A 72,089-nucleotide genomic window follows, 5' to 3' on the forward strand; every position below is an offset into this window, starting at 1 on the left:
GGTCAAGTCACAATAGAGCTTTGGGACCCCAACAATGGTGACTCCAATGGCTTTGGCCCCTGTCGCTCCTCTGGCTCGACACTCAATCCCTTGACATAAAGCCTGAATGCCTTCTGTCGTCAGTTGAGTCCACCCTTCTGTATGAGTTAGCGGGTCATAGGGTGTCCTTGACAGAGCATCGGCATCCCTATTAACAACTCCAGGTCGGTACTTCAAGCTAAAACGGAAACTAGAAATTGCTACCAACCATCGATGTCCTGTGGAATCCAGCTTGGCCGTGGTAAGGACATATGTGAGTGGGTTGTTATCTGTTTTGACTTTGAATTCTGCACCATACAGGTATTCTTTAAGCTTATCCACGACAGCCCATTTTAACGCCAAAAATTCCAACTTGTGGGTAGGGTAATTTCTCTCAGATAGAGTAAGGCTTCGACTCACATAAGCAACTGGTCTCAGACGTCCATCATGTTCTTGGTACAACACACCACCTAGTCCTTCTCTGCTGGCATCAACATGGAGCTCATAGGGCTTGCGGTTGTCAGTGTAGGCTAAAACTGGTGCATTGGTCAAGCTCTGTTTCAACTGAAGGAAAGCTTTTACTCACTGATCAGACCACTCTCCCTCTATGGACTCCCAAGACTTTCTCGCTCCACTGATTTGCCGGACTACTTCTGGGACCTCTTGCTCTCCATCATCTCCAGCCCACAAAAGCTCAGTGAGAGGTCTGGCTATTTTGGCAAATCCCTCCACAAGTAGGAGCAGAACCCAAGAAAAGATCTCAGCTCTTGCACATTTCTGGGCCTGGGCCAAGTGGTAACAGCTTCCAACTTCTTGGGGCCAGTGGGCCACTCCCTCCGCTGAAACAGAGTGCCTAAGGTAGGTGACTGTTGACTGGTAGAACTGGCACTTCTCAAGAGACAGCTTCTATCCCTCTTCATAGAGTCGCTTCAGAACCTTCTCTAGACGCTCCTTATGTTCTTCCAAAGTCCGTCCAAAGACAATTATGTCGTCTGGGTACACTAACACTTCAACACTTCATATCACCAACAGTCCGTTCCATCAAGCGTTGGAATGTAGCAGGGGCTCCAGACAGACCCCGTGGCATCCTTTCAAACTCAAAGAACCCCACTGGGCAGATGAAAGCGGTTTTCTCCTGGTCATCTGGATGCATCGGGATCTGATGGTACCCACTTCTCAGGTCTAACACGCTGAACCATTTGGCACCTGAAAGGCATTGCAGGGCAGCTTCTATTCGTGGAGTGGTGTACTGGTCTGGAATGGTTCTTTTGTTGAGAGTGCGATAATCGATACAGAGCCGTAATGACCCATTTTTTTCCTCACCACCACAATGTGAGAAGCATAGGGACTTCGGGACTCCTGAATAATTCCCGTCCTCTTCAACTCTGCAATATATTCTCTAAGGTCATCTAAATCAGCTAATGGTATTCGTCGTGACCTTTCCCGAAATGGCCTATCCTCTTGTAGACGAATATGATGCTGTGCACTCTCTGCGCATCCCATGTCAAACTCATTTTTAGAGAAAATTTTCCTCCACTTTAAGAGTTGTGTTTTTGCCCGTTCTTTCCATTCAGATGTCATAGGAGAGCCTTTTGGATAGAAATACTCCTCTGGTAACTCTTCCTTGGCTTCCCCCACTACACTGTGTTGTGTGATGGGTGTGGCTGGATTTACCTGCCCTATCATAATTCGGGTCCGAAGCTTCACTGGAGAATCAGTAACATTACGAACACTGACAGGAACTTTTCCATGGGTTCTCTGTAAGGCCTTCATAGAGATTACTTCCGGAATCAGTTCCAAACCTGAATTTGTCTTCTGTGGGTCACCTTCAAGGATAACATAAGGACCAGGTTGGTGCCAATTCAGTTTGACTGAAGCCCGCAAACATGTTACTTCACCTGGCTGCAAGACATCCATATTGTCCAACTTCCACAATTTTCCCTCTCCTTCTGTTGGGGCCTTTTGTTCATGGACCAATCGTTGGTCTGGTATGGATATTAAGGGGAACCCCACGTCAAATTTAAAAAAAAATTGACGTGGGGTTCCCCCTAAAAATCCATACCAGACCCTTTATCCGAGCACGCAACCTGGCAGGCCGCAGGAAAAGAGGGGGGGACGAGAGAGCGGCCCCCCTCCCTCCTGAACCGTACCAGGCCACATGCCCTCAACATTGGGAGGATGCTTTGGGGGTCTGTGACCCCTCAAAGCACCTTGTCCCCATGTTGATGAGGACAAGGGCCTCACCCTCACAACCGTGGCCGGTGGTTGTGGAGGTCTGCGGGCGGGGGACTTATCAGAATCTGGAAGCCCCCTTTAACAAGGGGACCCCCAGATCCCGCCCCCCCCCCTGTTTGAAATGGTAAGGGGGTACAAAAGTACCCCTACCATTTCACAAAGAAAGTGTAAAAAATGGTTAAATAAAACAAACACACTTTTGAAAAATTCCTTTATTAAAAATAAAAAAATAAAAAAAAGATTCCAGCGGCGGTAATCCACTCTTGCTATCCAGCGACGGACGGTCATCTCTCCAGCGATGGCTCATCTCATCCAGCGCAGCGAATCCATCCTTCTTCTGTCTCCGTGGAGGAGACACTGCAAGGATTCCGGCGGCCTGACGTTTCTTATATACGGTGGGCGGGGCCACCCGTCACCTGACCCCGCCCCCCCTCTGACGCAAGGGGAAACCCGGGGTTCCCCGTGACGTATGGGTGACCCCGCCCCCCTCTGATGTAACGGAAACCTGCGTTACATCAGAGGGGGCGGGGTCACCCACACGTCACTGGGGAACCCCTGGCTTCCCTCTCCAGCGTCAGAGGGGCGGGGTCAGGTGACGGGTGACACCGCCCTCCTAATATAAGAAACGTCAGCGCTGGGCTCTCTGCAGTGTCTCCGGAGTGGAGACAGAAGAAGGATGTATGGACAGCGCTGGACTGAGAGATCCCCCATCGCTGGATATGATCATCCATCGCTGGACCCCGGAGACCCATCGCTGGATAGCAAGAGTGGATTAGCACCACTGGAATCTTTTTTTTATTTTTTTTATTTTTAATAAAGGAATTTTTCAAAAGTGTGTTTGTCTTATTTAACCATTTTGACACTTTCTTTGTGAAATGGTAGGGGTACTTTTGTACCCCCTTACCATTTCAAACAGGGGGGGCCGGGATCTGGGGGTCCCCTTGTTAAAGGGGGCTTCCAGATTCTGATAAGCCCCCCGCCCGCAGACCCTCACAACCAACGACCAGGGTTGTGAGGATGAGGCCCTTGTCCTCATCAACATGGGGACAAGGTGCTTTGAGGGGTCACAGACCCCCAAAGCATCCTCCCAATGTTGAGGGTATGTGGCCTGGTACGGTTCAGGAGGGAGGGGGGGCCGCTCTCTTGTCCCCCCCTCTTTTCCTGCGGCCTGCCAGGTTGCGTGCTCGGATAAAGGGTCTGATATGGATTTTTAGGGGGACCCCCACGTCAATTTTTTTTAACTTGATGCGGGGTTCCCCTTAATATCCATATCAGACCTGAAGGGTCTGGTTATGGATATTTAGGGGGACCCCCACGTCAATTTTTTTTTTTAATTTGACACGGGGTTCCCCTTAATATCCATGTCAGACCTGAAGGGCCTGGTAATTGAATTTAGGGGAACCCACATGCTTTTATTTTTTTTTTTATTTTTTTTTTTTATCAATGAATGAATGAATTGTCGGCTAATGCAGAGAACACTCCTTGAGTGTTCTCTGTATTACGGAGACCCGACAATAGCCGCAAGTGATTTTAAAATACTTTTTTTCCTGCGCAAATGACACTTTGTGCAGGGACAGTTCTAAGCACCAGAAACATGCGCCCCTTCACAGGCATACTATAGATACCCCCCCAGCTACAAAATTTAAAGGAATATTACACTTTTATTGTTTCACTTTAATCATTATTAAAATCACTGCTCCTGAAAAAACGGCCGTTTTTAAAACTTTTTTTTGCATTGATCCATGTCCCCTGGGGCAGGACCCGGGTCCCCAAACACTTTTTAGGACAGTAACCTGCATATTACCCTTTAAAATGAGCACTTTAGATTGTGAACGTTCGAGTCCCATAGACTTTAATAGGGTTCTAAAGTTCACACGAAGTTTAGGTCTGTTCGCAGGTTCTGGTGCGAACCGAACAGGGGGGTATTCGGCTCATCCCTACTCCCGGGATAGAGATCCTCGAGTTAGACATGTATAGCAGGAGGTCGTCTGCAAAAGCTGCAGTCTTATACTCCTTGCCCAACACCTATATTCCCTGGATGTCTTGGTTTTTCCTAATGGCTACCAGGAGGGGTTCTAATGCCATTATAAACAAAAGCGGGGAAAGTGGGCATCCCTGTCTCGTCCCATTGAAAAGCTCAAGGGGGTGAGACAGGGACCCATTAATTCTTATTCTGGCTTTGGGGTGATCGTAGAGAGCTTCTATCCATCCTCTCATTCTTTCTCCCATTCCATAATGTCTTAATGCTTCAAAAAGGAACCCCCAACTGACCCTGTCGAATGCTTTTTCAACATCTATCGACACGAGTACAGTGGGGGCTCCCTGTCTGATTGCTTCCTGCATTAACATAATGGTTTTCAAAACATTGTCTCTCCCCTCTCTCCCTTGAATAAAACCCACCTGATCCTTCTGTATCCAATCTGGCACATAGGGCCTCAATCGTTCCGCAATAATTTTAGAAAACAATTTTATATCTGAATTCAAAAGGGAGATTGGTCTATAGCTTTCAACTGCCATAGGATCCTTTGCCTCCTTCAAGATTAATGCTATATGTGCCAGCATTGTTTCTTCTCTAAATTTGCCCCCCCTCCCCACCTCATTAAAGTACTCGCACAATTTTGGAGCAAGTTGTTTTTGGAATTTCTTTTAATATAGAATCGGAAACCCATCGGGGCCAGGGCATCCTCCCACCGCTGTACTTTTGATTGCTCTTTCCACTTCCTCGACCGAAATTGGGGTTTCCATTGAGTCCACTTCCTCTTGCGTAAGCCTATGCAGGTCTAACCCCCTCAGATAGTCCCTTATTTCCTCTCGAGTCGCGGTCTCCCCACTGTGTCCTATATTATAGAGGGCACTATAATATGCATAAAACGTATCCACTATCTTTTCCGGCAGGTTTTGTACTTCCCCTTTTTTATCTCTCACCTTTGGGATGAAAGTTCTATTCTTTTTTTCCTTCACCCTCCTGGCCAACCATTTACCTGATTTATTTCCCCATAGATATCTTTCCTTATCTAGGATATAGATAGATAGCTCTAAACACTCCTCCAGCTCTCTCTTCTTCCTTATAGTCCCTGGCCCTCTAAGCGTCTTGTATCTGAAAAATAGCTAAGGCTTTTAAAAACATTCCCTGTTTATCATTAGGGGGTCTACTTCCTCCCTCTGTGACATTTTCTTTTTTAGCATCCATATTCCAATTGAAATCTCCTGCTAATATGTTTCCCTTCCTTAAAATCTTCTATCTTTTTTAACACATTCATTAGGAATTTATCAGCATTCTTATTCGGAGCATAAACATTTACAACTGTATATTTCATATTTAATAATATCCCTTTTACACACAGGTACCTCCCCTCTGGGTCCACTAGACGCTCTTCTAATTCAAATCTCATTGCTTTACCAAAGCCAATCGCCACCCCTCTAGAATAAGAGGAAGGGGAATCCCCATAAATCCACAAAGGGAAATCTAATACCTGAAGTATGTGTTATGTGTGTCTCCTGGAGGCATACTGTATTTGCTTCCATATGTTGTAGTTCATCATTAATCCTATATCTTTTCTTTTTTGTATTTAAACCCCTGACATTATAGGTAACTACGTTAATTGCTACCATATTTTACTTCTAAGAGTTGATTAATTTCCTCTCTTTCTCATGCGTCCAGTGCACCCAGCGAGACCTATTCCTGCTATCTCTATGTAAGGATCGAGTGAGAGCCCCAAAAAGAATTCCCCTACCCCCTTATCCCTCCCCCTCCCCTGTCCTATGACGGAACGTCATCCCTTTTCCCGTTATTTCTATGGTTCTGGATGACCACCATCCATGGTTGTCCCGCATCCATAGTGTCCCTAGGACTCACAACCACAGCCATAGGAGGCCCCGCCCCGCCCACCCCCCTGGCCCCCCCTGTCCCCCCCAATCCCCCCACTCCTACTCCACGCTAAGCTCGCACTTTACTAATTATCCCTCTTTCTTTCCAAACGGGCCAAGGCTCCTGATTCACCCTATTTTTTGGGGTTTTTCGTATCTCCCCTATGTGATTTATTTTATATTCCGCCACGAGGATAGGCGTTAAAAAAAGGCAGAACTGGCTGGCCAGTATTCCAAAAGTGTTCTCCACCACTCTTCTGGCTCTGGCCAGCCGGAAATTAAAAATCCTCTGGTCCGGGGTGAGGGTCCTCATTGGGAAAGGCCGCATCAGATGGTTTGCCAAGGCAAACGCCTCATCCGCGACGAAGACGAACAGGAATCCTTCCTGATTCTCCTCTGGGGGTGGCAAGCCCAGACTGGCACTCTGGAGACGCCAGTAGAATTCCGTCCGTGCGAACACTCCACCATCTGACATCCGGTCATTTTGCCCCACTTCCACGTACAAGAAGTCATAGGTCGCTTACACCACCGCCAACATCACAATATTATTAAACCCCTTGTAGTTAAAATAGTAGGACCCCGAGTTGGGGGGTGGGATGATGCGGACATGTTTCTCATCAATTGCACCTCCACAATTGGGAAAGTCCCAATGACTGGAAAAGTGGGAGGCCACAGTCTGCCATTCCTGTGGCGTTAAAGGAAACTGTGGAGTGAAACAAGACAAAAATTTGTAATTTTGCTAATCAACATTGCAAGCAGATTAGACACCAACATTTTTGGCCAAGATTAGTATAACATTTTGGGAAATTAGTATTTAAAGCCTAAAGTATAAGGTCCCCTTATCAGAGTCATCAACCACCCATCCCCCCCATCTGATGGGCCCTTGCAAAAAATGAGGGGGGGGGTGTTTTGGACAGGTAACCCTTTCCACTTGATTGAGAGCTGAATGCCTAAATAATGTGTGATACTTTGGGAAGCCCCTCCTTACTTACACTATTGGCAGCCCACCGGACAGGTAAGAAGTGTCATAATACCAAAAATTGGAAAAAACTGAAGCACATTTGACATTCTGCTATTACATATCAAGATAATAATAGGGGGAAAAAATAAAAATTATAGCATTTGAAAGTATTAAGGCAGGCCCTTCCACTACATGCTTTGGTGAACTCATCCATAAATGTGACCATAAAAAAGGTAGGTAGAGTGTGTATTGGGTTAGGTAAAGTCAGCAGATGGAGGATTGCTATCAGCTGACCTAGCAGTTCGGGGGAGGGGGGTTCCTAATGAATTTGGCATAACCAAAAAAAAAAGTCACTCTGCATGAATTGAAGCACACACATAACATTTGTAGACATTTTAGGGGGTGTTTAGGGGAAAGCAATACTATGGAGCTGACAAAAGACATTGGTAAGTGACTAGACTATAGTTTTATGGGCCAAGAAGAGCATGGTGGGGAAGTTAGTAAGGCAAATATGCATGAGGACAAAGGGGCACGGCATATGAATTAGAGCATATTGCAATCATGGTAATTAGGGAATGAGGAAAGAAATGCAAGACATTAGCAATCATTAAATACATAGAATGTGATGTTAAAGGATACAACTTACCTTCATATAGTCCTTCTGCAGGACCTTAATGATGGCAGAACAGGTCTCTGGAATAATGATCCCCAGAGCCTGGGGGGAGATGCCTGTGGAGAACTTGAGGCCCTGAAGGCTTCTCCCTGTCGCCAAGTAGCGTAACGTGGAGATGAGCCTCTGCTCCGGAGTGATGGCTTGCCGCATTCAGGTATCCTGCCTGGTGATATAAGGGGACAGCAAAGTCAGCAGACGGTGAAAAACGGGGTCCGTCATCCGGAGATAATTCCTGAAATCATCAGGATTATTCTCCTAGATCTCACAGAGCAAAGGCATGTGCGAGAACTGGTCACGCTGGCGCAACTAATTCTTGGTCCACAAACGCCTCCCCTCCCTGTTCATGGACCAGGCTTGTGTCAAAGTAAGAACCCCAACACGAAGCCCCTGCATGGCACAAATTCTACGATGAGTACGTAGAGGAAACATGGATTGAAAACGGTCGGCTGGTCCAAACGGACAACAGAAAGCACCGATAAATAGCAATGCCTGAAAGAACGACCTGAATAGCAGAAACAAGCAGACAATAAGCAATGCAAATCAAAGCGTACTATACCAAGATATGGTCCACAATGAGAAACTAATGCTTACTGACTACACGCACTGATTATCAAATACGCAAAGACAAGCAGAAACTGAAGAGTAATACCGAACTGAAGCACAAATCTGAAAAGCGTGAATCGTCTCTCACCAAACTTCTACTAACACGCGATAAACACGAGATCAGCAGAAGGAGCCCAAAGGGTGCCGGACGTGGTGCTGAACTTCCTTTTTCTAGTCTCGTCATACGCGGCTTACGTCACCGCGTTCTTGGCAACCGGAAATTCCGACAACTTAGTCTGACCGTGTGTATGCACCATCACTTCCGGACCTCTTCCGGAATTAATCCGTCTGAATAACTCCAACGGATTTGGTTATCGGAATCTCCGACCGTGTGTATGGGGCTAATGGAGCCTACAAACAGTCCGAATTTCTGACAACAAGCTCACATCGAACCTTTGTTGTTGGAATTTTCGATCATGGGTATGTGGCATTAGGAGGAGCAGGCTGTCAACTATTGTCAAAGTGATTCTGTGACTATACAGCCATAGAAAAATTATATAATACTTTATTTCTCTGCAGGAATACATGACAAAGATCACAAAAAATAAATAAATAAATAAATAAATAATTACATAGATCAACTTATCAAATCAATTTACAAAACAAAAATGTATTAATTTAACCAATGATACACATTGCATTCCTGCAAATTTTCCTTTTTCTTTTCCTCTTTTTTTCCCCTTCTAAACAACTAACAATATTACAAAAACGATTCCCCTCAACAACCCTCTGCTCCAAGGCCCTAGATCCCGTGAGGGACTTATAGAACCGAGGAGAGAGAGAGAGAGAGAGAGAGGGAAAAAAAAAAAAAAAAACCCCAGGGAATCCCAAATGGAACAAATAAAAATATGTTGCCCCTGCCGACAGAGGGACCTGTGCCACATCACTTACTAGCTATTCCTCTAGTTCCTCTCCAATTAGCCCTTTCCCTTCCTCTGTTTGTAAAAATGACTCCCATGGAGCCCAGACTTGCAGTAGACACTCCCTTTCCTCCAAAGACATAGGGATCAATTTTTCCATGATCCCAATTCTTCTTACTTTATTTAACCAATTAGAGATTCGGGGTGTCCCTGGTTCTTTCCAACATATGGTGATGCAGCTTTTAGCTGCATTCACCAAATGGCATAGCATTGAGTTCTTGTATCTCTCTAAAGGAATTTGTGAGCATTGTAGTAAGAAAAAAGCTGGGTCTTCCGGGATCTGGTAGTCAGTAAATAATTGAGAGATTCTCTGAACTTCTTGCCAAAACTGTCTAATTACTGGACAAAACCAGAAAATATGGGCTATGGTGCCTCTCTCCCTACACCCCCTCCAACACCTATCCGACATTTCTGAAGAGAATTTATTCATTCGAGACGGGGTGTAATACCAACGCATTAGTACTTTGTAATTTAATTCCTGTATCTTAGTACATCTAGATGATTTAAAAGTTAAATGTATTATTTTCTGCCATTGGGATGGTGTAAAAGTTTGTTCAAGGTCCCTTTCCCACTTATCTAAACTCGCTATACCAAAATCCTCAGGAGGTGCTGTTAGTAACGCATATATCTTAGAGATAATATGGGAGAGAGGTTCACTGTACTTCTCAAACTTAGTGAGAGGTCGACCATACCCTTCGGCGGGTCCCAATGTTTCAAGAAAGTGTTTAACTTGTAACGCCTGCCAGAAGGGCAATTCGTATTGTCCTCCTAGTCGTGTTAATATTTCTATTGATGGCCACTTACCAAACCTCAGAAAGTGTGAGGCCTGGAAACATCCTTTCTTTTTTAATTTCCCAAATATTCCTGATTCCAAACCAGGAGGGAAATTTGGATTCCCTAGAATAGGAAACAGGGGGGTTTCTGGTGATGAAAATTTGGGGATCCGAGTAAATTTAGCACCCATACGAAGGGTAGGTCCTATTAAGGGATGTACTTTTAATATAGAAGGTAACGCTGCATAGCACCATATAGCTCTATCTAAGGGGATAGAGCTGATATGTTGTTCCAAGGTAATCCATCTTTTACTATCTCTATGGCGGCACCAGTCAATAACTCTACCTAACTGGGTAGCTTGATAATATTTATATAAATCAGGAGCCGCTATACCACCCACCTCTTTAGATAGCGTTAACAAATTCCTATTAATTCTTGGCCGTTTACTTGCCCATATAAACTTTGCAAACGCTATTCGAGTTTTACTAAAGAAGGCGGGTGGAATCGAGATAGGTAACGCCTGGAACAAATAGAGAAATTTTGGCACTATATTCATTTTCAAAATGTTACATCTCCCGAACCAGGAATGTGAGGCTTTACTCCATTCATCTAACAATATGCTAACTTCCCTTAGTAAGGGTGGAAAATTTAGGGCATATACATCTATTAAATTGGGTGGAATCTGTAGCCCTAAATAATTCAAAGCCGTCGTTGTCCATTTAAATTTAAAATTATTCTCCAAGTTTCTTTGGGTGGAACGCTCCAGGGATACCCCCATTGCCTCCGACTTGCTATAGTTTATTTTAAAATTCGACAGAGCACCATAACACTCCACCTCCCTTAATAAATTAGGGAGCGATATTTGTGGACTGGAAAGTGAAAATAAAAGATCATCCGCGTAGGCTGAGAGTTTATATTCCTGATCCCCCAAGGGGATATCTGTAATATCTGGGTTCTGTCGAATTCTATTTAATAAAGGCTCCAATGTCAGCGCAAACAGAATAGGAGACAAAGGGCAGCCCTGGCGCGTCCCGTTGGATATTAAAAAAATTTCTGAATTTATTCCATTAGCCTTCACCAAGGCTTGTGGCGTTGAATATATTCCTGCTATCCAGTCCAGCATTCGATCCCCCAGGCCGATCTGTTTTAGTACTCCTAGCATAAAGGGCCAGCTAACCCTATCAAAAGCCTTCTCTGCATCTGTATTCACAAAGATACTCGGCAACTTCCTCTGATTTACATATTGAACTAAATTCAAAACTTTAATAGTGCTATCTCTAGCTTCCCGTGTGGGAACAAATCCCACTTGGTCCCAATGAACCAGCTGCGTCATAAATGGTTCTAGGCGAGCCGCGAGTATCTTTGGGAATATTTTGTAATCCGTATTCAGTAATGATATTGGACGGTAACTACTGCAAACTGATGGATCTTTTCCTTCCTTTGGGATCAGTACAATATGTGCTCTCAATGCTTCTGCGGGGGGTAAAGCAAATTGTCCTAATGCATTAAATGTCTTGACCATATAAGGAGCTAGTAATGGGAAAAAACTAGTATTGCAAAGAGAATCCATCTGGGCCAGGTGCCTTCCCATGCCGCATGCCATAGAAAAATTAACTAGATCAGCGAACAGAACCTGGTGGAGAACTAATAATCAAATTTGTCTTCTACTCTGCATGCTCTACACATGGTGCTTAGTTGGACATAGTTCATGTGAATGACTGATTTTTACTGAGATTCAGCTTCTGAGAGATTGAAATCAAGAGAAGGAGTTAATCCTACTGAAGCAGGGCTAATGAAAGTGGTATCATTGTTCAAAAAGAGATGTAATAAAATCTGAGTTCTGGATCTTGGGAGTGTGCAATTAAAGAGGAACAGATTCTACTGAATGAATGAATGAATGAAATACTTGTATAGCGCACAATGCGAACTGAATCGCCTCTAGGCGCTGTGGCGAGCTTTGATCATCTGCTAAAAGAGCAAGGTCTTGAGTTTTTTCCTAAAAGCCAGGTGATTTTCTTCCAGGCGGATGTTGATTGGTAGAGCATTCCATAGCCGAGGCCCTTGGACAGCAAATCTCCGATCCCCCTTGGATTTATACCGGGCTTTGGGCACGAGGAGGAGGTTTTTGTTGGCTGATCGAAGACTGCAGTTTGGTGTGTAATGATTTATTTTCTCCATTAGGTATTGCGGAGCTTCTCTATGCACGCATTTGTACGGTTAGCCAATGTAAGCTCCTCAGCGAAGGAGAGATGGATTCCCAGGGTTTTTTTCCTGTTATCAGCCTTGCCGCCGTGTTTTGGATCAGTTGTAATCGCGCAAGTTGATATTGTGGTAATCCTATGTAAAGCGAGTTTGCATAGTCCAGTCGTGAATTAATGATTGTTACAACTACCACTGCTTTGTCATTCTTTGGGATAAAAGGGATGAGTCTGCGAAGCATGCACAGCAGATGGTGAGATCCACTGACTACAGATCCTATTTGCGCATCCATTGACATTTGTGCGTCTAAAATAACCCAGAGACTCTTGGCTTTGGTCTTTGGGGAGATAGTCTGCCCAAAGACGGTTGGTGGAGACCAGGAGGTTTTGGTTGCGGGCTTATGATTTGGGTGTAAGATAATAAGCTCTGTCTTTGATTCGTTCAGCTGGAGGGAGTTAGTGGTCATCCAGTCCTCTATTGATTTGAGGCAGTTTTCAAGTTGTTGTTGGTGATCTTTTTTTCCATTGATCCGGAAATAAAGTTGCGTGTCGTCAGCGTAAGAGTGGAAGCAGAGATCTGAGCATCTGATGATTTGGAGAAGTGGGCGAATGTAAATGTTGAAGAGAATGGGTGATAAAGGAGAGCCTTGAGGGACTCCGCAGGTGACTGCCTGAGTTTCGGAGAGGAATTTTCCTAGTTTCACTGTCTGTGACCGATTTCCTAGGAAGGACGCGAACCATTGGAGATCTATGTCTTGGACTCCGGCTACTTCTGTGAGTCGGACGAGTAGAGTATTGTGATCTACTGTATCAAACGCTGCACTTAGGTCTAGCAGTACGAGGAGACACGGCTCTCCGTCATCTGCTGCTTCGAGGGCGTCGTCCCAGATCTTGAGGAGCGCTGTTTCTGTTCCATGACCTGGGCGGAAGCCTGATTGCAGCGGGTCCAGGAGTTTGTGAGTATCCAGGTGAAGTTGTAGCTGATGTACTACAGCTTTCTCCATGATCGTAGAAATGGTGTTGAGGCTTGTAATTGGCCTACGGTTGTTTGGATCCTGAGGGTCCAGGTTTGGTTTCTTGAGTAGAGGTTTGACGATGCCTTGTTTGAGGATGCTGGGAACAATCCCTTTGTGGAATGATCGGTTTATGAGGTGGGTTATGGTTGGAGCCACGATGTCGGAGCATTCTTTCAGTAGTTTTGTGGGGATGATGTCAATAGGTGAGGTACTGTCACGCAGTTTATTAATGATGTTTTTTGCGGTGTCTACGGTAATTGGGGATAGTGAAAATTTCGGCGGTTGCGGTATGTTGGTGCAGACATGCTCTTTATGTATTTGCTGGCTGAGGTTGGATGTCTACTGGAGAATTATTGCTACCGGTGTCCCACAAAGATCTATTTAACGTTCCTGAAACAGAAAGTTAAAATGATCTGGTGAGTGACATTTCAGTATTAGAGGTGTGAATTAACCTAAATAGTGTAACAAATCTCTCAACTTTTTTATATGGGAACGAGGGAGACCTATTGGCAAAAGTATGTAGGCATTGGACAGGCACCGCTTAACCACTTGCCTACTGGGCACTTAAACACCCCTCCTGCCCAGACCAATTTTCAGCTTTCGGTGCTCTCACACTTTGAATGACAATTACTCAGTCATGTAACACTTTACCCCAATGAATTTTGTGTCCTTTTTTTTCCCACAAATAGCGCTTTCTTTTGGTGGTATTTGATCACCTCTGGGTTTTTTATTTTCTTCATAAATTTTGGCCACAATTTATACTGCTACATATCTTTGGTAAAAATAACCCAAATTAGTGGATATTATTTGGTCTTTGTGAAAGTTAGAGAGTCCACAAGCTGTGGTGCGAATCATAAAAAATGTATCACATCTGATGTACTGTTGGCCTATCTCATTTCTTGTGACCCGAACAAGCCAGGAAAGTACAAATACCCCCCAAATGACCCCTTTTTGGAAAGTAGACATTCCAAGGTATTTAGTAAGATGGATATTGAGGTTTTTGGTGTTGTCATTTGTCCCACAATTCTTTGCAAAATTAAGATTTTTGTGCATGTGTATGCAACAAATAATGCCACAATATACATCTGCTACTCCTCCTGAGTATTACGATACCACATGTGTGGGACTTTTCCACAGCCAACCACTCAGAGAGGCCCAACATGCAGGTAGCACCATCAGGTGTTCTAGGAGCATAAATTACACATCTAACTTGTTGACTACCTATTATACTTTTGAAGGCCCTGGAGCACCAGGACATTGACATGTGACACTGACGGGGCACTGATGGCAGATGGCACTGATACGTGGCACAGATGGCAGGTGACACTGATGTGACACTGATGACAGATGGCACTGATGACACTTGACACCGATGACAGATGGAACTAATATGTGGCACTGATGACACGTGACACTGATGTGGCACTGATGACAGATGGCACTAATACGTGGCACTGATGACAGATGGCACTAATACATGGCACTGAGAGATGGCACTAATACGTGGCACTGATGACACCTGACACTGATGACAGATGGCACAAATACGTGGCACTGATGATACGTGACACTGACAGTTGGCACCAATACGTGGCACTGAGAGATGGCACTAATATGTGGCACTGATGACACCTGACACTGATGACAGATGGCACCAATACGTGGCACTGATGACACGTGGCACTGACAGGTGGCACTGGGGACACATGGCACTAGGGACAGGTGGCACTGGGGACACATGGCACTAGGGATGGGTGGAACTGGGGACAGGTGGCACATGGCACTGGGGACAGGTGGCACGGCTAGGTGGCACTGGGGACAGGTGGTACTGGGGACAGATGACACTGTTAGATGGCACTGGGGACAGGTGGCATTGATAGGTGGCACTGGGAACATATAGCACGGACAGGTGGCACTGGGGACACATGGCACGGACAGGTGGCACTGGGGACAGATGGCACTGGGGACAGATGGCACTGATAGGTGGCACAGGGAACAGATGGCACTGATAGGTGGCACTGGGGACAGGTGGGCATGTGTGTGTGTTTTACTGTGTGTGTGTGTGTTTTACTGTGTATGTGTGTGTGTGTTTTACTGTGTGTGTACTCACTGTCACTGACACTGCAGCTGCAGCGGTTCATCTCTCCCTCCTCACACGCTGTCTCTGTGTAAGGAGGGGAGCCGGCGACCAGAGATGGTCTCATATGTTTACATATGAGATCACCGCTCATTGGACAGGCCAATCGAGTGCTAAATGGCCGCTGTGATTGGCCATTTAGCACGATCTGTGATTGGCTGTGTCCGAGGGACACGGCCAACACAGAACTTCCTGATGCGTGCCCGCGGCGGCGCGCATTAGGGAAGTAAACAGGAGGACGTCCAGGGACGGCCTCCCGGCAGTTAGCGTCTACTCTGTAGCCGTCTTTTGGCTATAGGGCGGGCGCAAAGCGGTTAAAGGAGAGTTAAACAAAACAATTAGTTAAACCAACATGTACTGTTTTTTATACCACTACTATTCCTTTATACTGGCTTTTGAAATTTTACAAATGCAGCAATTTAGAAATTGGATGAAAGGTTTAGCATTGGGAAACACTTTTTGAAATATAAAAAGGGCATTTCATATACAACTATATAGAGCAGACCAAGATGAGGGATACATGAGGAGGAAAGAGGGACAGAGGGGCTTTGTTCCAACTCAGGGACAGTCCCTTGAAGTCAGGGACAGTTGGGAGCTATGAAGCAAGGTAATTATAAAAAGGACTGTTTTTATCTGGATGTAGAACATTTTTGCAACACCTGCTGCTTATCTTGCACTTAGACCCCTTTCACACTGGGGCACTTTTCAGACATTTTAGCGCTAAAAATAGCACCTGAAAAGCACCTCACAAGCCACCCCAGTGTGAAACCCTGAGTGCTTTCACACTGGGGTGATGCGCTTGCAGGATAGGAAAAAAGTAATGCAAGCAGCATCTTTGGGGCAATGTGGGAGTAGTGTATACACCGCTCCCAAAACGCCCTGTCCATTGAAATGAATGGGCAGCGCTGCCAAAGTGCCTGCAAAGCTCTTTGGCAGCACTGCAACATGGGCGCTAATAACCCTTTCTTTGGCTGCTAGGGGGATTAAAGGGGCCCCTCTAGTGGCCAAAAAGTGCCACTATAACAGCAGTAAAGTGCTGCTAAACTAGCGGCACTTTACTGCTAACGCCTGCTCTGCCCCAGTTTGAAAGAGGTCTTAGAGAAACTTTCTTGTCTCTTTTTTCCTGTAATAAAAAATACTTTTGGATATGTCTTTAGATTTCTATACAATATAAAATTTTGTGGTGAAGTGTGTACATTCTATTTTTTAACCGCATTTCGCTCTTTAGAATATCAACTTTATATCACTAGTGATGGTTACTCCCCACCACTATCAGAAACTGCTGCAGCTAGGCACTTTTAACCCCTTTTGGGATGGTAGAAGGAGATCTGCTGTTATGAAAGGACCCTATCAACGAGGGTGATCATTATTGTTGGGTCACTAATGATCACCCTCGTTGACAGGGTCCTTTCATAGGCACTACGGCATGAAGTATCATGAACATTGCAAATTGCCTGTGACAGATGACCCAGAGCCCCGCTTCATTAATGATGAGCAAAATGAATTAAATTGAATTCACTTAGATCAGTGGTCTCCAAACTGTGGCCCACAGGCCATATGCGGCCCTTTGCATGCCTTTTATCAAGCCCTTGGGGGACTATTCCTCATATAGATACAAGGCAATATATTCTTCCCACTGACACCAACGATTTTTCCTTCCACAGACATCAATGATGGGACATTTTTCCTTCCACTGACACCATTGATGCTGCACTATTCTTCCCACTGACACAAATGATGGGGCACTATTCCTCCCATTGACACCACTGATGGGGCACTATAGCTTCCATTGAAACAAATGATGGGGCACTATTGCCCCTACTAATTCCAATGATGGGGCACTATTCCTTCCATTAAAACAAATGATGGGGTACTATTGCTCCCACTAATACCAATGATGGGGCACTATTCCTCCCCCTGTGAACCATGTAGTTTTGTTAGTCCCACTGACATTGGGGCAATTTCTACTTCCACTGTCCACTTAAAATCTGAAGGACGGTAAACTAGCCCTTTGTTTGAAAAGTTTGGAGACCTTTGACTTAGATCATCATTAATCCAAATTGCAGTGGGAGGGAAAAAAAGACAGAAAGAAAATACAACAGGGGACAGACAAACAAATACAATATTTTTGGTTTGAGGGATGCCTTAAACCTGTACATGGTGTTAATGAACCAGGAGAGCTTTCAGGGACAACCTTAGTGATAGTGTGCTTTGACAGTATATTGCTGGCTTTGGAATTAAATTATTTTTGTCTTTTAAAATTTACTTTGCTTGCAGACAGTCGCAGCACCTCAGTCTACTACTGTGTGAATTAATGCACATTGGTTTAAAAACAGGCTTTTTTAGATAGTGGCAGGGCAAGTGTGTTCATTACGTGGTACTAAGCCTGCTATGACCGAAAGGAGTAGCAGTTTTTTTTGATGTCAGAAAAAAGGCAGCATTGCTGATGTGCTCTACTCATCCTCCTCTACTAATTTCTTAAAACTGACTACAAATGGAGCTGGCAGAACAGATCAAGCACTTAATATATGTCTTGTTGTAGGAGTAGAGAGGAGCTGCTGGTTTAGTTCAAACGCATATTGAGACTAAATTTTATCTTTCAAAGCTGAACCTCCAGATTCAGTGGGAAGTGATAGGTTTAGCAGCGGTATTACTAATAACGCTAAATGTTACAGGTTCCTGCTCAGAGCTACTAGTTGTTATGGAGCTGGTGCCTGCTGGCATCCTAACAACCTGTGATGCTGTAAAAAAGCAAAGGCTTAATTAGGAGAGCATAAAAGTGCCGGAAGAAGCTGAAGGTCATTTAAGAGCAGGGGCTCTTTGCAGTGGACAGCAGGGAGTGGCTGCTAAAAAAAAGTTGCAAAAAAGTACCACTATAACCAATAGGGATGGCAAATCTACCTGAGTTTGATTCATGGGGTGTCATTTGTAGTTACAGAGTAGTTACTTTGTGCTTTAATAACAAATTCAGATATCCATAAAATAGTATAGGATATGAAAAATATTACACATTTGCCAACTCTATATAGCGACATCTAGAAGCCAGGCATATGACTACGACATACTGAAACTATATATTCCTATAAAAATTAAACAGGAGCCCAGAATGCATGCACGGGCTCTGCCCATAATTCTTTTATACACAGCCTCTTTGGTAGTATTTCACTGAATTGGCGACTGAGTTCAAGACTTTCAGAAAGCCTTGACTATATTTTTTATACACTGCAGCTATATTTATGTTGTCATTATGTAATATAGTATCAGCAGTGGCGGCCCGTCCATAGGGGGCACCCGGGTGCCGCCCCCCCCCCTTCTGTGTAGTCACACAAAAAAAAAAAAGTTTAAAACTGCTCCTTTAAAAAAAAAACGCAGGAGAGGAGCGGAGAACACCGGAGAGGAGCACACAGTCATCAAGGTAAGTGCTGATGCTCCCATGGAGAAGGGGGGTGGAGGGGGACGGTTTAGGTGGAACTGGCTAGCTGTTGCTGGGCAAGGAAAAATGCCAAAAGCTTATCACTAAGCACCAGTAATTGGAAGGGTAGAGTGGCTGCAGGCAGGGGAAAACTTATCTTGCATGCAACAGGAGTACCAAGCATGGTGGGGCCTGGCCAGGGTGGAAAAAAGTCTGAACTGCTATAGCAGAGTTGTGCAGTGGATCTGATATGTCTTCTAATATACTGTGTATACAACCAGGGCTCCCAGCACTGCATCCTACTGTCATCCTCCACAGGTCAGTGTTCTCCCTCTCCCTCTCACCCTCTCTCTCTCTCTCTCTATCTGTATCTATATCTATATAGCTATCTATATGTATATCTGTCTGTCTATCTATCTGTATATCTATCTATCTATCTGTCTGTATATCTATCTGTCTATCTATCTATCTATCTATCTATCTGTCTGTATATCTATCTGTCTGTCTGTCTGTCTGTTTATCTATCTATCTATCTCTATGTATATCTATCTATCTGTATGTATATCTATCTATCTATCTATCTATCTGTATGTATATCTATCTATCTATCTGTGTATCTATCTATCTATCTATCTATCTATCTATCTATCTATCTATCTATCTATCTATCTATCTATCTATCTATCTATCTGTCTGTCTGTCTGTCTGTCTGTCTGTCTGTCTGTCTGTCTGTCTGTCTGTCTGTCTGTCTGTCTGTCTGTCTGTCTATCTGTCTATCTGTATGTATATCTATCTGTATATCTATCTATCTATCTATCTATCTATCTATCTATCTATCTATCTATCTATCTATCTATCTATCTATCTATCTATCTATCTATCTATATGTATATATATCTATCTGTCTGTCTATCTGTCTGTATGTATATCTATCTATCTGTCTGTCTGTATATCTATCTATATGTATATCTATCTGTCTGTCTATCTATATGTATATCTATCTATCTGTATGTCTATCTATCTATCTGTCTATCTATCTCTCTATCTCTCTATCTCTCTATCTATCTCTCTATCTATCTATCTATCTCTCTATCTATCTATCTATCTATCTATCTATCTATCTATCTATCTATCTATCTATCTATCTATCTATCTATCTATCTCTATATCTACCTATCTATCTGTACAGTGGTGTGAAAAAGTGTTTGCCCCCTTCCTCATTTCCTGTTCCTTTGCATGTTTGTCACACTTAAGTGTTTCGGAACATCAAACCAATTTAAACAATAGCAAAAGATAGATAAGATTGCGCTATGGACAAATTCCACCCGTTCGCCACACAGGCAAGGGGAAAAAAAGAATATATATATAATGTAATATGGTGAAATATAGATAAATTAAAAATAAATAAAAATAAATTATAGATTAAACTAAAGGGGTTAAAGCTGCCTGTGCTTGAGACCTGTCCCTAAGAGTAGGAATAGGTTAGAAATCTAAAATATAAATTAAGCTTTGGCGCTAAAACCTTTTTGTGCACTGTGAATACTAAAATCATATATAAGTGTAAGATGATCTATTATCTCTGCTGGTGCTCTGAAGAATATTAAAACAAATTGCGGTGGAAACCTCTTAAAACCACTATATACGTGATAAAAATGCGTGAAAAAAGAAAAGAGGATGTGTGTCTGTTGATTTACACCTCAAAAAATGCACATATGTATTGGAAAAAGTGGTGAATCGATCATATAAAAACAATTCTACTGTGCTCGATAAACATACATAAACCAATATCTGAAAAATCATATGCAAATATGTTCAAAGTACCCAAAAAAATAATAATAATAGTAACAAAAAATCTTATAATGTCCAACGGAAATTTTCAAAGTCGCATCAACCAGTTGCTGCAAAAACGCATGGAACTTTCATCAAATGAGGAAGGTAGAGTAAAGTGACTAGTGCAGAAGGGTTAAATACATTCCTCTCCGGTGCGCCACTCTGTGTTAGGCAAAAGGTATGTATATGTGCTCACCAGACAAAAAACCCTCAATGGGTTAATCGGGCAGCCACAGTATGAGCCATTGTGCAGCTTTCTTTGGGCTCTGCTTCTGCTATGCTGGGGAGATGCTTTACACTTTTCCTTCCACAAGTGGTCCGTTTAGCAATTATACATGAAGGGAAACAGAAGTACAAACATAGTGCAATACTGTTGTTTGAACGTTTTTTTATGTTTATTAAGAAGTCAGGTTACTCACAATATCCAAAGAGACAAAATCGCTTTCAAATTAGCCGCGCCGGCGTTACTGCTTGTATGCCAGTGTAAGGTGCACGTTCTAGGCCACGCCCTACGCGTTTCGTCAGAGCGACGTCATCTGGAGCGGCCATATTGGTGCACCCTCACGTTTATGTAGGGTGCAGTGCTCTTCTGCGCTTGCGCGAGTGTATCAGCGCCATCTTTACTATGGGAATGCCCTATACGAGCCGCTATGTATCTATTACATACTGTGTGCTCGTCTTGCGACAGCACAAACATGGAAAGACTATTTTATTACTGTGGACACAGGATATGTTATGTTCTGTGGTGTGTTCACTTATGTCAATCCAAATGAAAACGTTTCTTTATGCATATTATTGCGGACTCAGGGCATGACAAATTATTAAGCTATAGAGCACCGCAACCTGCATATCACATTCCGGTATGTTATAAAAGGCTATTGACAGCTATACATGACATGTATATAAAAAATATATATAAAAATTATCGTAAAAAGATCTTTTTATATAAAATAGAAAAAAATATAGTAAAAATAAAAGACATTCATTTATGTGTACATAGAACTATATTGGTAAAAACAATAATAATTTTTCTACCACCCATGACCCTTGCTAACCTATCAAAATGCAGGGTTTTTATCTGTATTTTTAAAATGTGGATCATGGTTGTAGTTGCTGAGAAACAAATTGCATCAAATTGTATACTCACTTCCCTGGTATATGAATATACTCCAGGGGGAAAGAAAAATATTGGGATAAAATAAAATAAAATGGAGGAAAAAAAAAAAAAGGGAAGGGGAAAATAGGTAAATGGAACAAACTGGAAATATGAGTGTATGTGTACATATGTATACTTTTATGTCTGCACTTCCCTGTAATACAAATCAGGAGGGTAATTACAAATAAAATAAAAGGAGTATGTTGTGAGGGAGTCTGTTCTTAAAATCATTTTCAAAAACATTTTTAAAAACATTTTCTAAACATTATTTAAAACTTTTTCTACAAACGACAATCAGGGTGAGAACGTGTGGTAAAAAGAAGGAACTGACCGTAAGGATAAATGGGAAACGAAGGCCAATATGTGTGTATATATACTGTTTTCATTTGGAAATATGAATGTATAACTTCAGATAGTGTATATGGGCTCTCTTATGGGGGCCAGAGCTCTTTGAGTGGGTCTTTGTATTATAATGCCACAGTTTTTTGGGGGAACACCCTTAGATACTGGTCGAATATTATACTATACTCTTTGAAGGTGTGGATGGTCCTGCCTTGAGTAGGTGATGTGATACCCTTCAGATCCAGAAACGAAACCAAATGGATATACAATTTGGATACCCTTCAGATCCAGAAACGAAACCAAATGGATATACAATTTGGATACCCTTCAGATCCAGAAACGAAACCAAATGGATATACAATTTGGATACCCTTCAGATCCAGAAACGAAACCAAATGGATATACAATTTGGATACCCTTCAGATCCAGAAACGAAACCAAATGGATATACAATTTGGATACCCTTCAGCCACAGGGAATGAATGTAGAGTTGGATTTAAATTGTTTTCTGACTAATTTTTAAAACCCGTCAAGTCCCCACTCTAAAATACACATCACCTACTCAAGGCAGGACCATCCACACCTTCAAAGAGTATAGTATAATATTCGACCAGTATCTAAGGGTGTTCCCCCAAAAAACTGTGGCATTATAATACAAAGACCCACTCAAAGAGCTCTGGCCCCCATAAGAGAGCCCATATACACTATCTGAAGTTATACATTCATATTTCCAAATGAAAACAGTATATATACACACATATTGGCCTTCGTTTCCCATTTATCCTTACGGTCAGTTCCTTCTTTTTACCACACGTTCTCACCCTGATTGTCGTTTGTAGAAAAAGTTTTAAATAATGTTTAGAAAATGTTTTTAAAAATGTTTTTGAAAATGATTTTAAGAACAGACTCCCTCACAACATACTCCTTTTATTTTATTTGTAATTACCCTCCTGATTTGTATTACAGGGAAGTGCAGACATAAAAGTATACATATGTACACATACACTCATATTTCCAGTTTGTTCCATTTACCTATTTTCCCCTTCCCTTTTTTTTTTTTTTTTTTTTTTTTTTTTTTTTCCTCCATTTTATTTTATTTTATCCCAATATTTTTCTTTCCCCCTGGAGTATATTCATATACCAGGGAAGTGAGTATACAATTTGATGCAATTTGTTTCTCAGCAACTACAACCATGATCCACATTTTAAAAATACAGATAAAAACCCTGCATTTTGATAGGTTAGCAAGGGTCATGGGTGGTTAGAAAAATTATTATTGTTTTTACCAATATAGTTCTATGTACACATAAATGAATGTCTTTTATTTTTACTATATTTTTTTCTATTTTATATAAAAAGATCTTTTTACGATAATTTTTATATATATTTTTTATATACATGTCATGTATAGCTGTCAATAGCCTTTTATAACATACCGGAATGTGATATGCAGGTTGCGGTGCTCTATAGCTTAATAATTTGTCATGCCCTGAGTCCGCAATAATATGCATAAAGAAACGTTTTCATTTGGATTGACATAAGTGAACACACCACAGAACATAACATATCCTGTGTCCACAGTAATAAAATAGTCTTTCCATGTTTGTGCTGTCGCAAGACGAGCACACAGTATGTAATAGATACATAGCGGCTCGTATAGGGCATTCCCATAGTAAAGATGGCGCTGATACACTCGCGCAAGCGCAGAAGAGCACTGCACCCTACCTAAACGTGAGGGTGCACCAATATGGCCGCTCCAGATGACGTCGCTCTGACGAAACGCGTAGGGCGTGGCCTAGAACGTGCACCTTACACTGGCATACAAGCAGTAACGCCGGCGCGGCTAATTTGAAAGCGATTTTGTCTCTTTGGATATTGTGAGTAACCTGACTTCTTAATAAACATAAAAAAACGTTCAAACAACAGTATTGCACTATGTTTGTACTTCTGTTTCCCTTCATGTATAATTGCTAAACGGACCACTTGTGGAAGGAAAAGTGTAAAGCATCTCCCCAGCATAGCAGAAGCAGAGCCCAAAGAAAGCTGCACAGTGGCTCATACTGTGGCTGCCCGATTAACCCATTGAGGGTTTTTTGTCTGGTGAGCACATATACATACCTTTTGCCTAACACAGAGTGGCGCACCGGAGAGGAATGTATTTAACCCTTCTGCACTAGTCACTTTACTCTACCTTCCTCATTTGATGAAAGTTCCATGCGTTTTTGCAGCAACTGGTTGATGCGACTTTGAAAATTTCCGTTGGACATTATAAGATTTTTTGTTACTATTATTATTATTTTTTTGGGTACTTTGAACATATTTGCATATGATTTTTCAGATATTGGTTTATGTATGTTTATCGAGCACAGTAGAATTGTTTTTATATGATCGATTCACCACTTTTTCCAATACATATGTGCATTTTTTGAGGTGTAAATCAACAGACACACATCCTCTTTTCTTTTTTCACGCATTTTTATCACGTATATAGTGGTTTTAAGAGGTTTCCACCGCAATTTGTTTTAATATTCTTCAGAGCACCAGCAGAGATAATAGATCATCTTACACTTATATATGATTTTAGTATTCACAGTGCACAAAAAGGTTTTAGCGCCAAAGCTTAATTTATATTTCAATTTAAACAATAGTCAAGGAAAACACAAAATGCAATTTGTAAATGAAGGTGTTTATTATTAAAGGTGAAAAGAAATCCAAACCATCATGGCCCTGTGTGAAAACGTGATTGCCCCCTAAACCTAATAACTGGTTGGGCCACCCTTAGCAGCAACAACTGCAACCAAGCGTTTGCGATAACGTGCAATGAGGCTTTTACAGCGTCCTGGAGGAATTTTGGCCCACTCATCTTTGCAGAATTGACCTAATTCAGTTACATTAGAGGGTTTTCGAGCATGAACGGCCTTTTTAAGGTCATACCACAACATCTCAATAGGATTCAGGTCAGGACTTTGGCTAGGCCACTCCAAAGTCTTCATTTTGTTTTTCTTCAGCCATTCGGTGGTGGACTTGCTGGTGTGTTTAGGATCATTGTCCTGCTGCAGAACCCAAGTTCGTTTCAGCTTGAGTACACGAACAGATGGTCGGACATTCTCCTTCAGGATCTCTTGGTAGACAGCAGAATTCATAGTTCCTTTTATCACGGCAAGTCTTCCAGGTCCTGAAGCAGCAAAACAGCCCCAGACCATCACACTACCACCACCATATTTTACTGTTGGTATAATGTTCTTTTTATGAAATGCAGTGTTCCTTCTACGCCAGATATACTTGGACACACACCTTCCAAAGAGTTCCACTTTTGTCTCATCGGTCCACAGAATGTTGTCCCAAAAGTCTTGGGGATCATCAAGATGTGTTGTGGAGAAATTGAGACGAGCTTTGATGTTCTTTTTGCCCAATCTTTTCCTGATGGTGGAGGCATGAACGCTGACCTTAACTGAGGCAAGTGAGGCCTGCAGTTCCTTGGACGTTGTTGTGGGGTCTTTTGTGACCTCTTGGATGAGTCGTCGCTGCGCTCTTGGGGTAATTTTGGGCGGCCGGACACTCCTGGGAAGGTTCACCACTGTTCCATGTCTTCGCCATTTGTGGATAATGGCTCTCACTGTGGTTCGCTGGATTCCCAAAGCTTTGGAAATGGCTTTATAACCCTTTCCAGACTGATAGATCTCAATTACTTTCTTTCTCAATTGTTCCTGAATTTCTTTGGGTCTCGGCATGATGTGTAGCTTTTAAGGATCTTCTGGTGGACCTTACTGTGTCAAGCAGCTCCTATTTAAGTGATGCCTTGATTGTGAACAGGTGTGGCAATAATCAGGCCTGGGTGTGGCTAGAGAAATTGAACTCAGGTGTGGACAACCACAGTTATAGTATGTTTTAACAAGGGGGGCAATCACTTTTTCACACAGGGCCATGATGGTTTGGATTTTTTTTCACCTTTAATAATAAACACCTTCATTTACAAATTGCATTTTGTGTTTACTTGTGTTGTCCTTGACTATTGTTTAAATTGGTTTGATGTTCCGAAACACTTAAGTGTGACAAACATGCAAAGGAACAGGAAATGAGGAAGGGGGCAAACACTTTTTCACACCACTGTATATCTATCTATCTCTATGTATATCTATCTGTCCATCCGTCCGTCTGTCTGTATATCTATCTATGTATATCTATTTATCTGTTTAACTGCATATCTACCTGTCTGTATGTCTATCTTATGTATATCTGTCTATTTGTCTATCCGTCTGTCCTATCCAATCTATCCCTCTGTCTTTCTGTCTATAGGCCCCATCACAGCAAGTGACGTTGGGGGGGGTTGGTTGTGGTTTTTTTGCGCCACCCTAAAAAAATGGAGCACCAGCCGCCACTGAGTATCAGTAACTACAACCTGAAGTACCTCAACTTAACATAATTTTAATAGACTTTCTTTATAACATTCCCATTTCTTTGACGTATGCCCTGTAATTGTTACAAGACTTCTGATTAGGATGTATATATGGGCAAAATAAAACCAAAATATATTCAGTACATCTTTGCAATATACATTTCCCCTATGTTTTGCCTCTTTAAAAAAAAGCTGCAATTACAGAAAAACACCTAATAATCATGCCAAACACCCAATGAGCTTATAACTTCTTGTGCACTACCTGTTCTGCTGCAATCAAATCTTAAAAAGTATTATTAACCCTGCCCAGCTATGTGGACTACAGAACATCACCCTCTTTGCAGCAGGTAATTGAAAACCCCGAAAAAGAAAATAAATACAGCCACCACATCGAACATCCAAAGATTTACAATATGTTCCATTGTAGTTCTTGGGTTTAAATAGACTTTAATCAAATATAAATGATTTTTATTCTATAATTATGTGCTGCTTTTTCTAATAAGAAAAAAACCTTGGGGCAACACAGGCTCATCAGACTGTTTATGTTCACTCCCATCTTTCTATAAATGCTTTTGATGAATTAATTCTTACACGAAAACTATAATTTGTTTTGATCGATGTAATTTTGATTTGTTAACTTTATAAATTTGCAAATTGGGGATTTATATCGCTAGTTCATATTATTTATGAAAAAAATATTTTTTTAAATAAATGTTTAATACAGGTGCACTAGAATTCACAAATCATTTGTTTTTTAATTTTATTTTTATTTAAGGTGGCACAGCAGTGGGGAGTTAGGGAGAAGAGTTGCTTCTTTGATTTGTTGTGTGAATTGAAGCTTGTACTATTGAGCTGTGTAAACAAATTGCATTTTCCAGAAAAGTGTGTAAAGCCACTTGCTAGCAGAACATAAAAATGCTTAATACTCATATTCAATATTAAATATTTACCTAATTAAAAAAAAAAAGACAGATATTAAACAAAATACTTTATTAGTCCTAAAAAATAATAAATCAACAAACATACATTTAAAACCACTATCCATTTAAATTATTGTAGACTTTCCATCCAGGTGAGAAGAATATCAAGCTCTCTGAATGCTTTTGTTACAGCTTCATGGAGGTTTAACTGAAAAAAGACACACATATATTTCAGACTTTATAATATAAAACCCATGAACTATTATCAGGAATATTTGCTAATATAAATATAGAGACTGTCATTTCAGTTTTTTCCAAAAACTCTAGCTAACTGGTTGTCTCTGGCCTTAATAATTTCTAAATCACTGGTCTGAAACAAGCTTAGAAATCAGGAAAGTCAGAGTGAAAGTAGAATTCTTGACTTGCATACTTGTTCTGACTCAGAGTATAGTAAAGCTACTGGAACAGAAATATAGCTATGCAAATGGCACTATTAGAAGGAGTGGTCAGCAAAACCACCCTCTGTTCTTCCTCAGTATACGTCTACATAAAACAAAAAAGTAAGAAATAAACATATTAAATGCAATCACTTTACATTTTTTAAAAACCTCTGTAAATCAAACTTTTACATTTTAATTAAATTGTAAATGAAGGTATTATTACTGTTTACATGAAAATAATGTTTGTCACATTGGAAATAAAATTGTAAAGCTAAACTGTAGTAAAACCCTTGCAGGGCTCCACCCTCAGCATTGAAAGTGTTAAATGCTTGTGTCTATCAAAAAGCAATTGTAATTGCCTTGTTACTTGTTCCCACATGCTTTCTTCCCGCTGCATGACTAGTCCCTCAAAGTCCCTTCTCTTTGCCACTCCCTCAGTCACAGAAACTCTGATGTCACCACGTATAATGCAGGACTGGCAGCCCTACATTGTAAGTGAAGACATCAAGCACCCGCCTACAACCCAGAGTGTTGGAGAGGGAAGAAGGGTTTTGGCTGCTGGGGTAGTAAGGGATACGGTAATAACAACCAGGTTTTCTATTCCCGCTGAACAAAAGAAAGAGCTCCACTGCAAAAGTCAATATTCTATCTTCATTAGGTTTATAGTATTTTTAAATTATAATATTATTGATGATTATAATCACCATAATAATAACTACTATAGATATAAATAACCATTAGATATTTATAGATAGATTGGTACTATTAAAGTATTACTCTAATATTAATAAATGAGTTTGCTTATCAGGTTAGAGGTGAGTATTCAAAGGTAAAACCAAGTAAGTCAGATAAATATTAATAAACAAATAAAGGTTCACCTTTTTAAAATTCTGTTCTACGATTTCCAGTTTCTTCATAGTCATAGTGCTAGGCTTGCAATTATTGCTGAATTGCTGTGGGAAAAAAATATACTTTTATAAAATGTCACTGTTATTTTTATATAAGATATTAATTTCTCTTCTACTAATTCTGCTACTGTTGTCCATAGATAAGGCTGAAAATGGTGGTGTTTGCTCAGGCTATAAGCATTAATGTTTAGTGTCTGGGATTGTGCATGTTTAAACCTTGATTGTACAATAGAGTGATCATATGGCATTTGCATCTTCTGTCTTAGGTCTGTGGGTACCCTTGACACGGCAAAATGGAGAGAAAGAAATTAACTAAAGCAAAGGGCCAAATAGACAGGCAAAAACTCATTAAGAAACAAACTGAAGACCTGAAATCAACTTTTAAAGGAATTCCTTAAAGAGAAGGTCCAACCCCCCATAAAAGTCAGGAGCTACAAATACTGCAGCTGCTGACTTTTAATATATGGGCACTTTCCAGTCCAGGGATTCTGGGATGTCATCACCCCGGCTGATCTTCTGATCGGCTGTTGGGTGCAGCCGCCACCATTCCTGGAAAGGGAACACAGCAGTGAAGCCTTTTGGCTTCACAGCCAGTTCCCTACTGTGCATGTGCAAAGCTCGCTGCACTTTCTAATTGGCCCGGAGGCAGAGGAAGGAGAGGCGGTGAACTTCTGAAATGGCACTGCAGCGCCGTCTCCAGAAGTGGAGAACAATGCCTGTCAAAAACCTGTACCCGTTCCCCCCTCAAACGTGCCAATGTGGCAGCGGAGGGGGGAAGGAGACAAATAAGCAGAAGTTCCACTTTTGAGTCGAACTCTGCTTTAAGGTTGACATTAAAAATACCTATTAGATAACAACTATTTGTCTATGCTCAAATGTCAATGAAAATGGGGGTCTTGGACATGATCTGTCACCGGCATATAATGCTGTTTTATCATCTCTACCCTGGCAATTTGACAACAATTAACACCACTTATACAGTATAATTGTAGGGTCCATACCCCTCTCAGATTGGCACCATGGGATTGGATTATGTAATTAGTGCAGAGTAATTTCACAAACTTGCACACTTCCCATCATGTTCCTGGACAATCAACATCTGTCTTGACACATTCCATGGTGATTTGATTAAGGTTACCCTTGTTACCCTAGTTCTCCATGTGGCTATATATGCTGGGCTATGTTCCTGACACTCAATAAAACTGCAGAAGCTACTAGGATATGATGAGAACTTGTCCAGCATTACAGAGCAAGTGAAGTTGAATGTACTAACCCTCACTAGCTATATATATCATAAACTGGAAAAATAGGAACCTTCACAGGCACAAAAGTGTTTTGTTTATATCTGCAAGGCTCTAGCTCAAAAAGCGCTAATGTGCCACAATCTTAGAGTAAGCATTTACAGTGCGGCATGCATGATTTTCAGAGATAAACTTCCTAAAGTAGAATTTCACTCTAAAGAGGAAGTTCTGCTTTAATGTATGTCTTTCCCACCCACCACCCCCACATTTTGCACAATATGATTTTTTTGGAGGGGTGGGTATCTAATTTTAACAAGTGCCCACTACCATTTCTGCTCATATTGCCTACGCAATCCAAGCAAAAGTTTGCTTCCTTCTCTCTTTAACCTTCTTGAACACGTCACAGGTCCCATAAGGCTGTGGGACCATTCACATTGCAGTGCAGCTTGAGCATGCGCAGTGGGAAAAGCCAGCTGTGAAGCCACAAGAAGTAACAGCCAGCTTCCTTAAACAAACATGCCTGGCCAGGGACCCGAAGACCGGCTAAGAACCAACCCGGGTGAGGAGAGCACTGGATCCCTAAACAGGTAAATGTAATTTTGTTAAAAGCCAGCAGCTACAGTATTTGTAGATGCTGACATTTAATTGTTCTTTCTAATCCTCTAATTGCAAATAGTATGTTGAATTTTTCTAGGCATAAAGGCCATAGAAAATTCAGGCTTTTTTCTTTTGCTCACAAAAATTGGTCTACAAGTACTTTTAAAAACACCACAAATAAAATAAAATTGAAGGAACATTTTTCATTTATTATTTTTACTTTTCCAAAAGTTATTTTTTTTTTAATTAGGTAACAATGAAATATTAGCTATCAATATTTTCTATTTGCAACTAAAGAGAATTGAATTCCAAGCAGTTTCTGTGTTTTCTGAAGGAAAAACACACAGCTGAAGTCAAATACGGACTATTTCTGTGCTCTTTTGTCAACAGGGATGGGGCCATCTTATATTCTTTTATGCCGCGTACACACGACAGGACTTAAGTCCGGCAGACTTTCGACGGAGTTCTGACGGAGTGCCGACAGAGTTCTGACAGACTTTTCGAATGAGCGGACTTGGCCACACACAATCACACCAAACTCCGACGGATTCGAACGTGATGACGTACGACTGGACTCGAATAAGGAAGTTCATAGCCAGTAGCCAATAGCTGCCTTAGCGTCGGTTTTAGTCCGTCGGAATAGCACACACATGAGCAAATTTTTCGGTAGGAACTGGGTCCGGCAGAGTTCTGGCGGAAAAATTTGAAGCATGTTCCATTTCTAAAGTGTGTCAGACTTATGCCGCGTACACACGACAGGACTTAAGTCTGGCAGACTTTCGACGGAGTTCTGACAGAGTTCCGACAGAGTTCTGACGGACTTTTCGAATGAGCGGACTTGGCCACACACAATCACACCAAACTCCGACGGATTCGAACGTGATGACGTACGACTGGACTCGAATAAGGAAGTTCATAGCCAGTAGCCAATAGCTGCCCTAGCGTCGGTTTTAGTCCGTCGGAATAGCACACACACGAGCAAATTTTTCAGTAGGAACTGGGTCCGGCAGAGTTCTGGCGGAAAAATTTGAAGCATGTTCCATTTCTAAAGTCTGTCAGACTTTTGCAAATCAAAAGTCCGTTGCAGCCCACACACGATCGAATAGTCTGCCGGAATCATTCCGTCAGACTTTGGATGTTGAAAAGTCCGCTCGTGTGTACGGGGGCTTAAGAAATCCCAGCATGCTTTAGTAGCTTAACCACTTAAGGACCGCCTCACGCCAATATACGTCAGCAGAATGGCACAGCTGGGCACAATCATGTACCTGTACGTGGCTCTTTAAGTGCCCAGCCGTGGGTCCCAGTCCTGAGCTCCCGGTGTCCTGCGATCGGATCACAGAGCTGAAGAACGAGGAGAGGTCTGTGTAAACAAACCTCTCCCCGTGCTTCCTACTGTGGCTGTCACTGATCGTCTGCTCCCTTTTATAGGGAAGGACAATCAGCGACGTCACATGCAAGGCCACGCCCCCTACAATAAAGAAAACACATAACGTCATACATAAAACCTATACTGCCCCCTAGTAGTTAACTCCTTCACTGCCAGTGTCATTTACACAGGAATCAGTGCATTTAAATAGCATGATTGCTGTATAAAGGTCCTATAAATGTGTCAAAAATGTCCGATGTGTCCGCCATAATGTTGGAGTCACAATAAAAATCGCTGATCACCGCCATTACTAGTAAAAAAACAAATTTATAAAAATGCTATAAAACTATCCTCTATTTTGTAAACGCTATAACTTTTGCGCAAACCAATGAATAATCGCTAATTGTGATTTTTTTTTTTTACCAAAAATATGTAGAAGAATACGTATTGGCCTAAACTGAGGAAAAAAAATGTTTTTTTATATATTTTTGGGGGATATTTATTATAGCAAAAAGTAAAAAATATTGCATTTTTTTCAAAATTGTCGCTCTATTTTTGTTTATAGCACAAAAAAAATTAAAACCACAGAGGTGATCAAATACCACAAAAAGAAAGCTCTATTTGTGGGGAAAAACAGTCGCCGATTTTGTTTGGGAGCCACGTCGCATGACCGCGCAATTGTCAGTTAAAACGACGCAGTGCCGAATCGCAAAAAGGAGCCTGGTCCTTTGCCTGCAAATTGGTCCAGGGCTTAAGTGGTTAAAGGGACTTAAGACAGACCTTCACTTAGAAAATGAAAATACTGCTTATCCCCCCCCCCCCCCCCCCACTTCTAGCAAAGTTGATGTTTTTTTTGTTTTTTTTGGAGGGGTGGAGCAGGTATTTTTTGTGACAGGTACCCACTTCTGCAATTTTCGCCTAAGAAGAGACATTCTTTAGCTTGGCCTGGAGTCCTCCCCGCACACAACCTCTGGTGACACATCCCATATCCATGATGGCGGTGCTGGAGCGTCTAGGGGTCTGGTGCATTCCTGTACCCTGGTGCGTTTTAGGTCTGAATTTTAGCCTGAATTCGCACCTGAATTGGACCCCTTTTCAATCCGGACCACGGCCACACTGGACATGTGTGAACCGTCTCCATTGAGAGGCGGTCACACTTGCCTGTCATGCGCATTGAATGCAGGGAAACCCCCATCCAATTTGCATATGTGGGAACCCAGCCTGATGAAGAATCAGCTCTGAGAAAGTGAATTTCTTAAAAGTCAATAGTTACATAGTCAGTCTGATTGAAAAAAGACACAAGTCCACACAAGTCCACACAAGTAGATTGGATCAATCTCTGTAATAGGGACACAAATAGCAATAAAACATGACAGGTGCTAAATTCCACTCTATCCAAAACTAAAAAAAAAGTTTTGCCTTTAGTTATACTTTAATTATTATTAAGGATGCATTGATAAACAAACTTTCAGTACTTACACAAGGAACTTTAGTGAGCGCACAAATAGAGTTTGCAATCTTGCTGCTGCTGGCCTGAATATATGTATCCAACAAGGAATCGTGTTGGAAGACATTGGTCATATAAAAATGAAGAATTTTTTGCAGGAAACAACATTGATCAGATGGCTAAAAAGACACAATATTTATTATGATCACCAGATGGATAAAAATGTAAATTGGTTTCAATATTTAGTCCAGTAGAGGGCAATATAAAGACAGAAATTCCAAATATATTTGCGATCATGCTTGGTAACATGCACAGTACTAGTAGCAGCATGAATTAGATATGTAAAACTATGCACAAACAGAGGCCTTTAATTGTTTAAAAAAATAATCTATTCACATACAGTATCTCACAAAAGTGAGTACACCCCTCACATTTTTGTAAATATTTTATTATATCTTTTCATGTGACAACACTGAATAAATTCCACTTTGCTACAATGTAAAGTAGTATGTGTACAGCTTGTATAATAGTGTAAATTTGCTGTCCCCTCAAAATAACTCAACACACAGTCAATAATTAACCACTGGCAACAAAAGTGAGTACACCTAAGTGAAAATGTCCAAAGTGGGCCCAATTAGCCATTTTCCTTCCCCGGTGTCATGTGACTCGTTAGTGTTATAAGGTCTCAAGTGAGAATGGGTATGTTAAACGTAGCGTTATCGCTCTCATTCTCGCATACTGGTTACTGGAAGTTCAACATGGCATCTCATGGTGAAGAACTTTCTGAGGATCTGAAAAAAATAATTGATGCTTTACATAAAGATGGCCTAGGCTATAAGAAGATTGCCAAGACCCTGACCTGAGCTGCAGCACAGTGGCCAAGACCATACAGAGGTTTAACAGAACAGGTTACACTCAGAACAGGCCTCGCCATGGTCAACCAAAGAAGTTGAGCGCATGTGCTCAGCGTCATATCCAGAGGTTGTCTTTGGGAAATAGACGTATGAGTGCTGGCAGCATTGCTGCAGAGGTTGAAGGGGTGGGGGATCAGCCTGTCAGTGCTCAGACCATACACCGCACACTGCATCAAAATAGATCATGAATTACTGGAACCATGTACTGTGGTCTGATGAGACCAAGATAAACTTATTTGGTTCAGAATGTGTCATGCGTGTGTGGTGGCAACTAGGTGAGGAGTACAAAGACAAGTGTGTTTTGCCTACAGTCAAGCATGATGGTGGGAGTGTCATGGTCTGGGGCACCATGAGTGTTGCCAGCACTGGGGAGCTACAGTTCATTGAGGGAACCTTGAATGCCAGCATGTACTGTGACATACTGAAGCAGAGCATGATCCCCTCTCTTTGGAGACTATGTAATAACCTGCCTTATCTTCCAATAAATAATTTTTATTCTTTACTTAATGGTTATTTTTCTCATCATCTATATATAGCTGCCCAAACCCTCGACCCCCCCCCCCCCCCCCGGGACCGTTTCCATTTTTTCTCTTTGGAGACTAAGCTGCAATATGATAATGGCCCCAAATACACCTCCGAGATGACCACTGCCTTGCTAAAAAAAGCTGAGGGTAAAAGTCATGGACTGGCCAATAATGTCTCCAGACCCAAACCCTCAAACGGGCATCCTCAAATGGAAAGTGGAGGAGCGCAAGGTCTCTAACATCCACCAGCTCTGTGATGTCATCATGGAGAAGTGGAAGAGGACTCCAGTGGCAACCTGTGACGCTCTGGTGAACTCCATGGAAAATAATGATGGCCACACAAAATATTGACACTTTGGGCTGAATTTGGACATTTTCACTTAGGAGTGTACTCACTTTTGTTGCCAGCGGTTTAGACATTAATGGCTGTGTGTTAGTGTAAATTTTCTGTCCCCTCAAAATAACTCGTTATACAGGCTTTGCACTCACTACTTTATATTGTAGCAAAGTTTCATTTCTTCAGTGTTGTCACATGAAAATATATAATAAAATATTTACAAAAATGTGAGGGGTTTACTCACTTTTGTGATATACTGTATGTATTCTTTACTACCATAGTAGTAGAATATTGTGATTCTGTACTAAACCTTCATCCTGTCTCTTTAAACTGAACTCTGGACACAAAAAAAGTTTTCCCTTGCAGTGGGGCTGTGCCTGCACTGCAAGCGTTAATTGCTAATTTTTGTGTAGAAGGGAGATGTAAAATGTGGTAAACCTGATCCTCCGCACAAGACCGGTCCCTGCAGCGCCTGCACCCCTGCTCTCTAGCAGTCTTGAATCCTGATATAATCAAGCCCAGAGCAGGTCTATGAGGAGGATCAGGTAAGTATAGAGCTTTCTCATATCCCCTGGACAAAACAAGCACAGCCCCGCTTCAAGGGAAAATTTGCCTGGAGTTGACCTTTAATTATCTTGTTTGCTATTTTGAAAATCCAGTATAATGGAAGAGTAATGGTTTAAAAAAAAAAAAAAAGCAATTGTGGGTATAACAAATTATTTTGGCATATATTTTCTTACTGGTCTATATAACTGAGGGTGTGGCAGGGGTGTGTCCAGTGCCTAAATAAATTTTTCTAGAAACTGCCCCCTTTTCTCATCTCAGAAAGTTGAGAGGTATTTAAATAGAATGTTACATGCGGTAGTGAGAGACATTAGTATTGAATTGGTTGTTTAACTGGGGGACAGTTAACTTGGAAGTGCCGACACAATTGGAGCAAATTTTTCTGAACAATTACAAAAAGTAATCAGAGCAAAGGAGGAGTAAAGAAAAAGATGAGAATAAATACAAAACAGACTATATAAAACCTGATAAAAGTTTGTGAGGTACTACAGAAGGTGGCAACAAAGTGACGAGTCTCTGGGAAGAAGGGTTTAAGAGAATGCAATAGATTGATATGTGCCTTTAGATTATATTTTTATAAGATAAATATCTGGACATAGGTATACAGTAGGTGGTAAATCAATTTGTGACTTCTCTTTAGTCATCAGACCATAGTACTTTGAGAATGAATAGGGGATATACGGTAGCAAAAATAGCAACAGTCTATGAGCAGTTCTAAATTAACTAAAGGTCTATTTTGACACACTCTGCACACGTGTGTGAGGAGTCAAAATGACAAACAAAACCCCCTTTAGATCGTTTAGCTTTACAAGCACTGCGATAAGATAAATCACACATCATTAGTCATCATATCAGTTATACAACATAGCCATCCAATCATAGGTTAATATTCCCCTAGGAACATAGACACACATGCCGCAGCATTATGACCCAAATCATGACTTTACATAATTTCCATATTCTTGATGTCTCTGAAAAAATTCCCCTTATCTGTTATAGACAAGTCCTAAGACCCAGGCAGTCATAAGTACATAGCAATATTTCTTCAAAAACTAGCTTATTACGTTTGAGACAAGCCCAGTCTTATACTGCTACAAAAACAACAACATGGTTGACACGTCTTTAAGATGGTCAACACTGTTACAAGATGGCAAGTGACCAGGTAATTCAGCAAGAATCATCTGAAAACTCCCCTACATCATTGATTAAAAGACAAAAATAACAGTTTATGAGCATACTTACAGGAATTTTTTCTAAGGAGGACTTTACTAGTGTCTGGGTATGTATAAATTTATCTTGAGACTTCTGAAAAAGGAAAATAGTGTTTTTTATTGTCAGGGGGATGAAATTTCATTCACCAGCGCTTGACATGAGAAATGAAAGCAAAGCTTGCACATTATACTTACAATTGAAGAACGTATTGTATTAAAAATTTCTCTAATTTCAGTAATTTGGTCTGATGTCGGAGATACTTCACATGTAGGTAGGAACAGAACCCTGGACATTGCTATATTAATATACATCAGAAACACAGAGGCGATGCACAGCACATATCTCTTCATTTTTGCAAATTAAATGTCACCCTATGGAAATAACAGCAATAAATAATTTATTTTATTAATTTCATATATTGTAGTAATATCTATTTGTAGAATTTTTAACAAGGAATTTTAACTATGTAAAAACATGTTTACACTTCATTTAACACTGAAGTAAAAATGTAAAACCAACATGATAGCTTAGTAATCAGCACAGTATTCTTTGCAGCATTAAAGTCTAGGGATTAGGAAAGGGCTGAACAGACCCCTGTTCGGTTCGCACCAGAACTTTCGAACACTGCAAAAGTTGACACCCATAAAACGAACCCCATTAAAGTCAATGAGACCCGAACGTCATTAAAGTGCCCATTGTGAAGGCTTGTATGCAAGTAATTGGGCATACAATGGTTACATAGTTACATACTCCCAACAATGGTTATAGGGGTCTGGGTCCTGCCCTGGAGGACATGTATCAATTAAACAAAAGTTTGTGAAAAACATTATCTTTAAATGAGCAGTGATTTTTTTTTATTTTTAAAGTGAAAGGACAAAAATGAAAAATTTCTTCCAATATTGTGCCTGGGCGTCCCTTTTTTTTATACCTGTAAAGTGGCAGATTTGTAACATGTCTAGAATCTGCTGCAACACTAATTGCATTTATAAAAGCAAAAAAAAATAATAATGAAATGTTCCCTGCAAGCTGCCTTTATTTTGATTGGCAACAGCTGGGGAGCCAGTGTGTATGATGAGGCCACATTGTAGTGCACTGGGAACAAGTTTAGAGATTTTTTGGATACATTCTGGTGTCACTTTGACTTTGGAAAGAAGTAACAGGTGCGGAAATTGGCCTTGCTGTAAAAAAATTGCAAACATATGCACCTGTCAAAATGGGGCTGAAAAAATGGTCTTTAGGTGTTAATTGTGCCCATGAAACTTTTACCAAAAACATTCTTCCAGATGAAATGATTGAACACCCTCAAAGCTAGACAGCCTCAAAGTCCTGCAGAAATTCCACATCCCAAAAAGACTTAATCAGTGATATCGGCATCAGAGGCATCATAGCTGATAATCCAGGACTGATTAATTTTTATAAAATTCAACCAGCCCACAGAGTCTGTGGACAGACGCGTTCTATGATCAGTAACAAAATCTCCTACAGCACTGAATGCCTGTTCTGAAAGCATGCTGGATGCAGGGCTGGATGCAGGGCAGCCCAACAACTCAATGGCATACTGGGCAAGTTCTGGCCAGTGGTCTATTCTCATGACCCAGTAAGTCAGTGGATCATCAGCTGGTTAGCTCTCCAGCTCTGTTTTGGCCCCGAGGTAATCGTCCACCATGTGCCTTAGTCGGACGCCTTCTCCAATCTCACGTGTCCTCAAGAGATTTTATCTTGTGCACTCTCTGTGGGGACGGCATGAGTTCTGAGACCTTATAACGGTGGTCACAGGAGGTTGCCAATCAGTGGTCATCCTTCTCCTTTATGCCACATATTCTTGGGTCCTTTAGCAGGCTTTGAAGCATGAGGTTGCCCATGCACCTCAAATTTGCAGAGGCTTGAGAAGCTGATCACTCTGAGTCATTTAGGATGACAACATCTGGAACTTCCTCCTCCCAGCCAAGGTGCCAAAATCCTCCTCATCATCCTCCTCCCCTCTCTCCTCCCATGTGCTCTGTGAATTAGGAATGATGGTGTCTGGATAAAGTGGGCCTTGAGAGGAAAGGAAGTCCTCCTCTTCCTCCCGCTGCTCTGCCTCCAGTGCCCCGTCCATAATGCCACGCAGCGTCTGCTCCAGCAGGAACACAACAGGGATTGTGTCACTGATGCATGCACTGTCACGGCTCACTATCCTAGTGGCCTCCTCAAATGGTGACAATACAGTGCATGCATCCTTAATGATCAGCCATTGGCGTGGGGGAAAAAAGCCAAGGTGGCCTGAGCCTGTCGTCATGCCGTACTCGCACAGGTACTCGTTGATGGCCCTCTGCTGCATGTATAGCCGCTGTAGCATTGCCAAAGTTGAATTCCACCTGTTAGGCATGTCACAAATCAGGCGTTTACGGGCAGGTGGAATATCTGCTGAATTTCAGCGAACCGAACACTGGCTGTGTATGACCACCTGAAATGGCTGCAGACTGTTCTGGCCAGCTTTAGCACATTTGACAACCTTGGGTATATATTTAGGAAACTCTGCACCACCAAATTGTGGACATGTGCCAAACATGGCACATGTGTCAACTTTCCCTGTCTAAGGGCGGACAGAAGGTTTGAGCCATTATTGCGCACCACCATTCATGGCCCCAGTTGGCGTGGTGTAAACCACCTCTGGGCCTGTCCCTGCAGGGCTGCAAGAATCTCTGCTATGGTGTGGTTCCTGTTCCCTAAACACACCAGCTGAAGCACAGCATGACACCTTTTAGCCTGACTCATAGAATAGCCCTTTAAATGCTTTGGGGGTACCTGAAGTTCTTAGGACAATTCTGCAGAGGAGGGCATGGAGGTGGTGGAGGAGGAGGGGGTAGAGCTCACAGGTCTGGCATCATCACCACTGGCTGTATGTAGATGTGGGGGCAAAACAAACTGCGGCACTGAGCCCTGTCCTGCATCCTTTTGCGTTGCAAGCAGTGTGGCAAATTAGCAAATGTGCTGCTAGGGCCTGGGATACCCTGTGCTATACCACCATCCCTGTCAGTGGAGGCTACTGAGAGGTAATGACTCATTATAGCAGTGACAGAATGAAGTGGGTAAGGGAGAGGAGGAAGAGGAGGGACATATTTGTGCCCTTTTTGTGTGGCTTTTAGGTGCTCTTGCCAACGGTTGGAGTGGTTGGACATTAAGTGCCTTGTTAAGCATGTGGCACCCAAATGGCTGGTGTTTTTCCCATGCCTGAGACACAGTTTGCAGATAGCAACAGTGTGATCTGCTGCAGATGTGCTGAAAAAGGCCCAGAAAGCTGAGCTTTGGGGAGTGGGCCAAGATATAACAGCTGCAGAATGTGATGGAATTGGATGGCTGCTCTCTACTCTTTCTTGATGTCGGCCTCCTTGGGGTTGTGCTGCCTCACCTTCAGTTTCCTCCTCTGCTCTATCTGGCACCCAAGTCGCATCAGTGACCTCATCATCATGTCAATGTGCTTCAGCTGTGGGAACATGAACGCCAACTTGTCTACCAGTGTTCTCCCTTCTCTCTAGGCTCATGTCCCTGTCATCCCTGTGCTGTGCTGACTTCCTGGGTTTGTACCCCTACTGTGCTCATTATGAGGTGCTCCCACCATCCCTATGCTGTGCTGACTTCCTGGGGTTGTACCCCTGCTGTGCTCATTATGAGGGGGCTCCCACCATCCCTGTGCTGTGCCGACTTCCTTTTGGGGCTGTACCCCTGCTGTGCTCATTATGAGGGGCTCCCACCATCCCTGTGCTGTGCTTACGTGCTGGGTTTTTAACTTTATCATAACGAATGATCGTAATTATTATGACAATAATAAAACAATATTAACAACATTCTTATTTTGTCCGATTCTCCCACTCCCATATTAAAAAAGGTAATTTTCCCAACACTCACTCAGCAGCAGAAGAAAACCTCTGATTGGTCAACAAAACACCAGTCACGTTTCCGTTGTAACGGAATTTGGATCCGAAATTCATCAACGAAATTTCGTATTTCGTATAAAATTTGGAAGCATAGATATTCATATTTCGGATGCTTCCAAATGTACGAATTTTCAGAAATTCTACTAAACAGAGGAAATGATGCCCTGCCTGAGGACTGACCACCACATCCACCTTTGCCTGTGGACATATTTGTTGTCTCTCCTTGTTGTCCTCCCAGACATTATTGGGAGGGAGGGGGCGGTGCTTATAAGCAAATGTAAAGAAGAAGTGGAAATCTGTAAGTTGATGCACTTTAATCAATGTAACCACAAGTGGTGTTTGGTTTAATTTGAATACTCACACTACACAGATACACTCCACGGATACTATAATGTACTGCAAAATAATGCACTAAATGTACAGTGACACACAGAACTATATGATATTAAACTAGCAGTAACGCACACAGAAATAAATGGCGTTAAATTTGCAGTAACGCACACAGAACTATATGTCTTTAAACTGGCAGTAACGCACAAAACTATATGGCGTTAAACTGGCAATAACACACACAGAACTATATGGCGTTAAACTGGCAGTAACGCACACAGAAATAAATGGCGTTAAAATAGCAGTAATGCAATCAAATAGACAGTGTCCAACCATCACTACACTGACGCTATCTGAACTGTCCCTACTCTAGCTATGCACTAATGTAAAAATTACTGACACGGTCTCACTACACTACACTGAAACTATCTGAGCTGTTCCTACTCTACACTAATGTATGTATGAATGACACAGTCTCACTACACTACAGTGAAACTATCTGAGCTGTCCCTACTTTAGCTGCACACTATGCAAAGCTGAATGATGGTCCTCCTCACTACACACACACTATCCCTAGACTTACACTAAACTAATATTCTACACTGACAATTGAAGCAAAATAGCACAGTATAGCACAGTAACTAATAGCATTTAACAGAGCCCTGTTCTATCCCTCTCCATGCCGAAATCCCACTGAAAATGGCTGCCATTGAAAGAATACTTTTATACCGTGGGGCGGGAATGAGCCATGATTGGATAAAGACATAATGACAGTGTCCAATCATGACTCTGACAGTGCTCTGTGTCCTGATTGGCTGAAGCTTTCACTGCTTCAGCCAATCAGGGCTTGCAATGCACTGTAAAGCACCGCAATGCATTGTGGTCGCTTCGGAGGCGGAACAAACGGTCGAACGACCCATTTATTCATTGAATGTCCGAACAACGAAAGTTCGGCCCCAACATATTCTCGGAACGAACCATTTGTTCATCCCTACTAGGGATGAGATAGACCAGATGAGAGACAAACATCATGTATAATAGTGGTTACAACTGCTATTATATTTGACAGCGTCCCCTTGTTAATGGTTGTTAAGGACACCAGTGGGTACATGCACCACCATGTTCATACCAACTTATGACATCATCTGCTCCAATCACTTACATGGCTGGAAACCTCCACCTCGGTTCACACTAGATGTGGTGCGAATTCAAAGCAAATTCGCTGAGGTTTCTGCACTGCATCAAAATTTCAACTCGTTCATGTGAACCAATTGTGCAGTGTATGTTAGGTTAACGACATCCCGCAATTGGTTGGCAAAACGCAGTGCAATCTTCAGAAATGGATCGCATGGGTGTTAACACTCATGCAATCCAATTCTGATGTGGACAAAACAGTGTCCTGCACTAATTTGGTGCGAATATGGGATGATTTGAGCCATACAAATCCATATCTCAAATTGCACCTCTGAGACACTGCATGTAATCCACACAGGAATGTGCTGCGTATCCTGTGCGAATTACATACGGTGTCCCACACTGCAGGTGTGTGAACCTGGACTCTTTCAGGTCAGGTCTTGCGGTCTAATATGGATTTTAAGGGGTTAACCCATATAAAAATAAAGTAAAAAAAGCATGAGTTCTTTCCCAAAAAATTCATACCAGACCATTATCCAAGCATGTAGTCTAGAAGGCCAGGAAAGGGGAAGGAGGCAGATGTGTGCCCTCCCACCCAAAATATGCCACATGATGTCACACAGGAGACGCTGACCCTTTGTTTATATCAGCTGTCATCTGCCCAACCTGACATTCAGTGAGGTAGAAGCGTGGGAACCAGATGAGTGTCAGTGGGGGGTGGGTGGTTTCTTTGCTATCTGTGTTTGGAGTATAGTATCGGTCCATGTGTGTGTGAAATTTAAGCAAACCCTGGCACACAACTGCATACAGCTACCTCTTCCCATTTATCTCAATGGGCAGCTGTACGTGGCAGCAACTGGTCCCAGAGTATGATCCCAGAATATGGACCGTGTATGACCAGGTGCATGGATCCAAAATTTTAACTAAAAGCAAAACTTTTTTTCGTTTTGGAAAAATTAAGAGGGATTAGAACCCCTGTCAGGTTTTGTGTGGCTGTCTGTGCACTCTTACGGAAATGTATACCTTCTATTTGTCCAATGGGGTCAATAGTTCCCTTGATCCTAGTGATTTCACTTTGGACAAGAATTTTTTTTCTCTAACTTCCTGTTTTAGCTATAGTACAGGAAGTACTTTTAGGACACAGATGACAAAAAATAAAACTGGCAGAAGTTGAAACCCTCCTTTACTCATTTCAAAATGAAAAATAAAATGCAGTTGTTCTACTTTAATAAGCTGGTAAAGGAGAATTTGCTAGTTGTATGTAGCCATCCTTTTAGGAAATCTCACCCTCCAAACAGTTACGGTATATAAATACTATCCAATGAGGAATGAGGAACCTGTTTTTAAGTGTTGGCAGAGAGTGCCGAGGATTATTATGTAGGATTCAACCCCCCCCGTGACATTTATCTATTAGTGTTGAACCCTAAGAGCCGGTTCACACTGCGGGCGATGCGAGGCGACACGACTTGCCTCGCCGCAATCTGACAAGTCGCCCCGTTCTGTACAATGGAACCGTTCTGAAAGGAGCGACTCAAGTCGCTCCGACTCAGAAAAAAGGTTCCTGTACTACTTCTGGGCGACCTCGGGGCGACTTGCATTGACTTCTATACAGAAGTCATTTGCAAATCGCCGCTGAGGTCGCCGCAGGTCGCAGCGAGGCAAGTCGGTGTCACCTCGCATTGCCCGCAGTGTGAACCGGCCCTAAAGGTAAGTATACAACCTACTAATTAGGGCAACTCATAAATAATTCTCTATTTAGTGTGGATGTACTGTACATACGCAGACACCAACTTGGTTTCTGTCCCTGTCAGCGTCACCTGTATTTACAGATTCCTTAGGACACCATGGTCTCTAGAGTCTAGACCACATGTGTCAGCACCCCCCTCATCTCTGCCACCACCTTGTCTCAGCAGTCCAAAGCAGAGAGGAGGACAGAGCTCTTTCTACAGATCCTGCTATTCTCCATGCAGCCACAGAGATGCTCCTCTCTGCTCCCCCCCCCCCCCCCCCCCCCCCCCCCAAGGAGTGTGAGTGGGCTCTTTGCTAGTCTGCACCCATCCTTCACAGCTTAAAGCAGAGTTCCAGCCCCTCACCAAAAATGAAATACAGAAGCAATTATTTAATATGATAAAAAGTAGATACATTTACATACAGTAGTTTTACAGATACAACCGACCGTTTGAGGGCAACCACAATGCTGACGCAGCCTGTGATTAAATTGAGTTTGACACCCCGGTCTTGACTCTAGTCCCTTGATATCAGTTATTGGCTTGGTGGAAAAATTATTCAAAAGGCAAAGGCAACTCTTACAACACCAAAGCTGTATGTTAATAGCATTTATAGAATAAGAGACTCTCCCTCCCTCTCTCAGATCAGAAACAGGAAGTGGGCAGAAATTCCTCCAACTTGAGGGAGTCCCAGCATGTCACCAGAAATAGTGTTCTCATTGGAAGATTCCCCCTATATTCCTGGTGACAACCAAAATTTGTGATTTGTTATTTGTTTCACTCTCGGGTGATAATGTCAAACAGGAGATGTAGAAAGAGTAAATCTCCTTAACTGGGGCACATACAGCAATAAAAACCTGACAGGTGTTCTAATCCCTCTCCACCCTATCCAGAACCAACATAAACCTTTGCCATTTGTTATATATTAAGCATATCAAAGGAAAACCTGGTCAACCAATAAACTTCTAAAGATAAAGGAACTCTTATGGTTTGTATTATTATATTATTCTCAGTATATTCTGTTGGATTAGTCATTAATTTCTCTTCAATAAAAATGCTACACTCTCTGGAAAAGAACTGAGGTTGCCTTCAACTTGTTTAAAGGTTGCATTCTACATCCTTTTCCCACTGCATATATCTATTTCACAACAGGCTCCCCTGGTAATCTTAAAACAGTACTAAACCTAAAATCAAACTTTTTATATTGCAGTTTACCAATTCTTAGATGTGTTGGCTGTATTCATTTTCTGGTGATACAGGCAGCAAATCTGTTTTTCAAAAGCTCAAGCTCTCCAGCAGAATGTATCAGTTTACATAGATGAGACAAACAATTTAGCACTGGCTGGGGTGGTTAAAATGATCTGCTTTTATGTATTCATGTAAAAACTTTATCCCAAAAGGAAAAAAGGAAAAAAAAACAGTTTGCTGTAACTGATTATAAAGTGTTAGTTGGAGTTTGCCTTCAATTAGTGTATTGACAATTCTGTGGTGCCTCCTGTGCTTATTCCTTTAGAATTGTGTCTCACTAATACCAGAGGTGTGTTACTGCCCAGACTACCAGGTGAAAACAGAGGGGAAAAAACTAAGAAAAGAAAAAAAAATGCATCCACCGCATCCAATGATTGGTAACTTGAAATATCATACATTTTTTGTTTTGGATTAAATACGATTTTACAGTTTCACTAAATAGTGATACAATTGTGAATAATCACAAAAAAGGCAAAGGGCATCGGATTCCCAAAATTGTCTATGAAATGGATATGACTACATTTACTCACCACCACTTTTAAGGTCGTGGTTAAAATTGCCCAAAAAATGTTAACCAGCCAACCTTCAACCAGTGTGTACAGCTCCTAGTCTGACAGAACCCGGTCTCACAACCAGCTTCTGTCGAATGAGCATGCTGGAAAACCAGCATCCGATCAGCACTCACAGCCAATGGCTGTAACCTCTGACCACTGTGTTCTGGCGGGGGGGGGGGGGGGGAGTCTGTCAGAAGACAGTAGCTCAGTGGGGAGATTGCTGCACCAATATCAGATGTGTTAGTACAACGATCTGTCCTTTTTTTTATTCTGCCTGCTGTGTTGAAAGAAAAAAAAAAAATTCCCGTGTACCCAGAATTAGTAATAATTTACATTATATTTGACACTTTCCAAAAGCAAGTACATATAGTTGTATAGCAAAACAAATGCAGTAATAATAAGACACAATAGGAGAAAAAGCCCCCCAAAAAAAACAAGCTTAGAGAGAACAGGATTAATATTGGAAGCAAATTGAATGAATAAGCTGTGTGTGACATAGCCAGTCTTACCTACGATTGTCAACTCTTTGCTGCAAATTTCTCGACATCTTCTAAATATGTTCATATTTATACTCCTTCCAGCAGGAAGAGTTCAGGTGTATACTGGAAAATTCATTACTAATTTTTTAGGATGCGTAATGCTATCCATCATTCCTAGAAATGAATTAAGATACTTTCAGTTTCATTTTTTGTAATTCTTTATTTCGCTATATTTAAAAAAAATGCTCTGCCTTTTCTTTTATTTCTGAAAACCGTTTTCCTTTTCCACAAAACTCTAGTAATGCATTTACTAATCACTACACCATGGTTTTCATCAGGATGTATGCATTTATATTTAAAGCTAAATTCCATGCAAACATCCAAATAGCCACATTTGTGAAATTCGAGCTGAATTACAGGTATGACAACTTGACATCAGGTATCAGTTAATCAGTTAATCAGAGTAAACTTAAAGAACCCAACTAGACTGCGGTTCCATGCCTGCTTTCTGGACCGGAAACCCAAACCACGTGACATCGGCATCTTAAGTACCCTCTCCCAGAAAGCACAGCAAGAGTGACACTCCCACTGGACGGGCTCCGAAAGAGAGTAAACTTAAAGCACCCAACTAGACTGTGGTTCCATGCCTGCCAGAAGAGACAGTGCCCCTTGTGGCCAGGCTGAACATCCTATAGTCCAGTCAGACTGATGCTGAGGTCCAAATTTAGAACAATCGTACCTGAACCAAACTGCAGTTCAGGTGTAACCTTAACTTTCAAAAAGCATAGCGCATGCTCTTCTGGAGCGGGCGGTACATACTTCCCCTGCCAATTCCTCATCATCTGGGAAGAACAGGAAAAACCCAGAGACACAAATTAACTCTATCAAAAATGGAGTACCTGAACTTTGGGGTGAGGATGGGAAAAGGAAAGAACAGTAAAACTTTAAATATTATATGAACATAACTTAGTGACACAGGATTATCATACACATAGAATACAACCCAAAACCTGTCTACCTAAACCACCTACTCTCTGGCACCTTGATAGATGTTCTCTTGGTGAATCCTAAAAGAGAAAAGAAGAAAGAAAAACACACAAACACAAGTTGCACATAAACTTATTAGAAGGCAGGGCTACATCCCAATCTCAATAAGCCCTCTCCCCTAAACTTCAAAACCTCTTCTTTTATTTTTACAAGTAAAACAGTGTCATTTACACCGACTCATGCCACCTAGTGGTAAGAGTCACCGTGATGCAGTCTTTTCCCTAAAACAGATTCTATGACTACAAAAGGCAATCTTGACACAGCGTTTAACTGGCCCTGTTTAACTATCCCATAGTTCCTGAAAAATTATTTTTCTATTTCTCTGTTCAGGAAAGTTAGGTAAAGGAGGTAAAACTCTCCTCAAGTTCAAGAAACACAGTTCCGGTAGCTTTTCCTCCTACCAATAGAAACGTGGATCTGGCAATGTTAGGTCCTTTCCTCGTGCATCCACGGTGGTAATAAAGTAAACGGCACTGTCTTTGTCCGGTCGGCAAATGGCAACTCCCCATAAATGTGCCGACCGTAAGTCCAATGCTGCAAACATCCGACAAACCGTTCATACAGCTCCGGTGAAAAAGCCTTCTTGCAAAGCGGCTTTGGTATCTTTAAGTAATTCCAGACATCGTCCTCGTACCATGCCTTGCGGTTCTCCTCAATGACATCCTTCGGACAAAAGGGAATTCCAGTCCGTATAAGTTTGCTACCCTTTTATTAAGGAGCCGCTGCGACCTCGCAAGCCTTGGCAGTGCGTTGGCACTTCCCTCCCGGGGAGGTATGCAGGAGTTTGGGGACCTTTGCACCAGTGCGGAAGAGTCCTTTTGAAGTGTGGGCAAATTCCCGGGTTTAGGGAGTCACATTTACCGTGATGGGGTTTTCTGCACTCTGCGTTTCATCCCCTGAAGTAAGGAATAACCAGCCCGAAATATCTGTACAAGTGGCGGCTACATCATCCCTTTTTGCCCATAACAACTCCTGGGACAGCGTTTCAAAAATGTCATTGTCCCCTGTACTTGACAAAGGCTCTAACTCTGAGTCCTGGTACTCTTCTGCTGGTAAATATTTACACAAAGTTTTACTCACAGTCTGACTTTTCCCCAAGGGAACCTTCTTCCACCGATTGGGTCCAGCCGGACTCGGTAGCGCTCTTCCATTGTGACTCCGGGAAGATTTTGCATGACCCACCTTTTCCAGAGAAGGCATGGTGACTTCAGTAACAGTAGTAGAAGCAATGTCCATCTGCTCCAAAGTGGTCTCTCCGGCAGTGGCAGTGGTAGAAGTAGCAGCATCTCTCTCAGGGGTGTCAGCAACAACAGGTATCATCGCTGTGGAAGGCCTAACTGATGGAGAAAAGATGGCTGACTCCTCAGTCGTCACGCCCGTGGCCCAGTCCATGCTGTAGGCCCTTGGTAGCGCAATTGACTGCTCGACTTTAAAGAAGTATTTCCCACAGGCAGGACAGTGGACAAATGGTCGGGGCTTCACGAACAGTCCTTTACACTTTCTGCATAGCATCCCCAGAGCCTCAACATCTCCAGATGCATACAGGATGAACCGCCCGTGAGGGGCCAGGCGAATCCCTGTATCTGTCAAAGTAGCTCCCGGGAGTCTCACACCCATCAGACCCTCTCCTGATGGTATACAAGGTCCCATGTTGGGTGGCATTCCCAGAGCTCGGAACATTTTTCTGTAAAAAGTCTCTTTCCTCCCCGTCCAAACAAAACCACCTGCTTCTCCCTCTCCCGTAACACACTCTCACGCGGTGCCTCGTGCAGGAAAAGAACAGAGTAGACTCCTCCCACTGTTTGCTTGGGCTACGTAACTTCGCAGGCTTTTCGGCAAGGTCTCCTCCCATGCTTGCGAACCTCAGTGAAAGTCTCTGCCTCAGCAAAGATGGCACTGATGGCATAGTTCAAAAACACTTCACGCTCTGTCCTATATTCACCACATATACAGTTCTTTCGAGGGGTAAGGGTAAATCCCGGACTGCGAGACCCCACATGTAGCACTGACCCCCGAAGGAGCTGCTGGTTTGATTGGGCTTATCGTTACCTTCTCCTCCTCGATCTGTGTCTAGGGGTTCCCGTGGTAGATGGCCCAGTAAACTCAGAGACTGATGACAGATCCGCATAAAGGGATTTTTATTTGCAAAAAAGTAGACAACGAACAGTCTCTTAAAATAGGATCAGTGGGTTAGAAAGGAAGTTCATGTACTCTTAGTGTCAAAGTCAATAATGAAGGACTTACTTACTTTGACTAAATCCAGAGAATAGCCATTCAGAACTGGATGTTCACTCAAGTTGGATAGTCCCTCTCTCACAAGGCCTAGCAACCAACAAGGTGCTTTACTCAGGAACAAGTCTCTGCCACAGACGTTGTTGTAGAACATACAGGAATACGTTTCTGCCACAGACAGTGTTGTAGACTTTAGGAAACTAACACTTATGGAGCACTCGTGTGATACCTGGATCTTTCAGCCAGCTTGGCGATACCCACGAGACAGGATTCACTTAGGTACTTCAGCCCTTCCAGGCTCTTTCTAAGAAACCAACCCGTACATGGTCTTCTTCGGAAGAGTCCTCCCCTTGATAGCTATGAAGTTACTGGTCCTCTCCAACTAGCGGAGACGGCACTGGACCACCTAGGAATCCTTCTTTAGTTTCCTTGCCTCAGGCTAGCCAGCCCCAAGACAACAAGTCAGGTGGATCTACACCCCAGGCCATAGCCTTCCTGGGGGCTGGTCAGAACATACTTCTGGACCGGAAACCCAAACCACGTGACATCGGCATCTTAAGTACCCTCTCCCAGAAAGCACAGCAAGAGTGAAACTCCCACTGGACGGGCTCCAAAAGAGAGTAAACTTAAAGCACCCAACTAGACTGTGGTTCCATGCCTGCCAGAAGAGACAGTGCCCCTTGTGGCCAGGCTGAACATCCTATAGTCCAGTCAGACTGATACTGAGGTCCAAATTTTGAACACTCGTACCTGAACCAAACTGCATTTCAGGTGTAACCTTAACTTTCAAAAAGCATAGTGCGTGCTCTTCAGGAGCCGGCGCAACAAGAATAAATAATGTAATTAGAAAACCTCCATACAGAAATCTATACCCACAGTTGAGTCAGAGGGAGGCAAAAACAACCCCTATGAAGGGATTGTAGTAAGATTAAGCCATTTTGGAAGGTAATTTTTGACATTTATAATGACATCTATGCTGAGTCACTTTCTCCTTCCCCCTTTATCCATTTCACCAGGTTCTTTACGGAAAAAAAAAATGTTTCCTTCACTTTTTTTTATCCATGGGCAGGCCGTTGTTTCCGCGGGCAGGCAGCATACCTGACAATTTTTTCGCTTTGTGGACAATTTGGATAATTTACTCATCCTCTGATTCGTTGATAAGTGGATGCAGAATACTTAGGGCTGAGGTGTGCATCTTTGGCCCTCTCATCAGTTGTTTTAGTTATGTAAATATAACATGTTCCAGCAGCTGCAGCCTCTCCCAGAGATAGTGAGTGTGCATCTTCTCCAGGCACCCACTGTCACTGTTTGAAAAAGACATGTCAATGAGGGGCTCCGTCCGATTGGCCACATCATTCATTCACAGAGTTCTGTGAATGGGAGACTATAAATCCTGGCAGCCTTTGCAGCTGTCGGCTTGTAGTTTCAATTAACTACTGTGGCACTGTTTAACTCTCTGGTAGTTCATTGGCTTTTCCTGACAGTGTGTATCTGCCTCCCCGTACAAGGTATGAGCAGGACTGTTTTTAAGGCAGGGCAAAAGGGGCAACTGCCCTGGGCCCCATCATTGTTGTGGGGCCCAAAGCATCTGCCTCATACTTGCCAACTATCTCAGTTTAAATTACCTTATCCCTTGACGTTTTAGCCCATGCTATATCTCAATATCTTACTTATAGTTACATAGTAGGTGAGGTTGAAAAAAGACACAAGTCCATCAAGTCCAACCTATGTGTGTGATTATAACTTAGTGTAAAGTTCTGTTGCTACTGCCCAGCTCGGCCCAGCTCTGCCCTATTGCCATTTACAAATGACTCACCTGCAGACCCTGTGTTTACATGTAAATAGCCTGCACTGATATGTAAATAGCAGCGCCATTAATACGTAAATAGTCATGGACCGTGGCATTGATATGTAAATAGATGCAGCATTCATATGTATATCATGTCCTCCTGAGATCATATCTACCATCACTTTTTCTAAATGCTGCCACTGGGGAGGTAAAGGAGCATGCTTTAAAGTCCTACCTACATTAGGTCCTGCCTACATCATGACTAGTGTATAACATACTGTGACTTACTCCCCTTTTACCAATTTTTTACCACTGCTACACCCCCTTATATTTATATATACCCCAGAAACTGAGACCACACCAATCTGGAGTAAAACATGGCCGTAGCAGCCAATTATCTTTATTATAAAAATATTCAAAATAATTAAGAAAAATAACATAAATAACATAAATTAACAAATCTAAACTAAGGTATTAAGGCACTTTCTCCATTGAACTCCTCCCGTTGGTCTGTGCTAGGATAAACCCACCAACCAACATCATAAAACCATCCGGCACTGCGGTACCCAACTCTAAGCCCACGTACACACGGTCGGAGATTTTGCCAACCAAATCCGTCGGATTTTGCCCGTCGGATTTAGTCCGACGGATTGTGTCCGAAACTGTTGCATACACACGATCGGGCCAAGTTGGCGAAAAATCCGATCTTTCAGAACGTGATGACGTAATTTCGTTATGATGGGACTACATTCAGGCTAGTAGCCAATAGCTTTGATGTAGGAATTTGATCTGAGCATGCGTGGCACTTGGTCCGATGAAAATGCTCTACACATGATCGGATTAGGTCCGTCCGGCCCAGTTGGTTGGGAAATATTTCCAACATGTTGGAAAATTGGGTCGGACGGAGATTCGGACGGAATCAGTCCGATGCATACCACACACAGTCGGATTATCTGACGACACGGTCTGATAAGGCTCATTCCGACAGATTCTCCGACCGTGTGTACAAGGGCTTATAGACCTTAAGCTGACAAACTAGCTCAGAGGCCAAACCCTGACCGCAATGCACCTGATACCAACTTCAACTAAAACCACTGCTAGCTGTATTACCACCGACGGGTACTATACCACCGATAGGTCCCGCACTCTTCCATCACTGGGGTAAATCCTTTATCCGCACAAACCAACACCATGCCGCTGCCACGACGGCTCACTACTGGAAAATAAAGCAAACACGTTAATAAAAAACAGCCCCCCCCCCCCAAAGCTAAGGGAGGGAGGGTGGGAAGCTCGCTCAAGATCAGCAGACTGCGGAGGGGAGGAGCCGTCCCCTCTGCACATTAACTCTGCTCCTCCCCTCCCAGTCCTATGACAGTACCGCCCTCTCCAGATTCCTGAACGTCCCTGTTAACCCTGTCATGCCGCCCTGCGCATATGCTGTCTCTTTCTTTGCTCCGGGCTTACTTTAAGAGTGGAAATATATGAACCCTACTCATTGAAATATTTGTACATTACCAGTGCAGTCTAAAGGTCCCCTTTGATTATCCATTACCATTCTCTCCAAACCCCACCCCTTTTGCACATAACGCGGAAAGATAAGACCACACCTTGCTTTTGGAGTAAAATGGCCATAACAGCCTTTATTAACATTACTCAAACACTCCAATCAAAATATATATCAATATAATAAATAACCATAAATATATATATATATAACCATAACAAAAACATCCAGTCCAACGAATTGCCCGATCTGGTGATCTCTGACGGTGACTCATAACTTTAACCAACACCAACTCACTGCGGTACCCACTTTCACTTAACCAGGCCTCCAGCTGTGACCGCTCGGAGACAAACATCCGACAGTGATAACTATAACGGTATTTATTGCATCCAACATTCAGGAATACACCGGAGGGACCCATACTAGCAATGGGCCCCCCACCCCTTTCAGATGACCTCTGAATTCAACCTTGAGGGCCACCCCACACCCTGAAAGCCTTCTGGATGCCCTCCTGTAATCCCAAAGACCACTGACCAAACCACCACTGTACCCGGGAACAGGAATTGCAACCGCATTAAAATCGGACTTGATGTCCGCCATAAGATCCCTGACCTTCGGGCCAAGGCTTCCCCCCAAACGCCCCCCCCATACGCCCCAGTGCCACCTCCTTGCCCAGCTTCTCATCCACCACCCCAGGATGTTGCAACGCCGACTTCAGATTCTTCGCCACCATCGGCACCGCCGGCAGTGAACAGGGTATCCTAAAACCATCCCGAAACCCCGCCACCAGCACCCGTGCCGCCTCCCTCATCCTTGCCAGCATCACCGACGTCCGCCCTTTTCTGAGTAGCATCCCCGACTCCTTTTCCCTTTCAGAAGTACCGGGAAAGCATGTGCGTGCCACCGCAGCGGAACACTCGTGCTTGAACCTGCACGTTCCCCCGAACTTGCAGGCTCCCGCGTTGTACTGCCAGCACACCCCCCAGTTTTTTTCCGGCCAGTAGTCCTGAGGCAGGCATACTCCCGGCCCCCCCTGAAGAAACTGAGGCGGGGCCTGCGCCGAGGACATAAGCCTCATCCAGAGGCTGATGTCCTTGTTGTCCCATCGCAATTCCTTGCCTTGCGCTGTCGGAATTGCTCGTCGTACCGGAGCCACACCACCCCCCATATACCCTATGGGCCTCCCCAATTGCATCCATATAGCAGAAGAGCGCCAAGCAATGCTCCGGGCTCTTCTCCCCAATGACGCTGGCTAGAATGGCAAACGCCTGCAACCAGTTAGAAAAAGTGCGCGGTATCAACTGATACCGCCTCTTTTCCTCGTCCTCCTTGAAATCATCAGGCTTAACCCTATCCAAATTAAACTTCTCCAATGGGAGAAGCGAGAAGATCTCTGCATACTCCCCTTTCGCGATCTTGTCCCACACCTCCTGTTTCAAGTGGGCTCCCAGCGGCTCCCTCGAAACACACATACACCTCACAGCGCGCCGCATCAGCCAAACTAACTATGTCCGCTCTAACCACCGCCTCCTTCTTACCCGCATCGACCACCAGCGCCTGGACCACCCCTGCCCCCACTGAGGCCGGCACTGAAGGGGCCAGAGTCTCCGATCCCCCAGCGGCCCCAGGGCCCCCCCGAGCCCCCCGGCCGGGGGAGCAGCCCACGGGGCCACCAGTGCCGGCTGTGTCAACCCACCATCAAACCACCCCACCAGCGCCCGCAAACCCTCTAGCAAATCCTGCATCTGAGCGGCAGGCTCCGCCACCCCAGGGGCATGTCCCACCGCAGCCCCAGCACCCGCCACCCCCGTGTCCTGCCCAACAAGCATCACTGGCCTCCCCGTGCCCACCTGCACCACCCCCAACAGACCCCGTAATGCAGTTGATAACAAAGCAGCATCTTGCGACTCACCTGGCTGTCCGGGGGCTCTCCCCACAGCCGGACCAGCGCTCTCCCCAGCCGGTGCTGGAAGATCCTCTTCATCCGATACCTCCCCTTCGGACCGATCCTCCTGGTCCCAGGTAGGCAGAGGCGTAAGCCCCCCGGGGGTAGAGACCCCGGAGGCCGGTGCCACCACCCGCAACGGTGCTGTCTCCCCACCGGCCGAGACATCCCCAGCAGACTGTCGACCTGACCCAGCCCTGCGAGCCTCAGGAGAAGCGGACACCCGGGCGCCCCTGCTGGTCTTGTGACTGGAGCAGCCTGCAGCCGGTCCCCGCACCTGCCCAGGCCTGGACGCAGCTCCTCTGCCTCTGGACAGCGTCCCCTGAGCCGATCCATCCCTCTCAGCCATCCCTCTGGGAACACGAGACATCGCAGCATCAGCCCCCCTCCCCCCACAGTCCACCACCAGAGGGGAACCCATGCCTCGCGGTGCGTCCGCCCCGCCCCCCACCCCCGGCCCGTGGCGTGTAGGCCGCTCAAGGCCCCCAGTGTCCCGCTGCGAGCGTTTCGCCGGTGGGATCGAACGGTCCTCCGCAGGGCTCCTGACTACATGAGGTGGCCGAGTAGAAGGCCCTGGTGAAAAACGCTCCCCGATGAAGGTCCCTCCATCTCCACCATGTCACCCAGCCCGTTCCGCAGCCAATCCGGTCCTCGTTCCACCGCACGCCGCCGCAAGTCATCCAGCATCGCCTCAATGTTGGCCATTGTTAGAGGAGCAGTCGAGCAAAACTGCCTCCTCTCACTGTTCCTTTCTTCCGCACTGCCTGTAACTCCTCCCCCTCCTCCTTTTATACCGCTCATCCCATTCAGCTTCAGTTCTTTCTCTACTCCTCCCTCTAGTACTTCATACCATAACTTAACCCTTCCAGCCCTTATTCTCACTGTCATGCCCGGCCCTTTGTTACTTCCCCTTCAGTCCATACACTGCGGGCCTCCCTTTATATATGTCCACATGGATTTCTATTATATTCATATTTCCATGACGTGCTTATTGAGTACTTGTTGAGCCTGTCATCAGTTAGGTGTTTATGTCTGTTTTATGTTTTTTAACTAGCACATGTTGTAATAAAGATTTATATAATGTTTAAATAACACTGTCTCATGTTGTACCCATAAAATCTGCTTTTTTTTATTGAGTTGTTCAACTCTCTCAATCCTATTTCTATGAAATTGGATGTTGGTACAATGGAGGGCTTCCCTTTCTATATTCATTAAGACTAACATCAGCCTGTTCTGCAAAGGTAAGCAATTTGTAGGTGGAACCCTTCTTCAAAATAACATGGTGCCACAACACCCTTAATTTTGGTGCATGTGAATACGCACATCTAAGACGATGCATGAGGGTGTCATTAACAGTTAATGGCACTGCTGTGTATCTTCTAAAGGGCAGGATGTTTCTGTGGTGTCAGGAAAGCGATTCCTGCATGTATTCCCACCACACACAAATGTGAATGCAGGCTAAATGTCTCAGTTACATTGGTGGTCAGTGTAAATCTTCTCATTTCATTGGGGCTCGGTGTACAATCCTTTCATTCCCACTAGTGGCCAGTTTGAAGCCCCCTCTTACATTGGGGGTCAATGTAAATCCTTCTTTACATTGGTGGTTATTGTGAATGCTCATATTACATTAGTGGTCAGTGTAAATCCCCATTACATTGGTGGCCAGTGTAGAAACCCCACTTTATATTGATAATCGTTAAAAAAATCCAAACTTGCATTTGTGGTCAGTTTGGAATCCTCCCTTATATTGGTGGTCCATATAGAAACCCCCTTTAAATTGGTGGTGAGTGTAAATCCCCCCTTACATTGGTGGCCAGTGTAGAAATTCCCCTTTATTGGCTGTTGATGTAAAATCCCCCATTACATTGGTTGTCAGTGTAAATTCTTCATAAAATTAGTGATCAGTATACATTTCCCTTTACATTGGTGTTAAGTGCAGAATTGCCCATAAACTGGTGCTCAGTTTAAATCCCCCCTAACATTGGTGGTCGGTGTAGAAGTTACACCTTGCATTGATGTCAGTGCAAATCTCCTCGATAATGGTCGTCAGTGTAAATTCTCCTTTACATGGAGGTCATTTTATATTCCCCATTACACTGGTGCTTGGTGTAAATGTTCTTATTACATTGGTGTCAATGTAGAAATCCCTCATTTCTATTGGTGGGTGGCGTAAAATCCACCATTACATGGTGGTCAGTGAAAATTCCCCCTCACATTGATGGCTAGTGTAAATCCTCCCTCGCACTGGTGAGCATTGTAAATTCCCCATTTCCTTGGTCGAATCCCCCACTATATACTTGACAAAGATTTCCAGCTTTGCTCTACATGATTCAGAATCATGCCTCCTAACTAATCCCATCTACTACAGCTACTGGCCTGTCCTGCATCCAGCGTTCTTTCGGAACGCACCTTCAGTGCTGCTGGTGGCTTTGTTACCGATCACAGGGTGCGCCTGTCCACCGAATCAGTTGATCGACTGACCTTCATCAAGATGAATCAGTCTTGGATCACCCACAGCTACCAAGCACCTGAAGCTGATGTAACAGAATAATTTTTTTTGAAATATCACATCCCTTCAAGACTGCCTATGCTGATGCTGAGTGACTGTCCTGTTATGTTGATTGTCTATCCTCTTCCTCCTCCGCTGATATGTTGGAAGAACATTTCTGGTTCTGGTTGATGCCATCAGCCCAATTTTTCTGCCCCTGTTTAACAGGGGCATTTAAGTACAATTTTTGATGCAATGCTTGGCAGCAGGGCTAATTCCTGCAATCAAACAAGAGTATATGGGAGAGGTTGCAGTGTGGTGGCACCAGCACCAGTGCCTAAGGCCCAATTTTTCTTCCCCTGTTTAACAGGGACGTTTAATTACAATTTTTGATGCAATGCTTTGCAGCAGGGCTAATTCCTGCAATAAAACTAGAGTATATGGCAGAGGTTGCAGTGTGGTGGCACCAGCACCAGTGCCTAAGGCCCAATTTTTCTGCCCCTGTTTAACAGGGGCGTTTAAGTACAATTTTTGATGCAATGCTTTGCAGCAGGGCTAATTCCTGCAATAAAACTAGAGTATATGGAAGAGGTTGCAGTGTGGTGGCACCAGCAGCAGTGCCTAAGGCCAAATTTTTCTGCCCCTGTTTAACAGGGACATGTAATTACAATTCTTGATATAATATTTCACAGGAGGGCCCCTTCCTGTGCCCACCCAGAGTAACGGTGAGGACTTATAGTGTTGTGGCACCAGAACCACAACCACCAAAGGTCAATTTTTCTACCACTGTTCAACAATGGCATGTAATTACAATTCTTGATATAATCGTTCACAGCAGGGCGCTCCAGCGCCCACCAAGAGTCACTTTGAGGGCTTACAATGTTGTGGCAAAACCAATACCTTGTTCCGCCATTTCTGCAGAGCATATAGGGCAGGCCCCTACTTTCAAACATCCAATTTACAAACATCTCCTACTTGCAAACGGAAGGAGACAACAGCAAGTGAGATGAAAAAAGATGGACGACAAAACAAATTATACAGGGGTGATAACCCTTCCCTATGTTTTCCAAAAAGCTTAAAAATCGTTTTTTTGACTGGAGCTACACTTTAAAAATGTACCAGTTGAAAATTACAAACAGATTCAACTTAACACAACAAACCTACACAGTCCCTGTCTTGTTTGCACCGCCTGTATACTGCTGTTCTGAGTATATAGGGCCTGGGGGCCACACGCATTTCCTTTTTTTAATATGGGTACAGGGTTCCCCTTAATATGCGTACAAGACCCAAATAGGCTGGTAATGGGCAGGGAGGGCTACCCATGCCATTTTTCTCAATGATTTTCAACCATATTGCAGGAACCAGATATAACATTAAAACCGCAAGCAGTTTTAAATGGTGTTATTTCCGTTTAATGTCATTTTGTGCAGGGACTGTTATAAACACGGGAAACACGTGGCACTTCACAGGCATACTACAGACACCCCCCATGCACCATATTTAAAGGAATATTTCACTTTTTTTTTCACTTTAATCGTCATTAAAATCAGTGCTCCCGCCAAAACGGCCATTTTTAAAAACATTTTAGGCATTGACCCATGTCCCCTGAGGCAAGAGCCAGGTCCCCAAATCCTTTTTAGGACAGTATCTTGCATATTAGCCGTTAAAATTAGCATTTTTCAATTCGAACGTTCGAGTCCCATAGACTTCAATGGGGTTCTAAAGTTCGTTCGAATTTGGGGTCCGTTCGAAAGTTCTGGTGCGAACCGAACCGGGGGGTGTTCGGCTCATTCCTACCACAGACTATGGTATATATATATGAAAATCGATCATTCATGATGTACTTCTAGCCATGTAATTTCTTGAGGCACAAAACTGACAGAATAAATACCCCCCCCCCCTTTTGACCCCTTTTTGGAAAGTACACAGTCCAGGGTATTTAGTAAGAGGCACAGTGAGTTATAATTTTTTTTGTCACAATTTTTTTGAAAATGGAAAACATGAAAAAAAAAAATCACTTTTTTAACACAATCACCAGTGCAGTACAGTGTGATTGTATACCTGTATATATATATTTTAACTTTTTTCTATTTTATTGGATTCAAAATATATTGGTGTATGTGTGAAATAAAAATAAAATTAAATGAATGAATAATAAATGATAAACAGCAGCATACCCAACATTGTAACCACTGTCTAAATAAGTGAATCAACCTTCAAATATTATGAATAATAGTCATATATAACAATTAAGTCCATAGTGATAAAGTGCAACAGTCCTTAAAACAATTGTGACAAGAAAAATTGTATCCTTACCAGATCCAAAGACCACTTGAATCTATGAGCTCTATTACCCCTCACATTAGGTGCAGATCATCTTGACTTATCCAGCCTCCCAGCAGGGGATCGTTGGAGAAAACGAGCCAAAGATGTAGCCACAGGACATCCTCAGAAGCCGATTCAATCAGTGATCATAAGAAATAAGGGAAACTCATTGTGTAGCATCCAGATAAAAAATGTGCAATTTATTAAAATACTACTGACAACAAGACTGTAATCACAGGCATTGGAAAAAAAATCATCCTAGCACTTTCACAAGCATATTAACATAAATGATAATTCCCGCCGAGCCCAGCAATTTTTTTCTATTTTATTACATTTTTTTCACGATTTTTTTTACATTCTGTGACCAGAGCAGTACAGTGATAATATTGTAACACTGTACTTTTTTTTACATACAGTGATAATCACTGTTATAAGTAACCATTTTTTATGAATGCTATCCATTAATCCAGCGTGCATCCAGGACTGGAACCTGAAGTGCTGGGAAATAAAAGTCTAAACAGTTCCACTTTGCGGGCTGATGCCGGGTATGAAATACTCTGCTATCGGTCTCGGGATAGTCCAGGACCACAGAGAAGGCGAACTGTCATGCTCTGAATCCCTAGCTGGAGAAAGAAGAATGGAAGCAAAGTCCTCAATGTCCACTGCTTGAGACATGACCTAAACAACCAAAATAAATCATAAGCACACGTCACATACCAACTGACCCATCCCACCCTCACCACCCTCTTTAACCCCTCCAACTATCTTCCATTTCCTTGGAAACCATCCCTTGTGAGCGTAAGAAAGCGTACATCATACCAAACCGGAGGCCGAGTAACCTACGGTGCAACAGGCAAATTAAAAACGTTCACTCAGGCCTACCGCAACCTGAAAATGTGTCAGGTTCAAATGACTAGTGGTAAAGAACCATAGTGAATGAAAATGGCCTAACGTAAGTTCACTGAGAAACGGGTGAGGAGACATGCCACTTCACAAGCCAATTAAAAACGATCGCCTCAACCCACTGTGACCTAAAACATTACAGGTAAATACTGCAGTGGCAAACGTGATCTGAAACATGCAGGCAAAATATTTCGGAGTGAACAATGCATGGCAATCATGACTTATCTTCGACCAAGAATACTTCTCCCTAACGTACGAGGTCGGCGCCTGATGATCAATGCCCACCCTGAAAAATAATGTATGAGCTTGACTGAAAAACTTGCCAGACCCCTGCAACCAAACCGAGTAATCCTAATGCATAGCAGACAACTTTACATGACCCAAACCTACGAACAGGGCCGATGATAGGGCAGTACAACCAGCCCTGTTGTACTGGGCCCAGCCAGCAGGGGGGGCCCGAGCAGATTTCTAGCTAAAAAAAATGAATTGGCTTAATAACTTTATTAACTTGCACCTACTTGATTGGCAAGGTAATTGTAATGCGGTTCCCTTCCCTCAGTAAGTGCCATGCTGCAGTCTGAGGGAGAGATTGAAAGAAAGTAAACCCGACACTGGTCCACAGGCAAGTACTTCCCCTACACACACACGCTGACACATCACACAGGCTAATGCCACGTATACACGATCGGAATTCTCGTTGGAAAAAAGTTATGATGGTTTTATTGACGAAATTCCGCTCAAGCTTATCTTGTGTACACCCGGTCACACCAAATTCCGACCGCCAAGAACGCAGTGACGTACAACACATACGACGGGACTATAAAAGGGAAGTTCAGTAGCCAGTGTGCCACTCTTTGGGCTCCTTCTGCTAATCTCGTGTTTATCTCGTGTTTGTAGAAGTTTGGTCAGAGATGATTTGTGCTTTTCACACTCATGCTTTTTCAGATCATTCTACTGCTGTTCAGTTTGTTCTTGTGAGTTTGTATCTGGATTTCAATACGTGTAGTCAGTTATTATCTGTTTTTCAGTGCATTCTTGTCTGCTTGTTACTGATTTTCAGCTCACTCTTCACAGGCCTTGCTGTTCTTCAGTGTGTTCTGTTTAATTCGTTCTGACCAGCCGACCGTTTTGAAGCCATGTTGCGGGTACATGCTCTTCGTAGAGTTCGTGCTGTTCGGGGCTTGGTGTTGGGCTTCTTGCTTTTACACAAGCCCAGTCCATGAACAGGGCGAGGAGGAGTTCATGGACCAAGAATTGGTTACTCCAGCGTGAGCAATTCTCTCACATGCCTTTGTTGCGGGAGATCCAGGAGACTAACCTTGACGATTTCAGGAATTTTCTCCAGATGATGGACTCAGTTTTTCACCATTTGTTGGCTTTACTGTCCCCTTATAACAGCAGGCAGGACACCTGCATGCAGAAAGCCGTCACTCCTGAGCAGAGGCTACCTGTCACATTGCGGTACTTGGCGACTGGGAGAAGTCTGCAGGATCTCAAGTTCTGGACAGGCATCTCCCCCAGGCTCTGGGGATCATTATTCTAGAGAACTGCTCTGCCATCATTCAGGTCCTGCAGAAGGACTATATTAAGGTAAGATTTCTCGTTTAACATCACATTCTATGTATTTAATGTTTGCTAATATATTGTATTTCTTTCATCAGTCCCTAATTACCAAGATTGTAATATGCTGTGAATGTCCCCTTTGTCCTCATGCATGCTGGAATTTTTTTAAAGTTCCCTTTTTGTCCTTCATGCACATTTGCCTTCACTATCCTCCCCAGCATGCTAACCTGAGCACATATACACCTAGCCTTACATAGTTACATAGTAGGTGAGGTTGAAAAAAAGATACAAGTCCATCAAGTCCAACCTATGTGTGTGATTATATGTCAGTATTACATTGTATATCCCTGTATGTTGCGGTCATTCAGGTGCTTATCTAATAGTTTCTTGAAACTATCAATGCCACTCACTCAGACCACCACCTGTGGAAGGGAATTCCACATCCTTTTTCTTACAGTAAAGAACCCTCTATGTAGTTTAAGGTTAAACCTCTTTTCTTCTAATTTTAATGAGAGGCAATGAGTCTTGTTAAACTAATTTTTGCGAAAAAGTTTTATCCCTATTGTCGGGTCACCAGTATGGTATTTGTATATTAAAATCATATCCCCTCTCAAGTGTCTCTTCTCCAGAGAGAATAAGTTCAGTGCTCGCAACCTATCCTCATAACTAATATCTTCCAGACCCTTTATCAGCTTTGTTGCCCTTCTTTGTACTCGCTCTATTTCTAGTACATCCTTCCTGAGGACTGCTGCCCAGAACTGGACAGCATATTCCAGGTGCGGCTGGACCGTAGTCTTGTAGAGCGAGAGAATTATCGTTTTATCTCTGGAGTTGATCCACTTTTTAATACATACCAATATTCTCTTTGCTTTGTTAGCAGCAGCTTGGCATTGCATGCCATTACTGAGCCTATCATCTACCAGGACCCCCAGGTCCTTTTTCGTCCTAGATTCCCCCCAGAGGTTCTCTCCCCAGTGTATAGATTGCATTCCTATTTTTTCCACCCAAATGCATTATTTTACATTTTACACATCCTGCGGAGAAGTTATTGCCCTGCTTAGCTTAGTATTGTCCGCAAATACAGAGATTAAACTGTTTACCCCATCCTCCAGGTCGTTTATGAACAAATTAAATAGGATTGGTCCCAGCACAGAACCCTGGGGGACCCCACTGCCCACCCCTGACCATTCCGGGTACTCCCCATTTATCACCACCCTCTGGACTTTCCCTTGTAGCCAGTTTTCAATCCATGTACTCACCCTAGGGTCCATGCCAACGGACCTTATTTTGTACAGTAAATGTTTATGGGGAACTGCGTCAAATGCTTTTGCAAAATCCAGATACACCACGTCTACGGGCCTTCCTTTATCTAGCTGGCAACTCACCTCCTCATAGAAGGTTAGTAGATTGGTTTGGCAAGAACGATTCTTTTTGATGATACCGTCCTCATTACTAAAATCTGGTATATACTGTAGTCCCTTATCATCCCCTCCAAGAGTTTACATACTCACTTAACAATGTATTTTGTCAGCTCCATTGTAGTGCTTTACCCTAAACACCCCCTAAAATGTGTACAAATTATATTTGTGTCCTTAAATTCATGCAAAGTGTCAGAGGTTTTTTTTGGGGCCCAAAATCGTTTGGAACACCCCCCCCCCCCCCAACCACTAAGTCATCTGATACCAATCCACTATCTGCTGACTTTGCCAAACCCATACACACTATACCTACCTCTTTTGTGTATATTTATAAATTAATTCACCAAAACATGACCTTTGTAGGACTTAGGCCCAGTGACCTAATACCTTTTACATCCATGACCTATCACCACCCTCCAAACCCTCTTCACAAAAGACCCAACTAGGTTTTGGAGTAAATGGGCAGCTGGCCTTATTTTATTAACAAATCTAAAATATATAATATATAACATATTTTAACATTAACATCAACTTTCTGACTTCCGGTTCCGGCACCGCATGGAGAGGAGGTAAGCAGAGATCATTCCTGCTGCACCCCTCTCAGAAACCTCCGTAAAAGCTGGCAAACGATCACAGGGGCTCCCCCTCCCTCACCCAGGGACCCGCCGCAGTGCAGATGGATCGGTTTGTAGAGCGATCCCACATCCGATTGGCGTCCAAAGCCACTCAGTCTCCCACAGATCCAGCGCCGGCCGTGGTTAACATGGCGCCCGCCCCTAGCCCCGGAGACACATTGCAATGCTGGGCAGACGCAGCACACGGGGGGGATTGCACAAGCGGTTGTAAATCTGCTCACACCAATACTGACGGCAACCATAGATGCTGATGTACACAGAGCACTCGATCAGCTCCATAAGGAGATGCAAAACCAGGCACAGTGCCTGACACAGACAGAGGACAGAATCTCCCTGCTAGAGGATGACACTAACACCCAGGCAGCAGCTCTAGCACATCTCTCCAAGGCTAACAGAGACATTTGGGATAAACTCCAGGATTTGGAGAATCACTCAAGGAGAAACAACTTGAGCATTATTGGGCTGCCAGAATCCGTAACCCAGCTTATTGATATCTGTGCCAAGTACATCCCCGAGCAACTGGGATTGCATGCTCCGTGTACGGTGGAGCGTGCACACAGGATAGGCCAACAAGTGGAACACAGAACCAAACCCAGAGCGGTGATAGTCAGGTACCTCAATTATGCTGATAAAAACGCCATCCTGAAGAAGTTTCGCAGTCAAAAAGCTCTTTCCCTCAATGGCGTGAATCTACTACTATTTGCTGATTATTCCGCGGAGGTGATGAAGCAACGTAAAGCGCTTGTAACAGTATGCTCCACCTTATTTAACAACCAGGTCAAATTTACCCTGGTATATCCAGCAACCCTTCATGTAGGGACGAGCTTCGTGTTCGAGTCGAACATACGTTTGACTCGAACATCGGCTGTTCGCCCGTTCGGCGAATTCCGAACGTTATGGGCCGTTCGCTCATGATTGGCCAAGCATGCACTGTGACCCCGCATGCTTGGCCAATCGCAGCGCCAGCAGCGAGGAGAGCCATGATTGGCCACAGGCAGGATGCCTGTGGCCAATCATAGCGCAGGCTGTGTAGTACATGCCCCACACTATATAAGGCCGCCAGCGCGGCGGCCTAGTGTAGTGTGTTGGCATCTGAAGCAGTTAGTGGGTGTTCTGTGTACCTTCAACACAGTACACACCGATCGTTTTCGGACGATTTTCGATCTTGCTGTTGTGTAGTGGTTGTTGTCTGTGTGCCCTGACCGCAGTATACACCGCTATATTCACCTCACCTATATAGCTAGTGAAATATCTTTTATAATAGAGCTTGCAGTCAGTAGTGTTAGGAGCTTGTGTGTGCTGTCTGCGTGCTCTGTACCCAGTACACACCGCTATATCCACCTACATAGCTCTTCTCTATTTGAGCCCACTTGCCATCTGCAGGAGTTATTGGAAGTTGTGTGTGCCTCCAGCACAGCACAGTATACATCTGTATATACCCCTTTATCTCTGGTGTTCTATAAAAAAGGCATCTGCAGGAGTTAGTGGGTTTTTTGTGCCTCCAGCACAATATACACCTGTATCTACCCCTTATTGCTGTTCTCTACTAGAGCCATCTGCAGGGCTTAGTGGGTGTTGTGTGACTCAATTACAGTATACCCCTTTATCTCTGGTGATCTATAATAAAGGCATCTGCAGGAGTTAGTGGGTGTTGTGTGACTCCAGCACAATATACACCTGTATCTACCGTTTATTGCTGTTCTCTAATAGAGCCATCTGCAGGGCTTAGTGGGTGTTGTGTGACTCCATTACACTGCTGTTTTACCCAACTCCCTTCAGGCCATTACGATGTCTGGAAGGCCAGCAAGGAGAGGCAGACAGGCGCGAGCCGATAAAAGAGGGCAAGCAGGCTCTGTGTCTAGAGACAACAGTGCTGGTCGTGGACGCGGTGCATTGTCATCAGCACATGGCCATGGGACACGCTTGTCCTTCTTTTCGGCAGCTGGACATGTTGAACCGCAACATGCCAACGACTTGGCAGAGTGGATGACCAAGCCCTCTTCATCCTCCTCATCCTCTCTCACCCAGTCTCAGGGTACTAGCAAAGCAGCTGCCAATGCATCGTCTTCCCTCCTCTCAATGTCATCATCAGTGACTCCTTCCCTAGACCCACCCCGTCCTCCTGAGGAGTCTCCTGAACTCTTTGAGCACAGTGTTGGGTACATGCTCCAGGAGGATGCCCAGTGTTTTGTGGGCTCTGATGATGACACTCAGCTAGAGGAAGGCAGTAGCGTGAGCGCAGAGAGAGGGGATGCTCAAGAAGGACAGCAATCCGGCAGTCATGTTCCACAAGCTGCAGCATACTGCCAGGTTTGCTACACCAATGAAGAGGGAGGGGATGATGAGGGCACTGACTCCATGTGGGTGCTTGGAAGGAGAGAGGAGGAGGAGGAGGAGGCACATGTCCAACGAGGCAGGATGCCCTCCGGGGGCCAGCTTAGGGGCAGCACACTGACTGAATCACACCGCAGAGCTCCGCCTGTGCAGGGCGCTGCCTCTGCGCGTTATTCTAAAAGTTCTTTGGTGTGGGCCTTTTTTGAGACGAGTGCATCAGATCGCACTGCTGCTATTTGCAACATATGTCTCAAGCGTATCTCGCGTGGCCAAAACATCAGCTGCTTCGGCACCACATGCTTGACCAGACATATGTTGACCTGCCATGCAGCTCGTTGGTAAGCGTACCTCAAAGACCCACACCAAAGAACAAATGGGACCTCTCCTTGCTCCTCATCAGCTGGCATCTCCAACCCCACTAGACCTTTAGTCCTCTCTGAAACCTGCTCTGAGAGGAATGAAGGTGTAGAATTAGGTGTGTCACAGCCAAGTGCTTCCGGGAACTCTGCTAGCGGTACACCCACGTCCGATTATAGCAGGCAAATGTCCCTGCCCCAGCTGCTGGACCGGCGAAAGAAGTTCACTCCCAGCCATCCACATGCCCAGCGGTTGAATGCTAGCTTGGCTAAATTGCTAGCACTTCAACTGCTGCCTTTTCAGTTGGTAGACTCGGCCCCCTTCCGTGAGTTTGTACAATGTGCGGTTCCTCAGTGGCAGGTCCCCAAACGCCACTTTTTCTCACGGAAGGCGATTCCGGCTCTCTACCGGCATGTGGAAGGCAATGTCCTTGCCTCGCTGGACAGGGCGGTCAGCGGTAAGGTGCATATTACCGCTGACTCATGGTCCAGCAGGCATGGACAGGGACGTTACCTGTCTTTCACGGCCCATTGGGTCACTCTTCTGGCAGCTGGGAAGGATGCAGGACAAGGTGCAGTAGTGTTGGAGGTTGTTCCGCCACCACGTCTCCAAAATGCTACTATTGGTTGTGACACACCTCTCTCCTCCACCCCCTCCTCTTCTTCTTCCTCCATGGCCTCTTCCAGTGCTCTGTCCTCAGAACCAGCGGTGCTCGGTAGGCGTTCCAGGGGCTACGCAAGTACGCAGGCAAAACTATGCCATGCCGTGCTTGCACTGGTTTGTTTGGGGGACAGGAGCCACACTGGGGCGGATGTTTTGTCAGCTCTGCAGGGGCAGGCCGAGAGGTGGTTGACGCCATGCCAGCTTAAGCCAGGAATGGTGGTTTGTGACAATGGCACCAACCTCCTCTCCGCCCTCCGACAGGGACAACTGACCCATGTGCCCTGTGTAGCTCACGTCCTTAACCTGGTGGTGCAGCGGTTCTTGGGCAGGTACCCCGGCTTATAGGATGTCCTGAAGCAGGCCAGGAAAGTCTGTGTGCATTTCCGCCGATCATTTAATGCCTGTGCTCGGCTGGCTGAGCTCCAAAAGAGTTGAACCTGCCCAAGAACCGCCTTATATGTGACATGCTCACCAGGTGGAACTCAACGTTGGCCATGCTGCAGCGGCTGAACACACAGCAGAGGGCCATCAATGAGTATCTGTGCGACTACGGCACCAGGACAGGATCAGGGGAGCTCGGTTTTTTCTCACCACACCAGTGGGGCATGATCAGGGATGCATGCACTGTCCTGTCACCGTTTGGGGAGGCCACAAGGATGGTGAGCAGTGACAGTGCATGCATCAGTGACACTGTACCTCTTGTCCACCTCTTGGAGCATACGCTGCGTGGAATAATGGACAGGGCACTTGAGGCAGAACAGAGGCAGGAAGAGGAGGACTTCCTTGCCTCTCAAGGCCCCCTTTATCCAGACAGTGTTCCTGCTGTGCCACCCATCACACAGGAAGAGGATGAGGAGGAGGAAGAGGAGGAGGAGGATGATTGTGTCAGCATGGAGGTGGAGGCTGGCACTCAGCATCAGCAGCAGCAGCAGCAGCAGTCTTGTAGGGATGATTTACAGTTCCAAGAAACACGTGGACTTGTACGTGGCTGGGAGGAGGTAGCTGCGGATCATGTTGTCCTTAGTGACCCAGAGGACTCCGGACCGAATGCCTCAGCTAACCTACGCTGCATGGCCTCCCTGATCCTGCAAAGCCTGCGGAAGGATCCTCATATTCTTCGGATCAAGGAGAGGGACCATTACTGGCTGGCCACTCTCCTTGATCCACGGTACAAGGGTAAGGTTGCCGACCTTATCTTGCCATCACAGAGGGAGCAGAGGATGAGACATCTCCGGGAGGCCTTGCAGAAAGGTCTGTGCAACGCGTTCCCAGAGACTGGGAGGTTACAAACTCCTGGTCCTGGACAACGTGTTGCTGAGGCATCGGTCAGAAGGAGCGGTGGAGAAGGTGGCCATCTGACTGATGCTTTCAGACATTTTTTTAGTCCGCAGCCCCAAGGTATGATCGGTTCCAGCACCCATCGCCAGCGTCTGATTTACATGGTGCAGGAATACCTAAGGGCAAGGTCAGACTTGGACACCTTTCCCACCGAAAATCCTCTGGCTTACTGGGTCTTGAGGATGGATCACTGGCCAGAGCTTGCGCAGTATGCAATTGAGCTACTGGCCTGTCCTGCATCCAGCGTTCTTTCAGAACGCACCTTCAGTGCTGCTGGTGGCTTTGTTACAGATCACAGGGTGCGCCTGTCCACCGAATCAGTTGATCGACTGACCTTCATCAAGATGAATCAGTCTTGGATCACCCACAGCTACCAAGCACCTGAAGCTAATGTAACAGAATATTTTTTTTTGAAATATCACATCCCTTCAAGACTGCCTATGCTGATGCTGAGTGACTGTCCTGTTATGTTGATTGTCTATCCTCTTCCTCCTCCGCTGATATGTTGGAAGAACATTTCTGGTTCTGGGTGATGCCTAAGGCCCAATTTTTCTGCCCCTGTTTAACAGGGGCGTTTAAGTACAATTTTTGATGCAATGCTTTGCAGCAGGGCTAATTCCAGCAATCAAACAAGAGTATATGGGAGAGGTTGCAGTGTGGTGGCACCAGCACCAGTGCCTAAGGCCCAACTTTTCTGCCCCTGTTTAACAGGGGCGTTTAATTACAATTTTTGATGCAATGCTTTGCAGCAGGGCTAATTCCTGCAATAAAACAAGAGTATATGGCAGAGGTTGCAGTGTGGTGGCACCAGCACCAGTGCCTAAGGCCCAACTTTTCTGCCCCTGTTTAACAGGGGCGTTTAATTACAATTTTTGATGCAATGCTTTGCAGCAGGGCTAATTCCTGCAATAAAACAAGAGTATATGGCAGAGGTTGCAGTGTGGTGGCACCAGCACCAGTGCCTAAGGCCCAATTTTTCTGCCCCTGTTTAACAGGGGCGTTTAAGTACAATTTTTGATGCAATGCTTTGCAGCAGGGCTAATTCCTGCAATAAAACTAGAGTATATGGGAGAGGTTGCAGTGTGGTGGCACCAGCAGCAGTGCCTAAGGCCAAATTTTTCTGCCCCTGTTTAACAGGGACATGTAATTACAATTCTTGATATAATATTTCACAGGAGGGCCCCTTCCTGTGCCCACCCAGAGTAACGGTGAGGACTTATAGTGTTGTGGCACCAGCACCACAACCACCAAAGGTCAATTTTTCTATCACTGTTTAACAATGGCATGTAATTACAATTCTTGATATAATCGTTCACAGCAGGGCACTCCAGCGCCCACCAAGAGTCACTTTGAGGGCTTACAATGTTGTGGCAAAACCAACACCTTGTTCCGCCATTTCTGCAGAGCATATAGGGCAGGCCCCTACTTTCAAACATCCAACTTACAAACATCTCCTACTTGCAAACGGAAGGAGACAACAGCAAGTGAGATGAAAAAGATGGACGACTTAACAAATTATACAGGGGTGATAACCCTTCCCTATGTTTTCCAAAAAGCTTAAAAATAGTTTTTTTGACTGGAGCTACACTTAAAAAATGTACCAGTTGAAAATTACAAACAGATTCAACTTAACACAACAAACCTACACAGTCCCTGTCTTGTTTGCACCGCCTGTATACTGCTGTTCTGAGTATATAGGGCCTGGGGGCCACACGCATTTCCTTTTTTTAATATGGGTACAGGGTTTCCCTTAATATGCGTACAAGACCCAAATAGGCTGGTAATGGGCATGGAGGGCTACCCATGCCATTTTTCTCAATGATTTTCAACCATATTGCAGGAACCAGATATAACATTAAAACCGCAAGCAGTTTTAAATGGTGTTATTTCCGTTTAATGTCATTTTGTGCAGGGACTGTTCTAAACACGGCAAACACGTGGCACTTCACAGGCATACTACAGACACCCCCCAGACTTTTTTTCACTTTAATCATCATTAAAATCAGTGCTCCCGCCAAAAACGGCCGTTTTTAAAACTTTTTTTTGCATTGACCCATGTCCCCTGGGGCAGGAGCCAGGTCCCCAAACCCTTTTTAGGACAGTATCTTGCATATTAGCCGTTAAAATTAGCACTTTTAATTTCGAACGTTCGAGTCCCATAGACTTCAATGGGGTTCTAAAGTTCGTACGAATTTGGGGTCCGTTCGAAAGTTCTGGTGCGAACCGTTCGTTGGTGTTCGGCTCATCTCTAGTCAGTAAGTATTTGTTGATCATTGTGGACTATATCTTGGTATAGTACGCTTTGAAAGGCATTTTTTATTGTCTGCTTGCTTCTGCTATTCAGGTCCGTTCTTTCAGGCCTTGCTGTTTATCGGTGCTTTCTGGTGTTCGTTTTGACGAGCCGACCGTTTTCAAACCATGTTTCCTCTACGTACTCGTCGTAGAGTTTGTGCTGTGCAGGGGCTTTGTGTTGGGGTTCTTACTTTGACACAAGCCCGGTCCATGAACAAGGAGGCTAGGCGTTGGTGGACCAAGAATTGGTTGCGCCAGCGTGACCAGTTCTCGCACATGCCTTTGCTCCGTGAGATCCGGGAGAATAATCCTGATGATTTCAGGAATTATCTCCGGATGACGGACCCAGTTTTTTACCGTCTGCTGGCTTTGTTGACCCCTTATATCACCAGGCAGGATACCTGCATGCGGCAAGCAATCACTCCGGAGGAGAGGCTCATCGCCATGTTGCGCTACTTGGCGACTGGGAGAAGCCTTCAGGACCTCAAGTTCTCTACAGGCATCTCCCCCTAGGCTCTGGGGATCATTATTCCAGAGACCTGTTCTGCCATCATTCAGGTCCTGCAGAAGGACTATATGAAGGTAAGTTTTATCCGTTAACATCACATTCTATGTATTTCATGCTCGCTAATGTCTTGCATTTCTTTCCTCATTCCCTAATTACCATCATTGCAATATGCTCTAATTCATATACTCTGCCCCTTTGTTCTCATGCATATTTGCCTCACTAACTTCCCCACCATGCTCTTCTTGGCCCATAAAACTATAGTCTAGTCACTTACCAATGTCTTTTGTCAGCTCCATAGTATTGCTTTCGCCTAAACACCCCCTAAAATGTCTACAAATGTGATGTGTGTGC

At 43.8% G+C, this 72,089-nt stretch overlaps 1 protein-coding gene across 1 annotated transcript; it reads right to left on the reverse strand.

Annotated features, from left to right (window-relative positions):
• Positions 1-27,513: 27,513 nt before the first annotated feature.
• LOC143984316 (interleukin-20-like) lies at positions 27,514-44,858 on the reverse strand. The gene is made up of 6 exons (XM_077484561.1): positions 44,566-44,858; positions 37,203-37,379; positions 37,039-37,101; positions 33,490-33,636; positions 28,777-28,851; positions 27,514-27,666 (listed from the first exon to the last, which is right to left on the reverse strand). Exons 2-6 carry the CDS (start codon positions 37,356-37,358, stop codon positions 27,589-27,591), a joined length of 519 nt encoding a protein of 172 aa, XP_077340687.1. The 5' UTR covers positions 37,359-37,379; positions 44,566-44,858; the 3' UTR covers positions 27,514-27,588.
• Positions 44,859-72,089: the final 27,231 nt, after the last annotated feature.

This window comes from Lithobates pipiens, unplaced genomic scaffold (genome assembly GCF_037356315.1).
Source record: "Lithobates pipiens isolate NorthernLeopardFrog02 unplaced genomic scaffold, aLitPip1_a1.2 Scaffold_16, whole genome shotgun sequence".
Taxonomy (NCBI): Eukaryota; Metazoa; Chordata; class Amphibia; order Anura; family Ranidae; genus Lithobates; species Lithobates pipiens.

Coding starts and splice junctions, on each gene's coding strand:
- LOC143984316 (XM_077484561.1), bottom strand. CDS start 37,358: ATGAAGAGATATGTGCTGTGCATCGCCTCTGTGTTTCTGATGTATATT. Junction 33,637..37,038: donor CCTCCTTAGAAAAAATTCCT/GTAAGTATGCTC, acceptor GTGTCTTTTTAG/CCATCTGATCAATGTTGTTT. Junction 28,852..33,489: donor CGCTCACTAAAGTTCCTTGT/GTAAGTACTGAA, acceptor TTTTTCCCACAG/CAATTCAGCAATAATTGCAA.